This window comes from Phalangium opilio, unplaced genomic scaffold (genome assembly GCF_054372755.1).
Source record: "Phalangium opilio isolate 3A_F unplaced genomic scaffold, DU_Popi_V2 ptg000089l_1, whole genome shotgun sequence".
In the NCBI taxonomy this organism is placed as follows: domain Eukaryota; kingdom Metazoa; phylum Arthropoda; class Arachnida; order Opiliones; family Phalangiidae; genus Phalangium; species Phalangium opilio.
The window spans coordinates 1,578,301-1,650,389 of record NW_028324194.1 but is presented as its reverse complement, the minus strand read 5'-3'; the positions used below and the strand labels follow the sequence as shown (position 1 = coordinate 1,650,389).

General features: G+C 37.7%; 7 protein-coding genes across 8 annotated transcripts; 2 read left to right on the top strand and 5 right to left on the bottom strand.

The window, feature by feature from the left end:
* Positions 1-22,417: 22,417 nt before the first annotated feature.
* LOC149646266 (uncharacterized) lies at positions 22,418-23,378 on the top strand. The gene is made up of 2 exons (XM_089849676.1): positions 22,418-22,489; positions 22,691-23,378. Coding segments are annotated over exons 1-2 (681 nt in total). The 5' UTR covers positions 22,418-22,487; the 3' UTR covers positions 23,370-23,378.
* Positions 23,379-27,526: 4,148 nt separating this feature from the next.
* On the top strand, positions 27,527-28,407 carry LOC149646265 (uncharacterized). The gene is made up of 2 exons (XM_089850320.1): positions 27,527-27,584; positions 27,653-28,407. The coding sequence occupies exons 1-2, from the start codon at positions 27,527-27,529 to the stop codon at positions 28,405-28,407; spliced, it is 813 nt and encodes a 270-aa protein (XP_089706446.1).
* A 682-nt stretch (positions 28,408-29,089) lies between these two features.
* Positions 29,090-30,393, bottom strand: LOC149646264 (uncharacterized protein F54H12.2-like). The gene is made up of 2 exons (XM_089850319.1): positions 29,943-30,393; positions 29,090-29,808 (listed from the first exon to the last, which is right to left on the bottom strand). The coding sequence occupies exons 1-2, from the start codon at positions 30,391-30,393 to the stop codon at positions 29,090-29,092; spliced, it is 1,170 nt and encodes a 389-aa protein (XP_089706445.1).
* A 1,365-nt stretch (positions 30,394-31,758) lies between these two features.
* LOC149646263 (uncharacterized) lies at positions 31,759-33,004 on the bottom strand. Its single transcript, XM_089850318.1, has 2 exons — positions 32,927-33,004; positions 31,759-32,883 (listed from the first exon to the last, which is right to left on the bottom strand). The coding sequence occupies exons 1-2, from the start codon at positions 33,002-33,004 to the stop codon at positions 31,759-31,761; spliced, it is 1,203 nt and encodes a 400-aa protein (XP_089706444.1).
* Positions 33,005-39,984: 6,980 nt separating this feature from the next.
* Positions 39,985-40,485, bottom strand: LOC149646262 (uncharacterized). Its single transcript, XM_089850317.1, has one exon. It carries the CDS (start codon positions 40,483-40,485, stop codon positions 39,985-39,987), a length of 501 nt encoding a protein of 166 aa, XP_089706443.1.
* Positions 40,486-40,900: 415 nt separating this feature from the next.
* On the bottom strand, positions 40,901-52,925 carry LOC149646261 (uncharacterized). The gene is made up of 2 exons (XM_089850316.1): positions 52,886-52,925; positions 40,901-42,885 (listed from the first exon to the last, which is right to left on the bottom strand). Exons 1-2 carry the CDS (start codon positions 52,923-52,925, stop codon positions 40,901-40,903), a joined length of 2,025 nt encoding a protein of 674 aa, XP_089706442.1.
* Positions 52,926-69,418: 16,493 nt separating this feature from the next.
* LOC149646260 (uncharacterized) lies at positions 69,419-70,469 on the bottom strand. Of its 2 annotated transcripts, none has more exons than XM_089849760.1 (2): positions 70,040-70,469; positions 69,419-69,981 (listed from the first exon to the last, which is right to left on the bottom strand). In XM_089849760.1, the coding sequence occupies exon 1, from the start codon at positions 70,467-70,469 to the stop codon at positions 70,077-70,079; it is 393 nt and encodes a 130-aa protein (XP_089705886.1). In that variant the 3' UTR covers positions 69,419-69,981; positions 70,040-70,076. The 2 variants fall into 2 exon arrangements, with proteins under 2 accessions (XP_089705886.1, XP_089705887.1); XM_089849761.1 differs by having other exon boundaries at positions 70,044-70,469.
* Between the last annotated feature and the right edge of the window lie 1,620 nt (positions 70,470-72,089).

Below are 72,089 nucleotides of genomic sequence, written 5' to 3'. Positions count from 1 at the left end.
TTCTCCGCGAGGGATTTGAGTAATATCAGGAATGTTTGAAGTCTCTTGTTCTTTCTCGTATACAGGAAATATAGGGCTTTTCAACTTTCTTGAAAAAAAGTAGTCTGATTTAGTACAGGTTCCTCTATAGGTTCGTTTCTTGTAAAAAGTTCCTCTCTCTTTGGTCTCAAGGTAACTTTATTAGGGGTTGTATAGAGTTCTTTAATTCGCGTCGCATAAGGGTCTTCCGAACGTTTTTCTTCGCGTATAGTGGAGGGGAGGGATACTTTCTTTCCTGTTTCTTTTTGGACATAAGGGGTTGATGTAAATAGAGGATTTAATCTATCTTCCTCTTTTTCACAGTTTTCTTCTCTATGGGCTTCTAATGATTCTCTCATACTATCTCGTAAAGCAACCATAGTATCAGTAAATATTTTCTGGGATTCGACATTTTGTTGATTTATTTGATTTTGTGATTCAACATTTTGTCGCATTAATTGTTGCTGGGAAGCAAAATTTTCTTGAATTATTCGTTGTTGGGAAACAAAATTTTCTTGAATTATTCGAGTTATGTCATACATATAGTTAGATTTATCAACGTTTGTACGTTGAAATAAAACACCTATCTTCATAATAAGGTTTCACACGAAGTTTAAGATTCTATCATACGAAATTCCTATCAACAATAAAAATATGATAGCGATAGCGAAGATAGCTAATAATAGATCTGACGAGTTAAGGTTAATGTCCGTCATTTTGATTGCTCGATTTTTCTCAATATTTTCTCAAAATATAGGGGTTTTTAATAATAGGGATTTTTTAACAATTGAACCAACTTTGACTCTCTTTAAGATATGTCAGAATCCATCATTTCGATAAGATTCCGAAGTATCGTATCCTGCCGACTGCGCCAATTTATAAGCCTTTTCTTTATGCTCTTTCAGATTTTATGGGGTTGAGGTGGAGTGTTCGATTCTTATTAGAGGGGTTAAAGTATAAGACAAACACCTATCTTTTTTTTTCACTATTGATTCATCCTCGCAAACGCTAGACTAGATGTCAGAATGCAGTCAGTTGTGGGGAGTTAAGGCCTTTTAACGGGAACGAGGTCGAGGGGCTTATAAAATTTCTGAATCAAAAGTGACCGCGTTTGATGGTATGTGTCAATTGAGAGTCAAAATAGATTCTAATCCAATTTTTAATATTCAACATAATATTCAATCTTATTCATAAATTTTCACACACTTTTATAGGGTTCAAAATAAAGAAATTAAACAAAAAAAAATCAAACTTATATCTAAGGGAGGTTTGTACTTTAAAACCTCTATTGAATGTCTCCTTTAAGTTTCAAATTTAAATTTCAGGGGGGTTTGGGTTAAAAGCGTGCAATTATGCACCAAAATAATAATGTTCAAAAATAGAAAGTTAAGATTTTAAAAAAAATGAATCAATCCGTCAACCATAATCCAAGTTCTTTTACCATAGTTTCAAGCCAGTTTGTCAATAGTTTCAAGTTTTTTTAATCTCTTACGCCAAGTCGCTCCTCTTCCATATTCATCTTAGGGGTTCAGGATCTTTTTTTTTCTTCTTCTCGATTTAAGGGTTTTAATTCAGGATCTTTTTTTTGATTACGCGATTTAAGGGTTAATTATGTTTTTTTTTCTCTTCTTCCTCGATTTAATAATAATTCGCGCTCTCTCTTCTTCTAGGGGTTAAAAATAAGTTCTCCGATTCAACTTGATGAAAAATAAAGGTATCAAATGAATAAAAATAAAAACATCGAATAAAAATAAAGGGTTCGATTTAAAAAATAATCTCCGTCCGTTAAGAGATTTCTTGGGGGTGAGCCGACAGGGCCTCGTTTAGACAGTTCAGGTATCGACTGACGATGGGACAGGAGGGACTTCGTATATATAACTTTTAGTTTCTTGCAAGGATTTCTGGGATAATGACGTTTGTTGATTGACTTCGGTTTGGCGAATAGTGGACCATATTTATGACGTAGCCGGGCGTATTCATGTTAACAGCGAATGGGCAAAACTTTTTGTTTTGGGACCAAATACGGATTGGTCAGTTAAAGGGTAAAAAAAATGTTCTAGAAGTTTCTCGGGCCAGGTACCAGGATAGTGACTCAAGGTCTTGTTGCTTGGTGGTCTAAATAAGCGTAGTATTTCTCTGGTTTCTTGGAAAAAGATTTCGTTGCTAGGTATTTCATTTTACACTGTGGATACTGGGGTATAGGATAGTTCTAGAAAGTTCGCTGTCAATTTTGATGGGCTATTTCCTCTTTCATTGTAATTATTTTTGGAAATCGTGAATTTCTTTTCAGTTTGTTTTAAAGGAATAGGTTTAAGTTTAAAGGGCTAATATTATCTTTATAGGGGTAATTTAAGGCATTTCGTTATTAATTTAAAGTTTAATCGGAAATTTAATTTGATTTTCGTGTCAAGATGGTTATACATCATCCTGGGGTAGGGCTCGGCATCGGATATCCATTGTCGTTGGTTATTCATGTTTTTGTCGACATTTTTTTCGCGGTTGGTTTATCCACAAACAACATTGAGCCGTTTCTAGTTTATAGATTTACCTATGCGTATGAACGTTGATAAGATAGTATTTGCTAGAACATCTCAGTGAACATTATCCATTCGGATAAACGTTATATAAGTTACATTATGTATAGATAAGCTTACCCAATAGTTAAGGTGATAATTGTTCTTAACTGAAAACCAAACCTAGTTTATGTTTAGCCATCTTTCCAAATAAACCCCTGCAATGTATAAATATAAGTATGAGATAAGTCTATTTGCTTATAAAATAATGTTAACCAGGTTTTAACATCTTATGTTAAAATATGTATACAGTCAGAACTGTTAGAGATATTCGAACTATGTCTTATTGTTGATGGGTAGAATTAGATTATTATTAGAATAACTTGAACAACTGAGCTTTAAGAGGTTACATTTGTTTCCAATCGATTAGCCTAGATAAAATGTACATACTAGAAAGATGGGAGTACATAACACCCAAGAGAGAATGCTATTTGCGCACCATATTCATAAAGAAACAATGCAAAGAAACCGAAAACTTAAGTCGTGTGCAAATCTCTACAGTCAAACTCAAATGTGAAGGTGCTCTGGGATACTCAAAACCAACTGTATTTGTTCAGAATGGACGCCCAGAAGATAATCATTCTACCTAAGTTCAGCTAGCTAGTTGGACCAAGTCATCTTGCGACTTATTGCCACTTAACTAACGCCTTTACAATGCATAGAGGGGTACCTTAGCTACAGTACTGCCAATACTTGACTCCAAGTGTGAAATGTCTTCGTCTTCATGACCATACTCTTCTTCACTACTAAAAGATGGCTTGGATTTGAGATGTTGAAGCATTACGGTCACAGAAATGTGCAAAACATGAGCAAGGCAGCGAATACGATTTCCCGCTCGGAATCGAAGCCCTAATTGTGGACTTCTCTTCTCAAGCTCTTTTGTAAAAGTGTCGTTGTTAGAGGCATTGTCCATTGTAATTGCTAACACCTGCAAGAATAATACTCTTACTGTAATCTATTTGAAGAGTCTAGTTGGTATTTACTACTGAATGGGACCTATATACATTTAACACGATGACTTTGGCTAGACACAAACGATCAAGAGGTATGGAAATCGTGATAAACCGCGACATGGAAGGTGCCTTTACAGAAAAGCGATTGGGTACAAACAAAACCACCCTTGAAAGAGGTACCACTCTTTAGGGCGCGTAACTCAAAAAACCAAACTGAAGGCGAATATAAAATGACGGCTGGTGAATAAATTGTCATATTTCAAGCCATACGATGTCTACGGCTTTTAAACCTGTTTTGGTTCATGGACATGAACTTACGCCCTCCTTGAAAGTATGATTTTTATTCATGTATAGTATGCATCCTCTATGCTTCCGGCATATTGTCACACAGAAGTTTGCTTATATTAACACACAAGCCCAAAACCTACTAAATAAACCTCAAATATACTTCATATTTCAGGTAAGGGATGACATACCTTGGATATTTGTCGTTCATTAATTAAGTCTAAAAACGTGTCAACTATATGAACTCTCGTATGTCTTGATGGAAAGTACACGAAACCAAGTAGAATGCTTTTTAATTTCCATTGTTCAGAAATCCAGTGAGCAGTTACGCCCAGAAAGGGAATTCGATTTGGCGCGGTCCACGCGTCCAAGGTAAACGATATTTGACTTATACTATCCTGTATGCAAGACGTATTAAAACCAATAATGTTTTCTTAATGTACAATGGTCTTAACCTTCAAACTAGTTATGTGGAAACAATCCTAATTCGTATACCTTACAAAATGCGCAGACTTTCACTATTTCCTTCGAGTATAGCTCAAACAAATCGGATTTAACGGTTTTGGCACTTATAGATAAACTATCCGCTACTATACTGTTGCTCGGATCGACGGAACGTAAAAGTTCCTGGAATGTTGGATCTTCAGCAACACTGAATGGTTGGTCTTTAAGAACAATCCATCTGTACAACTTCATTTTGACATTATCCAATACATCAGAATTAGGCTAGAAACATAACATTTATTGAAAGAAAGCAAAATGTAACTCGTAAACAGAGTGATAGTCAGCTATTGGACGCATTTCGACTCGACTTAGTGGCCCAGCGAAAAATACGTCAAACTGGACTGAATCTTATAAGCTCAATCATTGTTGTCAAATCTCAAGTACTCGCGGAGACATAGACTTCAAAGACGTATCATCAATCCAAGTACCAACTTTAGGTCCCAGTAACGTGAACTTGGATGCCGGGAAAGGTATTATAAGCTACATTCTCACGCCTCTACACCTCCCTGCAAACATTTCGGAAAACGGAATGCAGTAACCTGCACCCATAACTAAGATAAGGTGTACTAAACTACTCGAGAACCTGAAATTTAGTACAGTTAGTCTACATTTCGTAGAGCTAATTCCAAAAGAAACACTTTAGAGTGGGCCTAACCTTTGGCTTTATTAAACTTGATACTTGAAATTATGGCACGTTTTTGAAGTTGATGTCTTCGCAAGTACGCGACTTTAAGAAACAATGCTTGGGCTTATAGGTTTCATCGTCTGTACTATAGCCTATTCTTTGTGAAAGAACTTTATGGAACACCCTGTATAATATTTATTTTATCATTGCTATTTGCTTAAGCCTAGCCCATATAAAGCAATAGTTGAATCTATAAAAGAAAGTATCCGTTTTTTGGTTCCTTCTCCACTGTTGCCGACGACATTACATTGACGTGACTATTGCACTACGCAAAGAAGTCATTTTCATCTTTTAAAAATCTCGGGGAAGACCCGTGAATAGCGTTTACTGCGCTCTAGAAAAACAACTCTTCCCAGATTGGGCGGCAAGACATTATACAAGTTGTGTCGTTGAGAGGAATCTTTCTCGCAAAGCTCCTCCTCTTTTTTAGATTCCACTATAGTTTACATATCCTAACCCACTCGGTGCAGATGTTAATGAACACTAAAAGTACATGGATTCTTTAAAGTCCTTATAGTTCAACCTATAGCTAGTCTTCATGCAGTAACCACCGATATCCTTGCAAACTTATACGACAAGAGCCACGTATTGTCATAAATAATAAGGGTGTATGTACTGTTTAGATTATTGCAACTTACCATCGATAATCTCAGATCAGTATTATATTCGGGGTGTTTCTTCTCAATGTGGTATTTTAAGTTCCCTGTGCTTATGTTAGACTTGGGTCCTTGCGTGTACGTCGCACTTATAAAATAGTAATTATAGTTATAGTTTATACAAAACAAATGAGATATACGATAAGTAAAATAAGTGTTTACGGAGAGAGATAAACATTTTAAAAAAATAATTTTATTTAAAACTTTTATCACGTTCTTTCTCCGTAAAAATTAATTTTAATTTTATCTAAAAATCCGTGATACAATAACAGTTATGATTAATATTTTTGAGATATACTTACTTTTCGCAGTAAAGACATTTTGCCACTTTAATTGATTTGCCATCTATAGACATTTTATAAGAGACATTGAAATGCCGCCAAATGTTACTTCGCGTTTGTGTAACTTTAGGTTGCGATGATTCGGGCAAACCCCGTTCAGCCATTAATTAAGACCTACATGCACTAAAATGCCGAATGATTGTTACCACGAACACCCGAGTGACCCGCCGGATTAGTGACCACGTACTGTTGGTTTGAGTTGAACTGAAAGGTGTGTTAACGCGTCAGATTGCTGATAACCGATTGAAAAGCGATTAAAAATGGATAATAACAAAGCCTTAATGTCATTCTGAATAAAATATATTAGTGCTAAAAGGGATAAGATAAGGTGTTTGTTTTTTATCACAGTACGTAAACCTTCTTTAATTGTAGAATAAACTAGCCGAAAACAATATTATTTGTAAATAGAAAAAAAAATATATTAAATCGACGTATAGAAGTTTTTTGTCGTATCTGTTAATAATTGTACTTTGAACGTACGCGAACGAAATCTATCAACACTTTAACGTATTCAATAGTATACGGGGTAATCATAAACGGATAAATTTACACATTAATGGTTTTGATTTCGAATAACTTTATTTGAAGATAAAGAGAGGCCTAATGTATTTGTATGGATATACTTGTTTGGTATTCAATAGATCCTATCCATTTAACAAAGGTTATACAAATTCCGAGGCCTATCCTGGGGTTGGTCGGTAGGGGAACGTTGGGCGGAAACCACTAAGTTTTAACGCCATTTATCAAAATATTTAAAATTCTGTCTCTGGATATCCATAGTGCGGCCACACTTATGGTAATGGATATATAAAGGAATAGATCTGACGAGTCTAGGGTTATTTGCGTCATTGTGATTGCTCAAATTTCTCACCCGACTAGTCACAAAAATTTTAATCTTGACCAAACTTGACTTTCTGACTATTAGAAATCTTTCACTTTGAAAAATTTCTCAGGACTCGTATCCTGCCGACTGCGCCAATTATAAGCCTTTTCGTTCGAAGGTAATGAAGTTTCTTTGGAATAGGGGGAAAAATCATAAAGATCCAACGTTAGTACCCTCACACCCTTGGTCCACCATGATTATGCTCATAAAGAGATCAATTGCAGTTAGTAGTGGCGGAAGATATCTAAGCATAAACGGGGAGGCTCATAAATTTTGGACCAAAAGTGTTTCCGCGTTTGAATTTGTCAAAAAATCAAATGAGATCAAGTACGAAATCAAATTAAGTAAATTTTAATATGCAAAGATATTTCTAACAAATTTGTTTACTAATGTAAGCCTGGTAGGGGAATCTTTCATTAAATTACTTACATCTTAAACTTTTCTGGAATTCATAACTAACATTATAAGTATCGGTTAAGGGGAAATCTCCTGTGATTCTTTCTGCCATCTTATTGAAAAATATTTAATTTTAGAATATAAAATTTGAACTCAAAACATGCATAACAAAAACTTTAACCATTTAACCTCTAAAATTTATTTTCCTAAGTGGATTAGTAAGGGTTTCGTAGGCGAATTAAAATGAAAACACCAGAATATAACAATCCTCATATATTTCCAATTAACATTTCTACCCGAAATTAAAGTTAAATTTTTTTCTTACTGTTCTTTGTCCTCGACTCGATTAATAAATGATGAAGAAAAAGAAAAAAAACCAATTGAAGCACTTCAACGCGCACTTTCGCACAAGTAAATTTTATTTTTCTTCCCGAATTTCACTTGGGTAAGGGATAACTTCCCGGTAAACTTGGTAGGGGTGATTTTAACGTTTGTCGTGCAGGGGCTTCGCCGTCACTATCAGTTTTCGAATGACGTGGAGAGCCCCCAGAATAGGCTTCTATCCTTTTTGACAATGGGTTCTAAGGCAGTAGCTTCTGGACGAATCACGAGGCGTCTTGATGACGTTATGAGTTTAAAACTAGCACTTTTTGGATTTTGCACGTGTTAAGGATGTGGCCTGGTACGGGGATTCTATTTTGCAATTTTCTGAAAAGTTTACTGTCAATCGTGAAATATGGCTCTTATTCTATTTAGTTTGGAAACTTGGAATGTTAAGGGTTAGTGTCATCTTTCAAGGGCTAGTACTATATATGTTATATAAATCGGCCAAACGTAATGTCCCAGAATAGTTAATTTAATGTAAATACTATAGAATCCTATAAGATAAAATCGATTCAAGTAATATCAATTAAGGAGTATTAAATAAACGTTTATTTAAGAAATTAATGTTAAGTTTATTTAGTTCTTTAATTTGTTATGTGGAAAACTCTTTTTTCTAAATTTAATATGAGAAAACGTAAATGAGAGAAAATAAAAGAGAAAGAAACATTAAACACTTAAATCGTAATTTAAAATCAAATGAAATAGAGATCTCATCTCAGACGGTTACAGATACTACGTTGGTTTTTATATAACCACACGGAATAATCAATTGGTCTGGACTTGATTCCTAGATTTGTGGACGAAACAGTGGTTTAGCGAAACACTGCTCTGTCGAACGGAGATTAACCAAAATTATGGGACAAAATAGTAATATATTCTTTATTTTCTTTGGTTGCATAAAGTGTGGTGGTTTATTAGTTAATAAGTCATTAGTTTGAATGATATTGAGGATAAAATGAAAATAAAAGTAAAGACGCTTCGGCTGCTGCCAAATAAGAAAGTTAAGATTTTGAATAACAACTTTAATTAAAATCCACGCTGTCCTAAGAGTAGTGTTCGTACGGGGTAAAAATTTAATCGGGGTCGGGGTCGGGGGCAGGTTATCCCCGAAAAAGACAAGTCGGGGTCGGGGTCGGGGTAAGGCAACGCATGCTGAAAAGTTTTGGAAAAATGATAAAAAATCGTTCAATTTCTGGGTGTTTGTAAAGAAGCTTTATTAATATACAAATTCGCCGATCCACGAGAGGGAGGATGGTGAACTTTGGAATTTTGGTGACTGTTTTTACTGTATTTTGTTTGTTGTTAGTTACCCCCTTGCCCTTTTTTTCATAAAGGAGAAGCGGAGCACTTATTTGAGACGAATGAGATGATTGTTTTGGCGCAGGACAAAAAATAATTTGCTAAAAATAACCTAACCAAAATCTAACCCCGAAAAAAATCCCGACTACATTTTACATGTAAGGTACCGGGGTCGGGGTCGGGGAAAAAAGTCGGGGATCCCCGGTTTTCGGGGTCGGAGTCGGGGTCCCCGTACGAACACTACCTAAGAGAAGGACAATGGTCTGTTTTTGTCAAGTTTGACGGGTGCGACATTTCGACTCGGCACCGGCCATTCACATGACCCATGATGTTACACTCCTTGCCAACCGACTAATCGGGCCGAAGACGTTGCTCTGCAGGGGCAACCTCCTCTTTTAATCTGAGATCTTGCGCGAGTACGAATCTAACTGATAAGAGTTGTGATAATCAAAGTAAATACTAACTAGTGCTCTCTTCATATTTGACCTTAACTTACAGTTAAATGTTTCAGCCAATCACGTAATCAAAATGACTACATAGTTGTGCCATGGAGGAAGTGCTCACCGGGTCTACTTGTCCTTCATATGTGTTGGTCATAGAGTTCGTTTATGGTCAGATCTTGAAAAAAAGCAAACCTCTTTCTTTGCACTCGAAGCATACCTTATCAAATATCATTTCCAGAACGCTCCTTCATTGGTTCAACCAAAAAACAAAAATAGAACAAGCGTTTCATCCAACAGCAATTAAGTCAAGCTGGGCTAGAAAGGTTTCCGTTAAACCTTTTTTTCAGTCGAGTAAGAATAAGGTTTAAAGCAATCGAAACCTTAATTACCGGTATGTTAGCTATTTTTCTAATATTGAACCATCATTACTAAAGCCATTATTCAGCTTTTTGCCAGTAAACCGAGATTATATCCCTGTCTCTAAATTAAGGGCCGCTTTCAGTCAACTTTTTCCAAGCTTTTGCCTTTGGCCTTTTCTTTCGAACTTTTGACCGGCTTTCGAAGATAATAAAATCGAAATCGAAATGCTGCAACTCGGATCGTTTTCAAACGAGCATTAAATGAATAAAATTGACTAAAAAGGGCGTAACTCAATTACTTTCACTTTGAGCAGTTAAAACTTAAAGAAAATGAGAAACAAATATCTTAACTCTTTTAGATATCCGCTTCTCGAACTGAATTTGAAGCTTGTTTGAAAACCATCTACATTTTGTGTTCCTGCTTTTGACTGAACATTACTTTAGACGAAAAGACTTATTTTCTTATCAAAAAAAGTCTTGATTGAAAACGGGCCTTTAGAAATGAACATTTAAACTTCATAGCGTCGTAATGCTGTCGAGTTTCTAGTTTTGATTTCGCAAATGTGCGTGCAAAACAAAGCTGACTCTAAAACGACTTTAATAACAAACTGTGATTGCCGCTTGTAAATGCAATCATTTCAAAAAGTAATCATTGCAACTTGCCGTCGAGGGGCCAGTCACTCAGAGTAATCAGTGAGCCTAGCTTGTACAAAAAATACAACGCGTAATCTTTAAAGCATAGCTTGGCTCCAGTGGATCCCCTACAAGTTTACATTCCTTACGAACTCCAGTTTTGGCTTGGCGAAGCTAGCGGCATTTGTGGGCGGGGTTTATACGTGCATATATAAATCCCGCCCACTAGCCTTTGCCAAGCCAAACCTGGAGTTCAGGAGGAAAGTCCTCTTGTAGGGGGATCCACAGGAGCCGCGCTATGCTTTAATAGGTGGAGCGGGAATCTGAGGGTGATGAGCTCCTCGTTTGGTGCTGTTAATCCTAGTCTTTTTTCGTGTTTAGAAATGAACATTTTAAGAAACATTATTAAGGCTCTGTTTTGACAGGATCATGATGACAACAAAATGAGCGTGCGGACATAATTGGACTCTTCGGTCGATTCCGGAGGTAAAACTCGTTTCGACTTCTCGTGGTGAGGACACGCTGTAGATTCGATCATTTTGTGACTCTAAATTGGAGCATAAATTTGCTGTTGGACAAGGGACTTATCTTTGCTTAACATATGGAAGAAGAGGTCTATAACGTAAGCGTACTTAGTCTGTCTGATAAGGTAAGATATCAATATCTGAAAACGTTTTAGTCGTGAATATTGTACAGATAGTGTTCGTTGTGACGTTAACGTGACGCTGTAAGATTATCGAAATAGTGCATCGGAGTTTTTTGAGTTTGAAGAAATTGCGCATTAAGATTCCGTGTTCCAGAGACTATAGTTGTGAACTTTATGATAGCGCATTAAATTTAATCCTCTTATTTGAATGAAATTTAAATTTGTAAAATAAAATTTAATTTCGTAGTAAATTTTCATTTCTTAGCCGCTTTGGGATTTACCACAGAATGTTTTATTACGTTTTTGAAAATAATAAACGTCTCCGGTAAAGTATGCCAGGTAACCGTTAACCAAGAGCAAATTTAGGTGGAGTACAAGTCTTAGCTGTTAAAAATTGCCTTGAATACGCGTCTAAGCAAAAACAAATTTAATCTTGTCCCTACACTCTAAGAAATTACCGTAATATTAACGGAAGCTAAATGATACCGAAAAACGCAACTAACAGGAATTAAATTCACTGCTTTAACATATTATATCAAAAGGACTTGGTTTGGCCAAGCCTTAAAAACAAAATTATAAGAGTTTTTCGAGTTGACTGAAGCGCAGATATTTTTTTCCCATATAATTTTAAAGACAATCGGTATTTTACTACTCTTTAGAATTTAATTTAATCTCCTTATTTTACTGGTAATGGATTTATTTCCTATAAATTAATTGAAATAAAAAATTACTTATCTCAGATTTTTCAACAATTCCAGTTTCCTAAAACCTTTTATCATGAAATTTATTTTTTTTTCAAGGGAGAAGGGGTTTAACTTTCAAATAATTCTCTCATTAAAAACATATTTTAAGCGGTCTATTCTACTACAAAAGGGAGGACTTTTATGGTTCACGGGTAGTTGAGCGGTTTTCAAAAGAGCGTTTTGGAATAAAGCGGTTCCTAAAACAGCGGTTTCCAAAACCGCGTGGAAGCAAACCCACGATTGCTGTTTCCGCGTTTCTCAATACAGCGCTATTTCCCAAAACAGCGGTTGCTGTTTCCGCCCAAACTGTGATTGATAGGGAGGGAAATATCTATTATATTAAGTATATAGGACAAAGAACAATATTATGCAAAAAGGAGTAATGTTATATCGAAAGTAAATATAAAATACAATTTTTTGGATAAGGCATATTATTTTGGGAAGTTAATGAAGATAAACAACAATATTTTGGAAAAGGCGTACTTTCGTACGCTCAAGATATAAACGCTGTAATCAAAATGCGCTAAAACGAGAAATAGCTATAATGGCAAACGCGTTTATGAAAAAGCCGTTTTGGACAATGCTGTTTTGATAACACGCCCAATCGATAACATACCGACTTTTATAACCTTCAATATATTTGAGAAAGGGTTTTGTTTCTTCTTTATGCACAGGCACAATTATTGGATGGTTTAGGGAAGATTTTAGAAGTGTTGGATGAGTAGCATAAAGCAACACAGGGTAGCTTAGTTAATTCACCATAATGGTGAAACAAAGAGAGTAACCCGTACAAAAATTTTAGGCTGTAATTCATCTGCATACGCGCTTTTTTATCGCTATCACGCTGTAATAGGTATACATTAAGGCTACATTTTCTGCAGCTCGAAAAACGCGAAAATTTAACAACAATTCCAGAACTGCAAATTGTCTGCCGTTTCTACATTTTCTGTTTATTATCTGTTAATTGTCTGAACTGGCAGAAATATGCAGCGCGATTCTGCAAACGCGATGCAAAAGTAGAAATAACAGCTGCTAGTTTAAAAATGAAATTTGACCACAGTTATAGACATGTTACAGATCTGCAAAAGTGATGGAAAAGTAGAAATCCAGCTGCCAATTTAAAACTGCAATTTGACTATATTTATTGACATGTTACAGGTTTGCAAAAGTGATGAAAAAGTAGAAATACCAGCTGCTAGTTTAAAACTGCAACTTGACCACATTTATAGACATGTTACAGGCCTGCAAATGTGATGGAAAAGTAGAAATCCAGATGCCAATTTAAAACTGTAATTTTACCTCATTATAGACATGTTACAGGTCTGCAAAACTTATGGAAAAGTAGATATTCAGCTGGCAATTTAAAACTGCAATTTGACCACATTTATAGACATGTAACAGGTCTACAAAAGTGATGGAAAAGCAGAAATTCAGCTGCCAATTTAAAACTGTAATTTGACTACATGTATAGACATGTTACAAGTCTGAAAAAGTGATGGAAAAGTAGAAATACCAGATGCTAGTTTAAAACTGTAATTTGACTACATGTATAGACATGTTACAAGTCTGAAAAAGTGATGGAAAAGTAGAAATCCAGCTGCCAATTTAAAACTGTTATTTGACCATATTTATAGACATGTGAAAAGTCTGAAAAAGTGATGGAAAAGTAGAAATCCAGCTGCCAATTTAAAACTGTAATTTGACCATATTTATAGACATGTTACAAGTCTGAAAAAGTGATGGAAAAGCAGAAATCCAGCTGCCAATTTAAAACTGTAATTTGGCCATTTTTATAGACATGTTACAGGTGTGCAAAAGTGATAGAAAAGTAGAAATACCAGATGCTAGTTTAAAACTGTAATTTGATTACATGTATAGACATGTTACAAGTCTGAAAAGTGATGGAAAAGTAGAAATCCAGCTGCCAATTTAAAACTGTAATTTGACCATATTTATAGACATGTTACAAGTCTGAAAAAGTGATAGGAAAGTAGAAATCCAGCTGTCTATTTAAAACTGTAACTATTCCACATTTGTAGACATATGGCAGGTATTCAAAAGTAGAATTTCCTACTTTTGAATACCTGCAATATATCTCTCTAAATGTGGTTAAATTACAGTTTTAAGTTGGTAGCTGAATTTCTACTTTTCCATCACGTTTGCAGACCTGTAACATGTCTATAAAAATGGTCAATTTAGGTCAAATTAAAGTTTTAAATTGGCAGCTGTATTTCTACTGTTCCATCACTTTTGCAGACCTGTAACATGTCTTTAAATGTAGTCAAATTGCAGTTTTAAATTAGCAGCTAGATTTCTACTTTTCAATCACTCTTTCAGACCTGTTACATGCCTATAAATGTGGTCAAATTGCAGTTTTAAATTAGCAGCTGGATTTCTACTTTTCTATCACTTTTGCAGACCTGTAACATGTCTATAAAATGGTCAAATTACAGTTCTAAATTGGCAGCTGCATTTCTACTTTTCCATCACTTTTGCAGATCTGTAACATGTCTATAAATGTGGTAGAATTGCAGTTTTAAATTAGCAGCTGGATTTCTACTTTTCTATCACTTTTGCAGACCTGTAACTTGTCTATAAAAATGGTCAAATTACAGTTGTAAATTAGCAGTTGCATTTCTACTTTTCCATCACTTTTGCAGACCTGTAACCAGTCTATAAATGTGGTCAAATTGCAGTTTTAAATTAACAGCTGTATTTCTACTTTTCTATCACTTTTGCAGACCTGTAACATGTCTATTAAAACGGTCAAATTACAGTTCTAAATTATCAGCTGGATTTCTACTTTTCCATCACTTTTGCAGACCTGTAACATATCTATAAAAACGGTCAAATTACAGTTTTAAACTAACAGCTGGTATTTCTACCTTTGCATAGCGTTTGCAGAATTGCGCTGCATATTTCTGCCAGTCTAGACAGTTAACAGTTAACAAACAGAAAATGTAGAAACGGCAGTCAATTTGCAGTTCTAGAATTGCTGTGAAATTTTCCCGTTTTTTGAGCTGCAGAAATGTAGCCTTAATGGTTACAGCGTGGTAGCGATAAAAAAGCGCGTATGCAGATGAATTACAGCTTAAACTTTTTGTACGGGAAGTCAACTTCGAGCGCTCCATAAATTTTTATCTGCTTCTGTTAGGCATTAATATTACTGCTTTTATTTTCCTAAACTTTGAATAAACAATTGGTTAGGCCTAAAAAGGCATCTTAAAAAAGCTTTACTCATTCATCTCAATAAGATCTTTTGATCTAATACTGTCACGTCTCGATCCTAAATATATTTAAACCACCATAAAAGATAGAAAATTGAAACATTTTTGGTCAAAGTACTTTAGCGCTATCATATAAGTCTACAGCAGTTTTCCTGGTTGCGAATAGACGTAAAACAAGCCTGTCGGGACCCTTCCCTTCAGTTGTAATCGGTTTTTAGCTGCAAGTTTTAAAGACTTTTTCGATTATGTTCTGTGAGTGTGTATGTTGTGGATGTTAGATAGACGAAAAGACCTTTTTAGCAAGATGTGGTAAGAACTTGTACATGAACCTAAAAAGTTGGACCATCTCAGATATTACTTTAGCAAGTCAGAAAAGCGTGTATTCAGATAAATTACAGCTTAATATTTTTGTAAGGGATGAGTACAAGTTGGGAATCCAAAATAAACCTCTCCAAGTCGAGACGCAATTTAGATGCTATTTTTAAATATTAAAAAAAAATATAATTGATATTTATTAATTTAATCGTCATTAATTTACCTTAATTCTAGTTAAATCGTTTTAAGGAACTTTATTCCTAAAATATATTTAAACATAGCTATTGTTGACGTTTGAACTCAAGCGTAAGCCTCTTTAAATTTTTTTGTAAATTTAGGGTATATAAGGCGACTGATTCACAATAATTGATAGGAAAACCCGCAATGACCCTGCAAAGCATCTGAAACGCGCCTGCAATGATCCTGCAAGAATCTGAAATGTACCTGCAATTATCCTACAAAGTATCTGAAATGCACCTGCAATGATCCTGCGAAGTATCTGAAATGCACCTACAATGATCCTGCGAAGTATCTGAAACGCATCTGATATTATTCCACAAAGTATCTAAATCGCACCTGCAATGATCCTACAAAGAATCTGAAACGCGGCTGCAATGACCCTGCAAAGTATCTGAAACGCGCCTGCAATGATCCTACAAAGTATCTGAAACGCGCCTGCAATGATCCTACAAAGTATCTGAAACGCGAATGCAATGATCCTACACAGTATCTGAAACGCATCTGCAATTATCCTACAGAGTATCTGAAATGCTCCTGCAATGATCCTGCGAAGTATCTGAAACGCGGCTGCAATGATCCTACAAAGTTTCTGAAACGCACCTGCAATTATCCTACAAAGTATATGAAAAGAGCCTGCAATGATCCTGCAAAGAATCTGAAACGCGCCTGCAATTATTCTACATAGTATCTGAAATGCACCTGCAATGAACCTGCGAAGTATCTGAAACGCGGCTGCAATGATCCTACAAAGTATCTGAAACGCACCTGCAATTATCCTACAAAGTATCCGAAATACGCCTGCAATGATCCTAAAAAGTATCTGAAACGCGCCTGCAATGATCCTGAAAAGTATATGAAAAGCGCCTGCAATTTTCCTACAAAGTATATGAAAAGCGCCTGCAATTATCCTACAAAGTATATGAAATGCTCCTGCAATTATCCTAAAAATATCTGAAAAGTACCTGCAATTATCCTACAAAGTATCTTAAACGCGCCTGTAATTATCCTACAAAGTAACTGAAATTCGGCTGCAATGATCCTACAAAGCATCTGAAACGCGCCACTAATGATCCTGAAAAGTATCTGAAAGGCGACTGCAATTTGCCTACAAAGTATATGAAAAGCGCCTGCAATTATCCTAAAAAGTACCTGAAACGCGCCTGCAATGATCCTGAAAAGTACCTGAAATACGCCTGCAATTATCCTAAAAATTTATCTGAAACGCGCCTGCAATGATCCTGAAAAGTACCTGAAACACGCCTGCAATTATCCTAAAAAGTATCTGAAACGCGCCTGCAATGATCCTGAAAAGTACCAGAAACACACCTGCAATTTTCCTACAAAGTATATGAAACACGCCTGCAATTTTCCTACAAAGTATATGAAACGCTCCTGAAAAGTATCTGAAATGCGCCTGCAATTATCCTAAAAATTATCTGAAAATCACCTGCAATTATCCTACAAAGTATCTGAAACGCGCCTGCAATTATCCTACAAAGTATCTGAAACGCGCCTGCAATTATCCTAAAAAGTATCTGAAAAGCACCTGCAATTATCGTACAAACTAAAGTATCTGAAACGCGCCTGTAATGGTCCTTAAAAGTATCTGAAACGCGGCTGCAATGATCCTACAAAGTATTTGAAACGCGGCTGCAATTATCCTACAAAGTATCTGAAACGCAGCTGCAATTATCCTACAAAGTATCTGAAACGCAGCTGCAATGACCCTGCAAAGTATCTGAAACGCGCCTGCAATGATCCTACAAAGTATCTGAAACGAGCTTGCAATTATCCTACAAAGTATCTGAAACGCATCTGCAATTATCCTACAAAGAATATGAAACGCACCTACAATGATCCTGCAAAGTATCTGAAACACACCTGCAATTATCCGACAAAGAATCGGAAATGCACCTGCTATTATCCTACAAAGTATCTGAAACGCGCCTGCAATTTTCCTACAAAGTATATGAAACGCGCCTGCAATTATCCTAAAAAGTATCCGAAACCCGCCTGCCATTATCCTACAAACTTAGCAATTTCTGACTGTAACATGCATACAATATATCTGTAAGGTACAGTACCTGTAATGAGCCTACAAACATCCTGATTTCTTACTGTAGTTACTATTTCCCTTCTTTTTTCTAGCTGTAAGGTAGCTATTTTATGACTAAATTTTGTATACTGCTGTACTGAGTTTTCCAACGGAAGATATTTTTTCTGCAAAACGTCTAAAATGTTCTGCATTGCTCTCTGGAATGCATCTTAATTTTGTCTGAAGTTGAACCTTTTTCAGGTTTATTCCAGTATTTTTCCAGAATATTCCAGTTTATTTGCAATATATTGCAGATTCTAAAAAATCTAAATAACAGCAAAATGCAGCCGTAAATTTTTGTACGGGAAGCACACATGAATTAAAATAGAGTTTTTGTAGTTGGGGGGTCAAAGATGACTAGAAATCAAACTTTAGTAGCCAAAGAATATTTATTTTCAATAGACCTGGGTTAATTACAGTTGAATAGTCATGTAATCCATAAGATCCAATATTTTATATTGTTTAACGTTAAGGTACGAAATAGAAAAGCTCGTGTTTATGAAAACTTCTTGTGTTTGAAACCTTTCGAGATCAAAATCATCAGAAATTAGAAAATAATGTGTCAATTAGATTAAATTTACACGATATCCCTTAAAAATAAATTTTACAATCACCCATTGCATAGTCTCACCATGGATTAACTAACAGATAGCGTTAGTTAATCCATGGACTCACTCAATAGTCTGCCTAAGTTAGGCAACTTTAGCCTTGGTCGAAACAAACATCTAAAATATAAATTAAAGAGGTATCTTAAGTAAAGAATTTCAACCTAGACACATAATTAAACGAAAATTAGACCCGCCAGTGAAGTTTTTAATAAATATAGTGTTTATTTATTGAAAAATATCAAGTTAAAGTTTCAAGGCGGTGAAATGGCAAATTAGCATCGTCTACTGTAGAGTAATGAGCATTTAGCGTCGTCTGCTGTAGAGTAATCTATTGAGGTAAATAATTTTTAATTAAATTAACATACTCAGACTTAATTAACTTTGATGAAACCTGAAAAAGGCACAACTTGAATAGTTACTTGTTAAATTGAAAGTATTCCGAGGACCACTGACTCCCCCTCCAATTTGGTTTTAAAACTGGTCCAGGCAATTTTTAAACTGGTATTTACCCTGTGCTACCGCCATATTGCCCACGCTGGGTGACACCGTGGCCAGTTATTTTAATTAAAATACTTAGGCCACTGGTCCAGTTTTAAAAAAATCCTTATTTCCCACACTGATCCATCTATCCTTCAAGCTTTTACAATCACCCATTGCATTATACTCACCATGGATTAACTAAGGGATAGCGTTAGTTAATCCATGGACTCAGTACTCACTAATCTGCCTAAGTAAGGCAACTTAAGCCTTGGTCGAAACTAACATCTAAAATATAAATAAAAAAGGTATCTTAAGTAAAGAATTTCAACCGAGACACACAATTGAACAAAAATTAGACCCACCAGTGAAGTTTTTAAAACTTTTAGTGTTATAGTTATTGAAAAATATCAAGTTAAAGTTTCAAGGCGGTGAAATGGCAATTTAGCGTCGTCTACTTTAAACAATTAGCGTCGTCTGCTGTAGAGTAATCTTTTGAGGTACTTGCATTTTTAATTAAATTAACATACTTAGACTTAATTAATTTTGATGAAACTTGAAAAATGCACACCTTGAATAGTTACTTGTTAATTTAAAAGTATTCCGAAACGTAACTTCGCTTTAGTTTTTAAATGATTCGATGTGCTGGAGCACCAAAAACCCCATGTTATTCCTATGGGAAAATCGGCGAAAATCTGTGAATTTTCATTTTACATTACGGGAGGGTGTGGGATCTTATCTAGAAGGGCCTACCGGCCCTCTAGAATTTAAGTCAGTGATTAAATGCTATTATTTATGCTATTATAATTGTCATTAAATTAATGGTTTGTCGCGTATGAAATTTACGGTTACGTCTTCTCCAAAATAAACAGTTATCACGCACTCATTATTCTAAGAGAGCAGTAGCTCTCTTAGATAAGACTTCATGCTGCCTTTTCTGTATAGAGTTTTTTCTGATTGGATGTAATTTATTTCGTATAAAATTAACTGTTTTTAAAAAATTCCTCTAAACTAAAATTTGGACCCTTAATATGTGGTTAAAATTTCAAAATGATCCACCTATTAGTTTATTTTATAAAAAATAAAGTTGCCAAGGGTGGTTTTATTTGCATAAAATTAGTCAGTGTTTTTGGTGAAAATGTTCAAATTTTCCCATAGAAATAACATGGGTGTCTAAGTGCTACATTTCATGTTTTTAAATCATGCTTTGACTTACGTTATTGCACCCTATATGTCATACTGTTAGCGTTTTACCGTGGATAAAGCCGAGGAGAAAGCCACTCTTGCACTTACGCTGTTTTACCGCGGACTTTTGTCTGATTTTACTCTCTTTCGTTACAAAAACAGAATGATATTAATAAAACTGTCATTGTAGGCTAAGACCGGAAAGTGTAAAGGATAAGTGTTGAAAATTAATTGCGTGAAGTACAGATATTAAAATTTTCAACTTTTGAAGTCATGATTATAAAACATCTATTATTTTAAAAAATTCTTAAATTACTTTTTTTTCACCGAAATTACTTCAGTAAAATATTTTAACATGAAGCATGTGCATCATTTTACAAAAATAGGTCTAGTACGCGTTTGCATTTTATTTTCTGTCAAAAAGTTTCAATTAGGTAGAGAATTCAGCTCTATTAAAGCTAGATTCCCACTCGACGGAAAACAGGACGGAAATCAGCCAGAAAGGGACTCGACCGAAAAATCTTTACGCCGAGCCCGACGGAATTACCGTTCGGCCAGGCGTAAGTTGTGTTCTATTTTTTCGGTCGTGTTCGGCGTTACGCCGGTGTCTCAGCCAAGGAAATTGTCATACTGACTACGTCATAAATTTCAAGAGCGCACGCATACACGAGATAGTTTGATAGCCGCCATTTTTGTGGTTGACCAAGGCTTATCGGAAACATACCACCAAGAAAAAAAATGAAACTAATGGAAGTAAAAAGAGATTAGATAAATAAGGAAGATTAAATAAGGAAGATTTTATTGAGAAGGTTAGAAATTATCCCTTCTTGTACTATGATCTAAGCGACAAGGGGACAAATATATCAATTCAGAGCGCGAAATAGATGTTGTGGAAACCACTCTAATCTGTCACGTGACCCAATAATATCTACCGCCAAACTCTAAATTCAGTCGTAGTGTGAACGGTCTACCGCCGGATTCTGGCGTAATTAAAATTTCTTCCGTCGGCTGCGTGATTTCCGCCGGGTTTTTCCGGTCGAGTGGGAATCTAGCTTAAGAGAATAAAATGGAAAGAAAGAGAGCTGACAAAATAAAACCGAATGAAAACTTTATTGTAAAGTTTTCGAAGCTATAAAAAGAAACGTGTTGTATAGCTCTCAAAGATCACGATCAATTACAAAACGTTTCGACACTAATAACTACATCACAGTCTAACTTAATTACTACTCGTCGCTAATCTAGCATCAATACCGGTCGACGGTAATCTAGCTTAATTGTCAGTCGTCGGTAATCTAGCTTCATTACTAGTCGTCAATAATCTGCCTTAATTAACGGGCGTTGGTAATCAGGCCTTATTACCAGTCGACGGTTATCTGGCTTAATTACCGGTTGACAGTAGTAGATGGAAAAGGGGCGTTCAAATTCACTTGACGGTATGACGGTATCGGGTTTCAAAGTCACTCGACGGTATCGCGGACTGGCTTCAATATCACTCGACGGTATCGCAGACGATTTTTTCGTAAAATTCTTATCTCCAAAATTCTCTCTTTTATCTTTCAACCAATTCCTTTACTGATAAGATAGTCTATTGACTTTCCATAGTTCAGGAATATGTGATATTGTTATAATACATTGATAACTGAGAGTTTTATATACTACAACATTACAGTAATGGCGGCAGACGTGGTACGCTCGGATTCAAACCTAAATATTAATTAATGTCCAATTCAAATCATAACGGTGTTGGTTTATAACGGTGTAACGTATCTTATTTCATACATCTGTTGAGCAAAATGGTTAATTTTAATCATATCAATTTAAATATTCAAGAAGAGGTGGTCAATAAAACACCCCAAAATTATTTATTTACATCCTTATCAGTAAGGAAATTTTGGCGGGAAATTCAAAAAAAAATCACGCTTGTTTACATTCAAGTTCACTGACAGATAAACATAATTACAACAACCCCCAATCTCGCAAACTTTAATAAATGATAAGATATGTTGATACGTGCCTTGGGTTGTACATATTGGCAATGGACTTACACTGTGTACTTTCCACATGTCGCAAACTTAAAGTTAAACTACAAGTAAACCCTTTATCGTAAGTTCACTGACAGATAAACATATTTACAAAAATGTCCCAATGCTAAGCCTATTACACTGCTAATACTCTATTTAAATCTCTAAGGGTCATTTGTTTACATTATAAGTTCACTGAGAGATAAACATAATTACAACAACTCCCAATGTCGCAAACTTTAATGAATGATAAGATATGTTGATACGTGCCTCGGGTTGTACACATTGGCAATGGATTTACACAGCGTACTTTCCACGTGTCGCAAACTTTAAGTTAAACTACAAGTAAACCCTTTATCGTAACTAGAGATATTTCAAAATATTAGCTTTACCAATGTGAAATGCAGTTATCTTTCACCCGTGTATAAAAGGTCCGACACCCCAAAGATAAAATCATTCTACAGCTAACCACGCTCTCTCCAAGTGAACTACTCTATACAGCAGGACAACAAACTAAAATGTAAGTACTTTTATTATTATTATTATTTTTAACTTTAATATTTAGATGTAAGAGTCTGAAATTATTCCAAGTTTTTATATTAAGGGCTTAAAATTATAAGTTGTAGTTCTTGAATTTATTAGGAACGAATAGTTATGTTTTAGGAAAATAAGAGTTTCAATCTGATGAATTTAACTGAGTTTTCTCCATATTTCTTTTTAGGGACTCTACAAATGTCTTCGAAATATCTTCAACCAAGTCCATCTCCGTTACACCTGACTGCAAGGTTAGACTGGCTTTAACTGACGACTCAACTGGAATCACGTTGACTGAGGAAGAATATTACGAACTCTATGGAATGCGGGAGAAGATCACCAATTATTTCCAGAGTGATGACGCGGAGGAATCAACTATTTTCTTTGAGGGATCATGTTTAAGACGTATTGAGATGAAAAGGTTCCAAGAGTGGAAGGTCCTAAACATCCGTGAACTCGTGGCTGGTAGTGGGAAGAACTATGGGACACTTTTTCCAACCAAGAAAGGGTTCACCATTGGAGGTGTTCTTTGGGGAAAGCTTCTAGAGAAGCATACGCAAGTGGAAGTGTTTTTAAACGCTGCTAAGCGAGTTACCAAGGTGTTAAATGAAATAGTAATGCAACAACTAACTGATTTTATTAAAAAATCATGTAATGGCTGCATTATATCTCATGGTTCGCAATTACAACATGAGTGTGTTACGATGGGCTGGGTAAAACGTGTAGATAAGCATTATTCTAATGCAGTCGATCATTTGAATATGGAGGAAATTACTAATGTTTTTAATAATACAACTTTCTTAAGTTTGTCCTTCTGTAAAAGGATTATTACTTTGATAATATGCAACTCAAAACTTAGCTTGTAAATAAATTGAATAAATAAAAATCTCACTTGGAAAATACAAAAAAAACTTGCTATTTTCTTATACAAATATGTCTCTAGTACAACATTAAGCCTATTTCATTAGTTTAATCTAGATAAAACTAGTTGTAACATAAAGTAAATGATTGATCTTAGTCAAATTTGGATACAAGATAAGATACTAGATTGGTTAAGGAAATCCCAAATGATTAGATGCCTAAACCCCAGACTTGCAGTTTAGATAGATTGGCAAATATTAATTGAGAAATTTGTAAACAAACTATTTCCTTGAACAAATATGACTCTAGTACAGCATTAAGCCTATCTAGATAAAAATATTTGAAAGACGAGATGGATCTTAGTTCCTATCTCTAAACCCTTTCATCTAGATATGGATACAAGATAAGATGCTAGAGATGTTGACTTTGTAGTTTAGACGGATTGGGAAATCCTAATTGAGAAATTTAAAAATAATATTTAACATTCTCAATATATAGTGTGATGAACAAATCGGTAAATAGAGATAGGGGGTGGGGTCAATCTAATCTCTTGGCTCCAGTATTTGAAATGAGTTATCCTACCCTTTGAACTTTACGAAACGTTAAATCAATATTATTTTAAACTCTCAATATAGTTTGATATTGTTAGAGTATGGACTTTGGGTAAAAACAAATAAGACATAGAATATTAGTTTGGATACTATAAATACCGGGTGATTTCATATTCCAATACCATTAGTCCGACGGCATCATCCGAGAACTCGTAAGTTTAAATTTAGTTTTATAGTTAGTCTTACATTTGTCGCGATGGTTATGTGCGATATTTGCGGTGCCAAGTTTGCCCAAAAGTGTAGTTTACTTAGGCATAAACGCGAGAAACACGAGAACGTTTCTTTCAAATGTTCTGATTGCGAGCAAACATTTAGAAGGCGCGATATGTTAGTTAATCACCAAGCTAGACATAATAGTACAGGAGCGTCTGACCGGAAAAACGAACGTCAACCGCGAACCAAGCGTCGTGCGGCTGATGATAGAGCCGAAGTAAAAAGAGCCAAGCTACCTATTTCTGAACCCTCAACGTCCGCTGCGAAAAACTACCCTGATTTCCACGACCTCTCATCGTCTGCCCCGTCCACCGTTACACCGGATACCGACCACGATTTTATGAATACAACGCCGAGCCAACCTGATTATACCATGTCACCCCTAAGTGCCCAAGAAAATGCTGAACTTCATCGGTTAATGGATAGAGAAAATGAACAGAACCAGGATGACTCCATACAATCCTTAAGTACACAAGAAAACGCCGATCTACATCGTTTCATGGATCGTGAAAACGAGGCGAACCTGGATGACTCCATGCCGCTTTTAAGTACCCAAGAAAACTCCAACCTTCATGAATTTATGGACCGGTTCGAGGAAGACCAAGAAGCCGGGCGACAGGATCCCATTATCGAACCACCACAAAACGCACCCATCCCTGACGAGTTAGAGGAGTTAGAAGTCCTAAATCACGCAATTTTCTGCGCTAGGATCACGTCGTCATCGGAAGAAACAGACCCCGAAACCTTTATAAATCGTCGCCGTGATACAATTCTAACTTATTTTTTAAATAAGTTAAGTAAGGATCACGGAATAAAGTGGTATATTACTCTTCGCGTCCGCTATTTTTTTTATCAATATTTCCAGATTAAGTACGTAATCGTTGCGGATTTTGAAGCGATTTTACCGAAAATCCTTACGTGTATACCGGATTCCAAGCTCTCATCAACAACGCAGCTAACAAGTCACATGGCCTGTGGATTTAGTTACGTAGTCGTGGGACCGGACGGGAAGCCATATAAACCAGTAACTTATCGCGGTGAAGACGCCGCGGATAAATTTCTCGAGCAGCTACTGGTTGAGCAGGAAGTCATAACCGAAAAACTAAAAGTGATAGCCCCAATGAATCTAACGATTTTAAAGGCGGAGGACTTTAAATCTGCTTTAAATTGCTATATTTGCGACGGTCCTTTTACGTGGGACAACTGCAAAGTGCGCGATCACGACCATTCAAGTGGTGCATATCGGGGTGCGGCACATAATATATGCAATTTAAAGCTTAGGACCCCAAAGTTCGTCCCCGTGTTCTTACATAACCTTTCCCGCTATGACGCTCATCTGATTATGGAGAAAATCGGTCTCGTAAAGGATCAGGACATAAAATGTATACCCTCAAACTCTGAAACATACATTTCATTCAGTTTGGGTAACCTACGATTTCTGGACACTGTTCGGTTTATGCCCGCGTCTCTCGAGGAACTGGAGAAAAATCTGTCAAAAGGAGGCGTTGATAAATTTGCTTGTATGAAGGAGATTTACACACCTGAGGAGGTTAAACTCCTGTTACGTAAACAAGTTTACCCCTATGATTATATGGATAACATGAAAAAGTTTGACGAAGTGAAACTCCCTCATCAAGAAGCCTTCTATAACAACCTGACCGAGGAGCATATCAGTACCGAGGACTACAAACACGCCCAAAACGTATGGGATGAATTCAAAATCAGGAATCTTGGTAAGTGAAATTCAAATTTATTGGGTAAGGTTTGGTTATAAATTATTAATTTTCTCGTTACTAGGGGATTACCATGATCTGTACGTCCAATCCAATGTCCTTTTACTAGCCGATATTTTCCAAAACTTTCGTGCTATGTGTTTGGATTATTACAAGTTGGACTGCGCCCACGCTTTTACCGGACCCGGATTCGCTTGGGAAAGCGCTTTATCCATGACTAAAGTGAAACTCGATTTATTAGTTGACCCCGATATGCAACTTTTCATAGAGAAGGGTATAAGAGGGGGTGTCTCAATGATTAGTCACCGATTGGCCCAGGCCAACAACAAGGATTTACCAGAATCCTTCGACGCCGAAAAACCCAGCAGCTATATAACTTACCTAGGTGAGAATATATTACTGTTTCACCCCCCAATATATATATTTCTTTTTATTTATTTATTTATTTATTTATGTTTTTTTTCATTATTTATTAATGTTTTTTCTTTTATTTTTTTTCCTCGCTCGCAAGATTGTAACAATCTCTATGGTACAGTTATGTGCGATAATCTCCCAATGACCGCGTTTAAATGGATCAAACCAGGGTTGTAAATTTTTCGGAGAAATAAAACGCGTATAATTTTCCGGAAACTTGAGCTTTGAGTCAATTTATCTAACTTTTAAAGATTTAAAACATTCTCCAGTTATTTTGCCATCTTTAGTAGATTTATTAAAGTACCACCAAATATTAGTGGTTGATTTTCCCATAATTTGTGACTTTAAACAGGGTTAACAAACATAATAACATTAACAACATAAGACCTCGTTTCCCTTCGCAGACGATCACTATCCTTTATGCCTGATAATTTTAGTTTCACTTGGGTCTCTTAACGGTTAGGTCTCGACTCTCAACGCCTTATACCGTCATAAGAGCAAACAGTAACCCTAAGCATGCAAGCGATAGCAAATGAGTGAGCTTTTCCTATAGAGAATAGGGGTCACTAGACTCTGTGCCCTTGGACAATTTTTTACCCCTCCGAATTCGCCTAAAACAAAATAATGAGTGTTTTGAAAAGAAAGGCAATTGAAAATTTTCAAAGTTTTAACCTTTCAATTGAAAAACCGGTAGCGGAAAAATACGGAAAATTTTCCGGGAAAATATAGCTCGGTCATTTTCCGGAAAATTTTCCGAGCGGAAACTTTTCCGCGGAAAATTTTCCGACTTACAACCCTAGATCAAACCTTGCCGTGACTTTACGGAGGAAATTATACTAAACCATCCGGATGACGATGACACTGGATACATACTCCAGGTTGATTTGGACTACCCCCAACACCTTCACAACGATCACAACTGCTACCCTCTAGCACCTGAAAGACGCATAATCACAACGGCTGAACTTTCGCCCTTTTCCAAGGATCAGCTACGTGAATTAAATCTGAAAGAGAAGGATAGCTGCCCGAAACTAGTACCATCGCTCTACAAGAAGGGGAACTACGTTGTGCACTACCGCAACCTCAAGTACTACGTATCCAAGGGACTGGTGCAAGATTCACCGCATTCTATCGTTCAAGCAGGGGGCTTGGTTGAAGCCCTTTATTGACTTCAATACGGACAAACGTAAGATGGCGGCGAATGAGTTCGAGAAAAATTTCTTTAAACTCATGAATAATAGCGTGTATGGTAAGTAACCTAACCTAACCTACCCCTTTATAGTAATTAAATGTACTAATCAATGTTTCTATTTGTAGGTAAGACGATGGAGAACCTACGAAGTCGTATAGACTTTACCCTCGTGAACACACCAGAACGTGCAGTCAAGATGGCCAGCTCACCAGCTTTTGAGCGTTTCTCAGTCTTTAAAAACGACCTGGTGGGTTTCCACCGAGTTCAGAAGACTTTGACGTTGAACCGCCCCATCTACACGGGATTCGCAGTTCTCGATCTCTCGAAACTGTTAATGTACGAGTTTCACTATGACGTCATACGGAAACAATATGGAGACCGAGCCAAGCTACTTTTCACAGATACGGATTCGCTAACGTATCATATAGAGACTGAAGACCTCTACCGTGATTTCGCGGATAAGAAGGAAATGTACGATTTTTCCGGTTATCCAAAGGACCATCACCTCTTCAGTGATGTAAACAAGAAAGTCTTGGGAAAATTCAAAGACGAAATGGACGGTATCCCAATCTCTGACTTTTGCGGTCTTCGACCAAAAATGTACTCTATACTTTCTGCCAACGGTGAAAAGAAAACCGCGAAAGGAATATGCAGGAGGGTAGTAAAGAAGAAACTACGTCATATCCAGTACAAGGAGTGCCTACTAAATCGACAACTAACTATGGCGGAAATGAAACGAATAACTAGTAAAAAGCATGAACTTTACACTGTAAGGCAAACAAAATTATGTCTTAACCCTTGTGATGACAAACGATTTATTATTGACGGTATATCTACTTTGGCTCACGGGCATTTTAAAATCTTGGAAAATAATAAATAAAATAACTGTTATTACCATGCATATTTATTTCTATAATTTTTAGTTCAGGAGGGAGGGAGGGGGGGAAGGCATCCCGCGCCCCGCGAATACACCCGCGAGCGAGTAAAGTTAACCCCGCGCTCTATTTTGCAAAAGACCTATACGCGCCGCGCCGCGTGGGAAGGGGCGCCATGTTTTTTTTTTGAAAGTGTAAATAAAACATATTAAATTATGAAAAAAACTTTATTGCAAATCGCTTGTACATAAATTCCGATTTCATCTTATCGTTCAAATTCTTATCTCTCCCGAAATTAGTGCAAATATCATAGATTTTAACACCCCGACATCTATACAGAGAAAAATAAACGCAAAACCCCCCACAAGTTCGACTGAAATTACCTTGAAGCTGTTTAGAATTAAAAGTTACAGTTACGCTATTTCTCTCCACAAAATCATTGAAACTAAACACTATGGGGGCGTGGCCAAAACTATCAAAGAACTCTGTGTTTTTATTACTTGAAAAATAAATAACAGTCCAGTGCATACCCTCAGTATTTGCTAATCCAGTATTTACGATATATAAAGAAGGATAACGTATTACAGTTTTCGGTAAAGTATTCGCAGCAAAAACCCCACGAAACAAGTCTTTGGCATATTTATCATTTTTCATAATTTTAGTTAATTGTAAAGTATCCATTGTTTCTTAGTTATAATCGTAAATGACGGTCCTATTTTTATCAATCTCGACCAAATTCTGAAATTCAGAGTAATATAAAACCGTGATAGTCTTTGGCAAGTCCTTGGCAAACTTTAATTCAAGACGCAAGTTGCCATTCCTTATCAGTTGAAATTGCGTGGCTGAACTACTGAGATCCGGGCTTAAATCAAAAGCAAAGATGCAATGGCCATCGGGAAATTCATCTCGAGAAATAAAGTTCCCTTCGTCCAATAACCATTGAGATGTTTGAGTAAAGAGATTAGTGTATGATCTCATGTACTGTTTTCCGGTAAAATTAGGGGTAAGAGGTTTGTGCGGTACGCTCGCTCCGTCGAGATACAAGGCAATGTGATTTGAATATAAATTCTGGAAATTAAATGGGGATTTTGCGTAATCACCCAAGTATGCATTCTGGTCAACAAGCGCGAAAAGAACTCTTTTTGGTAATTGCCCCATAAATAAATTATCTCTAACACATATTTTAGTTCCACTGTTAATGGGGAAAGAATTACACTCAGTTCTAATAATAGGGTACTTCATGGTTGCGAGTTCAAGACATTTAGCGTGGGCTACAAGCACTTCCGCTGGAAATTTCACTTTTCGTATATAGAGCGAAGCTAACTCGTAAATAACCTTCCATTTAACCGTTCCCGTAGTCTGTATGCAAAAGTCGTTTGGACTTTTAACAAACTTGAATTTCAAATCTGTCATATTGGGAATATAACGTAACTGTTGAGATAAATCCAAGTGAACGGTGCTAACCATATCGATTGTCCCATTTTGGCAAACAGGGCTCTTTTCTTAAATCCCAAATTTTCGGCCGGTGTGTCAAATTTACCAGCTGTATCTTTGTAGAAGAGAGAACTCGTAAGGAAACTCTCTTTGGCCGGCCCTCCAAATGTCACAGCCGTTTGAAACATGGCCTTGTACGGGTAGTTTTGCGGGGATGGAGTCACCGATCTCTCCTGCGCCGAAAGATGCACTTCGCTGAAGAGACTGTGCTGGAACAGATTTACAGGAGCCACATTGTCCGTTGCCACAGGGATAGTAGTCCCATCAGCCGGATTAACTATTCTAACTTGAAGATGCAGTAATGTCTTGGACAAGTCCAAGTAAGCGTCGGAACTGCCAGCCACGGAAAACGTTATGGTTGAATTTTCGTTAATGTTCGATATTGGGCTGTACTCTATCCATTCTCCACTCAATATACTGGTATTGGTTAAGGGTACGTTGAAAAGCTCGACTTCGGAACTAATAGATCCACACGAGTCGGGATGAACATGCGTCATTATATTTTGGAAAAAATATCGGGACGTTGAAGGGATGATGCTTTCCTCTTTCTTGTCACGACTGAACTGACGATCTTTTCGGTTTTACGCCTCCTTTTACTCCCATTTCCAGTCATTTTTCGAATTTCTTCAGCTGCACTAAGCGCCATGTCCCTCGCCGCAACTTTACCACGTGACTTTACCGATGCCTTCACCGGGATTCCGCTCGCCACGTCACTCACAACCTTTGCACCCGTATTTAAAAACTTTTACCCAAGGTATGTGGCACCTCTTTTGAGTAAAGGCATAGCTCGACGGAAGGCGGATGCGATAAAATTCCCTAACCCGTACCCGTGTTGCACTGGATGTCCCCTATATACTGCCAAGGAATTGCCAATCTGCGATTCAAAGTGTTTTTGGAAATTAATTTTTGACCCATGTCCAATTTGGTTCAGAAAGTGCGCATCGTAGTCCGATTGGTTGAAGGCCATTTTCTCCTTTATGACACGCTTCATTAACACTCTAAACGTGAATGATATGTCGGGACTCTTCACTACTGTATTTATAGCGGCATCCACATTCTACGAGGTCTGAAATGTAAGGTCACGTGAACCCTACCCCTCTTGAAATCCACGGGCAAACCGAGCTCGCTCATTATGTTAACTTCAATCGATTGGAAAGTATTTGTAGCCACGGGTAAGTAATGCGGCTTGGTAAAATCTCGGCCAATAGTTTCACCATCTCGGCCGTGAATGCTAACGATTCTGAGTAGCGGTACGTGCACATCACCAACGGGTCTACTCTCTACTACGTCAGAATAAACAAAGAGGGAGTGGAGGCCAGCGTCCAGGTCCACGGGATACGTGGCAGTTCCCGAGTACAAGAAAGACGATGATTTCGATGGATCTTTGGAAAATCCCAGCATAACGGCGAGTTTCCCCGGTATAGTTAGCATATAATTTTCTTCAACATAAACTTCAACACGTCTGATTCGGGCAACGTAACTAAAACTGTACTTGGCAGTGATGGGTGCCTCCGTGTCGAAAAAATCATCGTCGACTGAGGGTTTCAGTATAGTGACGTTTGAAGTGTCATCTTCATCGTAATTGAGCTGCTCCAGAAGATCGTCAATATTCCCATAATAACCGGCGGGTAATTCCACCAATCTGGAATATCCTTTCAAATCTTCCTTACTAGTGCCAGTGAGCGTAGACGTACAAGCCTCGTCCATATTATTCCAAGTGTGTGGGTAAGAAATTTCAGCAAGGCCAACCTCGTACGGCCCTTGTAATTTTATGGGTTCGGGGAGGTGGGTTCTGAATTTACTCCTCGTGTTATCGGGGAAGAACCCCATCGACGAATCCGACGGCAAAGTCATGTAGAAACTCATGCTATATCTATTTCTTGAACCCAAGAATCGAAAGACGGAGGATAACCTTTCCAACGAACCAACCTCTCGAGTGTTCCGTCTGGTCTGCGACGTTTTCGCAAAACCTTTTCTATTTTAAAGACACTGGTACTAAGGTCTTTCCCCACTTTTTGTAGTTGCTCCTTGTAGAAAATTCCAGTAATGGGATCCGAATTCAAGTCTTGGATCTTATATACCGGAGGACTTCGAGGTAATCTCTCCACCACTTTAAATAGTTCTTCCGTCCACGTCGCTAGGTACCCCTTCTCGAAGATGTTCTTATGTTTACTTATACGCACCACGTCACCGATTGAGAAAGGATAATTTAAAGGCGGTGTAAAGTTTACGTCCCCGTACAGATTTTCCCAGACACGTTTCGATGTCTCGGGGGTGACCTCAATCGGTTTACATTTTATTGAGCGTTGATAGTCATTATTGTAGGCCCAGACCAAGTCTTTTAGAACGTCAATGTACTTTAGAGTATTATTTTCCGTAAAATAGCGGTACATTCTACTCTTCAACGTCCTGTTGAACCTTTCAACTATCGTGGCTTTCTGCTCAGAGTCAGGGGCAAAGAACTCTATACCCCTTCTTTTCAATTCCCTCTGTACTTCCTTACAAATGAACTCATTGCCGTGATCGCTTTGTACCCTCTTAGGTGAGCGACCTGACTCTAAAACGGCTTTAAACGACATATGTATGGTTTGACCTTTCTTGTCCTTGGTCGCTACCACGAAGGCATACTTGCTGAAGACGTCTATGCAACAGAGTAGGTAACGAAAACCCTTATTATGTCGCGTTACGCTTTTCAAATCGGCCAAATCAATTTGCCCCTGTTCGTTAATCCCATACACGATCGTCCTATTTCTCGGAAAATGTTTCCTAGCACTTTTGTGTAAAGTATATGTGTCTTGAATTTTTAAGAATTTTTCCACTTCTTTCAAGGTAACATTCAAACCTTGCTCTTTAGCCGCTCTATATAAACCGAGTACACTACCGTACGAACCAGGGTCGGAAACATTTGAGTAAATCTCTTTTAATCTATCCATTGTACGTGCAATTCCGGTTATTTTGATAATGCCAGAAGAGAAAATCGCTAACTTCTATAATTATTATTATAAGTAATATTAAAACTATGGTTAATACTTTAGGTGATTTAAAGAAAGATTCGACTAAGCTAGTTAACACGGCGTAAGTAGCCACCTGTTCATTACAACCTTCCATGGCTGAATACTTTAATCAAATGAAACTTTGAAATAAGTGAAAGTTATTTTATTTAATATGGAAACGACAACAAATATACAAAAATAATGAAAAAAAAAGTATTACAGACAAATCCAGTTTCTGAAACCTTCCCCATGCATAGACTCTGAAGCTAATTTATATTCATCGACTTCCTCCTTTTTCTCACTTTTTTCGGGAGGGTGTAAGTCATTTTTCCTAAGTTTAATTAAAGTTCTAGGTACATTCGCGTCATACAAAAGTTCATAAAATTGTTCAGCGCCATTAACAGGGGTCTTTTTCTTCGACTTTGCCACCGTGTACCATAAAAGGTCGATTATATTAGATCCGGTTATTTTGCGTTTTTCGTAAATCAATTCACCGGCGTCCGTCCATTTTATATTGGATGAATACCCCATCCACTTGTATAAGTTTAAACATTCCGCCGCCATATATGTAGGAACGGACGAAGCTATTTCAACGCTAAAATCCCGCTTCTTTCCGGGTTTCGTCACTTTTTTCTTAACCCGTTTATTTATCTGTCTTGATAGGATGTGGTTATAACGGCTAAGTTTTTCAGTATTGTTTAGCTTTGGATCTTCGATAACTGTCTTTAGCTTGTCGTCCTTCCCCAATTCTAGGGTGGTATCCACTTTGAAGTCATTTTTAGCTTTACTCAGTCTTTGATACGCGTCTTCCGAGATTAACAACATTTTTCGAGCCATTTTACTTTATCGCTCGACTTATAGCTGCACCGGCAACGGAACTTATGATGGATAGTAACGGTCCTAACAATATGGGTAAAAAGTCTCCGTTTTGCGTCAATACCTGCTTCTTTCTCGAATGAGAGATATTTTGAGCCACTCTCCTTATAGAACTTCGATGCTTCTTCAGTCGCTTCTTCTCATCCACTGAGAGTGGTACGTTATTCTGTAGAACATTTATACAACATTCCGCTATGGCCTTTATCGCTTCCTTATTGGCAAGCTTAATGGCGGCGTTCCTCTGGCACGCATTGCAACTATTGAGGTATTTTAAAAAGTCTAAATGGTCGTGCACTCTCTGTGACGGAGCCATGCCGCCAAACGGAACACCTTGACCAGGGTGCAGTTATTGATGTTCCGGTGAAAAGTGCAAGCTCTGGGATGAGAGCACACTACCGTCGTCAGTCGGGGGCAACCTTGATCTTCAGCGTTCAACACTTCAGTTTTTAAGAGACGGGATAACACCACCGCTTTCTCGATCCCTTTAGTCACAAAGGTGCTGGCACGTTCACGGATATCCAGAAGTATTTTGGGTAATTTCTCGAAATCGTGATCACCCTCCTCAAATCGCAGGTCGCAAATGTTCCGAGTTAGCCAAGAACATTGCCTTTTATCGCTACGCGATAGATCCGCAAAGGGGCAAAGTGATTTGAAAATCCACACCTCGTAATCCTGCGTCTCCTCAAAGTATGCGGCCATTTCCTTAATTATCCATTCCCCTTCAACTCGAAAGAAGTTAACCTCGATGAAAGCAGTCATTTTGGGACGTAAACTGCAGCTTGTTCTCCAGGCAATATTCCAGTACGCAATCTGCGATCGTCCGAGGTACTAGCTTTGAGGTCTACAAAAAGATAGCCAAAACTTTCAGATGTTGCTTGTTTAAACGCGTCTACCACGTATTTGCTATTGGTTGGGTATATCTGTTTCGCAAGATGAATAATGGCCGACTGGTCGCGTGGTGTTTTGAATATAACCAAGTAATGAGCATTAAGATTTAAAGTACGTATTTCTTTCCCGGGATAATACAAATTCTGCATTAAAATAAAAACCGAGGTATTTCTATGATGGGAACCTCGTATAAAGAGGTTTGTCACGTCCTTATTATTGGCAATTTCACACAATAGATCATCTAATATAACAAAATTCTTCACACTGGCATCTAAAATGCTAACATCTAATAAACCCTCATGGAATTCCACCATCGGTGAATGCGAGGATATAGTATTAAAAAGATTCGCCTGATATTCCGTGTAACACCAATTATCTTTTCGGGTGATGGTAAAATATATATTTCACGATGCTTAATTAATTTAGCTACAAAAACACTCTTTACACAACCAGTGACCCCGGCTACAAGCCCAGTAAATGGGTGTTGCAAAGTTACATCCATCTCTTCAAGTGATTTAAATAACTATAATCATGCTCTATATATAATTAATTCCTAATAATGGAAATAAAAAAAAAGTTTAAAACTTACATTAACGTAGAATTTCCTCCGGAACTATAGTTGTTGAGTTCTGCTGCTGTGGTACTTTAGGTGCTGGAGTGAGCTTGGTTAGCCGTAAAATGATCTTATCACCACGTGCACGAGTTTATATACATGATAAATCTTTGATAAGATTTCTAGTTTTGATGAAGACATAGATAAGTTTGGAGATGATATCGGTTATCGGTTCTGGTTTTATCCACCATGGTGAAAGATATCTTATCGATAAATGATTCTGGCTCAGGTTTCGGTTTACTATCTGGAAATTTTCCTACCATTTGGAAAGATATCTCATCGATAAAAGATTTCACATTTGTTATTGGTTCTTGTTTATCGCCGGCAACGTGTCTTTTCCCGTATCTAGATATTGTAAACCACCACCACCACGTGTAAACTAGTCTTAGCATTTTAATTCTCCTCCGGAATGGTTTACAAGATGCGCCTCTTCTTAAATAGTAAGTTGAATTTATTTTATAGGTGAAATAACCCATATCTGCTACCACATACTATAAAGAGAGATCCGAGGCTTAATATCTGGCTTTTAACTTATATTTACAGACAGTTCTTACCAAGGTTTTCATTATTCATATACTTCGTTTCGGAAACAGGCAACATTCACTTAGATAATACTTAATTTAGCATATGTGGTATATTTAAATATAAATTAGTTAATTGGCTTCACCCCAAGTTCGACTGAATTCCTAAACAAACATTTTGGACAGACGACAGGAAGTACACTCGCATGCATTTCCACTTTATTTATTTGGCGCAATATTTGAAAATATCAGCTTCGGGGGTAGCCATAGAGATTTAAATAAAATATTCGCAGTGTAATAGGCTTAGCAATGGGGGTTGTTGTAGTTATGTTTATCTGTCAGTGAACTTGAATGTAAACAAGCGTGATTTTTTTTTGAATTTCCCGCCAAAATTTCCTTACTGATGAGGATGTAAATAAATAATTTTGGGGTGTTTTATTGACCACCTCTTCTTGAATATTTAAATTGATATGATTAAAATTAACCATTTTGCTCAACAGATGTATGAAATAAGATACGTTACACCGTTATAAACCAATACCGTTATGATTTGAATTGGACATTAATTAATATTTAGGTTTGAATCCGAGCGTACCACGTCTGCCGCCATTACTGTAATGTTGTAGTATATAAAACTCTCAGTTATCAATGTATTATAACAATATCACATATTCCTGAACTTTGGAAAGTCAATAGACTATCTTATCAGTAAAGGAATTGGTTGAAAGATAAAAGAGAGAATTTTGAAGATAAGAATTTTACGAAAAAATCGTCTGCGATACCGTCGAGTGATATTGAAGCCAGTCCGCGATACCGTCGAGTGACTTTGAAACCCGATACCGTCATACCGTCAAGTGAATTTGAACGCCCCTTTTCCATCTACTGACAGTAATCTGGCTTTATAACCGCTCGTCGGTAATCTTTCTTAATTACGGGTAGTCGGTAATCTTTCTTAATTACCGGTCGTCGGTAATCTGGCTTAATTACTGGTCGTCAGTAATGTGGCTTAATTAACTATCGTCCGTAATGTGGCTTAATTACTGGTCGTTGGTAATCTAGCTTTATTACCGGTCGTCGGTAATTTAACTTAATTACCTGTCGTCGGTAATCTTTTTAAATACTGGTTGTCGGTAATCTGGCTTAATTACTGGTCGTCAGTAATGTGGCTTAATTACCTGTCGTCGGTAATGTGGCTTAATTACCGGTCGTCGATAATCTAGTTTAATTACCAGTCGTCGGTAATGTGGCTTAATTACCGGTCGTTTGTAATCTAGCTTAATTACCGGTCACCGGTTATCTGGCTTGATTACCGGTCGTCGGTAATCTAGCTTAATTACAGGTCGTCGATAATCTAGTTTAATTACCGGTCGTTGGTAATCTTGCTTAATTACCAGTCGTCGGTAATCTTGTTCACCTTTATTGTTACTGTCTGGTAACTTAATATATTAATGCGGGGGTCCTTTTCCAACTTAACTTGTTAGCTCACACAAGCGCAGGTACCTTTTGTTTTTCTATCACCACGAAAATAGAATCAAATAGGTTTAAACGTACTAACATCATAAACTGAATTATCCATGCTAAAATATCGGAGATTGGAATGGTTTTGAAATTTTAAAATTATCATGCTTAAACTTAAATTTAATAAATAAAACTTGGAAAGCGGAAAATCTAAATATGAGACTTTCGTTTTAAACCGTTTTCAAGTCAATCAAACGTATAGTTATTGCATAACGGCTTCCACAAAATGGTTATTTGTAAAATATTTTCCCATGTTATTTCTATTGAAAAATTTCCTGTTTTTCGTCAAAATGTCTTAAAATGTTTATGGAAATGAAAACCACCCTTTGCAACTTTATTTTTTATTAAATGAACTATTCAATGAATCTCTGTGAAATTTTAAGCACATATTGAGGGCCCAAACTGTAGCTCAGTGGAATTTTTTCAAAACAGTTATATAGTACGATAGAGAAAAAGTTATATCCAATTAAAAAACCACCCTTATACATTATAGTCAGTATGAAGTCTTATCGTCTCTCACTTAGAATTGAAATATTAAACACTTTTAAGGAAGGAATTAGAATTTAACAAATAATTTTTGTGGTAACTAATCGATTTTGCTGATAGTTTCGAAACTGAAGCCGTTCCAATAAGTAGGGATAGTAACAATTCAAGGTTATTAAACTAGATTACCGATTACATGTAATTAAGCTAGATTACCGATTACAAATAATTAAGCTAGATTACCCATTACAGATCACAGGTATAGCTAGACTACCCATTACAGATTACAGGTATAGCTAGATTACCCATTACAGATTACAGGTATAGCTAGATTACCCATTACAGATTACAGGCATAGCTAGATTACCCATTACAGATTACAGGCATAGCTAGATTACCCATTACAGATTACAGGTAATTAAGCTAGATTACCCATTACAGATTACAGGTATAGCTAGATTACCCATTACAGATTACAGGTATAGCTAGATTACCCATTACAGATTACAGGCATAGCTAGATTACCGATTACAGATAATTAAGCTAGATTAACGATTACAGGTAATTGAACTAGATTACCGATTACAGGTAATTAAGGTAGATACCGATTACATGTAATTAAGCTAGATTACCGATTACAGGTAATTAAGCTAGATTAACGATTACAGGTAATTGAACTAGATTACCGATTACAGGTAATTAAGGTAGATACCGATTACATGTAATTAAGCTAGATTAGTGATTACAGGTAATTAAGCTAGATTACCGATTACAAATAATTAAGCTCGATTACCCATTACAGATTACAAGTATAGAGCTATTTCAGTGGGGGAAAAATTTCGTCTGCTACGAAAATTGGGCCTGCCTTTGAGTGTAGGGCGGCCATTTTATGGGGGTTTTCTCTATGGGCAAATAGCATTGGTGACGTAGTCATTACCCCCTCTGAAATAGCTCTATAGCTAGATTACCGATTACAGGTTATTAAGCTAGATTAACGATTACAGGTAATTGAACTAGATTACCGATTACAGGTAGTTGAACTAGATTACCGATTACAGATAATTAAGGTAGATACCGATTAAATGTAATTAAGCTAGATTACCGATTACAGGTAATTAAGATCGATTACCCATTACAGATTACAGGTATAGCAAGATTACCGATTACAGGTAATTGAACTAGATTACCGATTACAGGTAATAAACGTAGATACCGATTACATGTAATTAAGCTATATTACCGATTACAGGTAATTAAGCTAGATTACCGATTACAAATAATTAAGCTAGATTACCCATTACAGATTATAGGTATAGCTAGATTACCGATTACAGGTAATTAAGGTAGATTATTGATTACTGTTTCTGTGGTCAGATGGGAGATTAAAAGAGCGTAATTTCATTAACTTGAGTTCATCATTTATTTGATTCCGTTAGGTTAAAAACATGATACTTAATCAAGTGTTGTTACAAGAGTGCCAAAAAATCATCCAGTTAAGCTAATTTATATACACAGTTTTGGCCTACAATTTCGCTAATATTAACATTAAAATAGTTTAAGTCTAAAATTATGATACAGATAAGAGTAAAAATTACATGCTAGATTACTGTTTTTTTAACTATGTTTCTGAAACATTACTAATATTGAACATTCCGGCCCCCTTGAAATGACAGATTTTAATTTTAAACTAAGTATTATTAAGGGTTTAAGGGCAATAAACATAATTTTACGACAGGCCGTTTGGGTTCTGTATCAGCAGTTTTGACTGTCACTACACGCACCAAATCGTCATCCCCTTTGTGTACTTCAGTCACACGGCCCATTTTCCATTTGGTTGGTGGGAGTTCTTCCTTCAGCAGCACGAGATCTCCAGGTTGTAAATTACGGGTCGGTTTAAGCCATTTCGGTCGCTGCTGCAATCTGGATAAGTATTCGGACTACCAACGCCTCCAGAAATGTTGTACAAGCTGTTGGCCTAATTGCCACCTGGAGAGTCGGTTGATCTTTGCTGATGTAAGGTCTAGTTCCGGTATAGCTGTTAGTGCGGTTCCGATTAGAAAGTGACCCGGTGTAAGTGCAGTAAGATCCGTGGGCTCGGATGACATAGGTGTTAAGGGGTCTTGAATTGAGGCAGGCTTCGATTTGACATAAAAGCGTCTGCATCTCTTCGAAGGTCAGTCGGGTTTCGCCAATGACTCATTTCATGTGGTACTTCACTGATTTCACCCCTGCTTCCCAGAGGCCGCCGAAGTGAGGTGCCGCTGGAGGGTTGAAGTGCCAGGTAATTTCTTCGTCAATCATCCACCTTGTTACCGTTTGATTCTTCGTTGTGTTCGAGATGGTCGTTAGGAAATCCTTCAGTTCTCTACTTGCTCCAATGAAGTTTGACCCACAGTCACTATAGATATCAGTACATTTGCCTCGACGAGAGACAAATCGTTTCAATGCAGCGATGAAGGCATCTGTTGACATGTCGCTAACCAGTTCGAGGTGTAGGGCTCGTGTCGTGAAACAGGCGAATACAGCAATGTAACCCTTGAATGCTTTACACCCTCGGCCCTTCATAACCTTAAGATGGAACGGTCCGGCATAGTCGACTACGCATTTGAGAAAGGCTCTTCCCGGATTTACTCTAGCCGCTGGTAAATCACCCATTAGTTGAGAGACAGTTTTAGCTTGTTGTCGGATACATTTCATACAGCGCTTGACATGAAAACGGACTGCGTCACGAGCACCCACGATCCAATATTTTGATTGTAGCGAGGCTAGCATTAGTTGAGCGCCTACATGAAAGGTCTTGATGTGCTCGTGGTTAATGATGAGGTCTGTGAGTTTGCTTCTTCAAGGCAGAATTACTGGATGCTTCTGATCTATGGAGACCTTTGCGTGCCGCAGCCGTCCACCAACTCTCAAGATGCCTGTCTGGTCTACAAAGGGTGTGAGTGATAAAATTTTGCTATTAGATGGAAGGGTTTGCTGACTCTCTAGCAGCCGTTTCTCGTCCCCAAAGTTTTCAAGTTGGACAACTCTTATCCAGTGGTTTAACGCCATATCGCGTTCATTTTTCGTCAAATCGTTGTAGATATGCTGTGACGTGCAGTAACGTATTGAGTTAAGAGTACTTCATGAGTAGACTCTGGTCCAGTTTGCAGTGGTTTACAATGGTAGTGGTGGTCCTTTCTTCAATGCGACATTCAGCTGGCTCGATCAAAGACTCGGTCGTATTATAGGATTCATTTCGTAGCCATTCTGGTCCTTGCCACCATAACGGATGATGTAATAGTTGAGAAGCGTTAATACCGCGGGATGCACAGTCAGCGGGATTGCATTGACCAGATACATGGTGCCAATGGATTACTGGTTGAGCGTCTTGGACTTCCGAAACTCTGTTCGCCACGAAAGTCTTCCAACGTTGAGGAGGAGATGACAACCATGATAGAACAATTTGGCTATCACTCCAAGCGTGAATTACCGGTATGGCAACTTCCAGAGATGTTTGAACTAGCTTAATGAGTCTTGTAAGTAAGACAGTAGCACATAGTTCCAGCCTCTGTAAGGTAGTTTTCTTAAGTGGAGCGACCTTAGTATTAGCGACCACGAGTTGAATGTTGGTTTGTCCAGCGTTGTTGATAGTTTTCAGATACACGGCTGCCGCGTATGCTCTTTCTGATGCGTCGCAAAATCCATGGATACTTGAAAGCTTCACTTGTGGTTGACTGATAAATCGTTTGATCTGCAGTTTTTCGATTTCTCGCAAGTCTTCACGGAAGGAGTGCCAATTGTTAACCATATCCATTGGTAATTCTTCATCCCAATTAGCCTTGATTTGCCACATCTCTTGAAGAAGGATTTTAGCTCTAATTATGACTGGCGATACTAATCCTAACGGATCAAACACCCTTGCCGTGTCCGATAAGATGGAACGTTTTGTGATCTTGGTTCTCATTCTTGGAGACTTGACGGAAAATGACAGCACGTCAGTAGCAGGAGTCCATTGTAACCCCAATGTTTGGATCGATTCAGCGTTGTTGATGTTCAAGGGAACAGTAAGCTCGCGGTACTCTGATGGTAACGCTTCCAGGACGGCTGAGTCGTTTGACGCCCAGTTTCTTAACGGTAATCCGGCTTCATTTGTGGCTCGATGTAATTCCCTTTGTAATTCCAGCGCTGCATTTGTATCATTGGCACCGGATAAGAGGTCGTCCATGTAGAAGTCGCGATCCAATGACTTAGAAGCCAGTGGATACTTTGTTTTCACGTCCTTAGATAATTGCTTTAATACCCTTGTAGCTAGATATGGTGCTGAGGCAGTTCCGCAGGTCACCGTCAGCAGACGACAATCTTGAATAGGATCTTCCTTCACTCGTCTCCAAAGAATTCGTTGATAGTTGGTGTCTTCTGGACTAATCAGGACTTGACGATACATTTTCTCTATATCGGCAGTCAAGGCAACGGCGTAAGTTCTGAAGCGTATCAATAGATTTACAAGGTCATCTTGTAGTTTTGGGCCAACAAGTAGCATGTCGTTCAAGGATATTCCGTTCGATGCCTTGGCTGATCCGTCAAAGACCACTCGAACCTTCGTTGTTGTACTTGATTCCTTGATGACCGAATGATGTGGTAGGTAATAAGAGTTTTTCGTGTAAAGATCTTCTGGGGGTACGAGTTCCATGTGCTTTAATGAAAGGTATTCTTCCATGAATTTCTTGTACTGGTCGTACAGTTCCGGAGTCGATTGTAATCTTCGCTCTAGGTTTAGAAATCTTCGGAGTGCTATGGTCCTTGATTCTCCAAGCCTCTGTTCAGTGTCCTTGATAGGCAACTTTACTATGTATCTTCCCGAGGAATCTCGATCATAGGTGGTTTGAAAGATAGCCTCACAGCGTTTTTCAGCTGACGTAAGGATTCGTCCAGCTCCGACCTCTTCCAGTTCCCAGAATTTGGCGAGTTGGCTTTCGAGATGACAATGATTTACTTGGATTGGAGCCGCAATTATGGTTGTATCCGGACTTCCCATAGGACCAGTTATTGCCCATCCAAAAATGGTGTTGAAAGCTCCAGGAACCCCCGGTTTTCGCACGACTCTTCCATCTTGGACTAAATCCAAATATAGTACAGGAAAAATAGGTTTTAACCCGCAACAAATTGAAACAAAGCTGAAAATTTCAGATCTTATAGATTTTTGGGTCCTCTTTAACGTGGTGTGGTCTCCCACACTCTCCCATTGGAGGAATTTCCGCCATATTGGAAAATGGAGGACAAAATCGAGAAAAGGTTTTATAACTCCGGTTCTACTTAACCGATTAACACGTAATTAAGCTTCAATTGTAGATCACCTTCAAACACATAATTCACCTCTTAAGATATTTTGTCCTACAACTAACCGGAAGTTCACAATCTGACCCTTAAGATTAGCCTCATATAAAAAATGGGGATTTAAAGCATTTATGGTTTCTATTTTCAGAATACGTTTCCAAAATTAAACATATAGTTCCTATTACTGACAAATTTTGTTTCTTTTCTGACCGGAGCTATAATGTATAGTACGGGAGAGGGTAAAACAGCCTTTGTACCATCATAAAACTTAATGTTTTAATATATACCATTGTTCGCCCACACTTGTCAATACGGCTAAAGTTGAGTTAAAGCGTGTGAAACAAAGTTGACATAACCAAGTGTATACTTTAAATGAAGATTATGAAATTGAGCTTTTGAATTAGCTTCTCTTCCACCAACAAGTGCGGCAGCAAAGCAGTATTCAAATAGAGTTTATCGCAAAGTTCAAACGTGGCTTGGAAGCAGCCTAAATGCTAGAGAATGGGGTTGGAGACAAGTAGGATCTGAACTGAAACCAATCGTTACCACTCTACAACCTGCTCCAGCTGAGCTTCTGCAGATGATCCCTCGTAAATGCAAGGAAGTCTGTGACTTGCAATATGAATGCGGCAAAACTGGTCCAGTCTGTTCTTCAATTTGTAGACAATGCAAGGGAGTATCTTGTTCAAATGAACATAGAGATTTTGAGGCTCAACCTCAAGTAGAGGACTATGATTAAACTTAAGCTTAACCAATATTGATAAATATACTAATATACAAGTTGGTAAACCAAAATAAACCTCTCCGATACGAGACGCAATTAAGAGGTTATTCTTAAATAATTAAGAAAATATAACTGATATTAATTACTTTAGTCGTCAGTAGTTTAACGTAATTCTACTGAAGTCGTTTTAAGAAACTTAATTCCTAGAATAATTTTAAACATAGCTATTGTTGACGTTTGGATTATAGCGTATGCCTCTTTAACAATTTTTGGAAATTTAGGGTATATAAGGCGATTGATTCACAATAAATGATAAGAAATCCGCAATTGCACGAACCTTTGGTTGAAGCCCTGTAATTGGGACAGACACCCCCCCCCCACACACACGTCCAGTATAATACCTCTCCGTGACGTCATCGTCACTTATAGAGGTAAAAATATAGTGGGAATAATATATTTTAGGTTTAAAACCCTCTTTGCATTTATTTCGCTTGAAACCATTTCGAAATACTCAAAAGTTAGATTTGCCTTACCTTCCAGGCTGGATTGTGAACTTCCGGTTAGTTATAGGACAACATATCTTTTGGATGAATTATGTGTTTGAAAGTAATCTACAATTGAAGCCTAATAACATGTTAATCGGGCTAGTAGAACGAGAGTTATTAAACTTTTTCTCGATTTTGGAAATGTATTCTGAATATAGAAACCATAAAATGCTTTAAATTCCCATTTTTATATGAGGCTAATCTTCAGAGTCAGATTGTGAACTTCCGGTTAGTTGTAGGACAAAATATCTTAAGAGGTGAATTATGTGTTTGAAGGTGATCTACAATTGAAGCCTAATTACGTGTTAATCGGTTAAGTAGGACCGGAGTTATTAAACGTTTTCTCGATTTTGTCCGCTATTTTCCAATATGGCGGAAATTCCTCCAATGGGAGAGTGTGGGAGACCACACCACGTTAAAGAGCGCCCAAAAATCTATAAGATCTGAAATTTTCAGCTTTGTTTCAATTTGTTGCGGGTTCCCTCTATTTTTGGGCTAAAATGACTGTACTACACGTTGGAAACGCAGGGTTACGTTGTTTGCTATTTCCACAGTCCACATTGCCGTTTGTTTATTGGTTTAAATTGTTATGAATTGTATAGGTATTTGATTTAATTACTGGTATTCAAGCTAAACTATAGAATAACATCATTCATTAACATTTTGTATAGATAATCTTTATGTTACCACAAACCTAGCACAGGATATGATAAAAATTGAACGCAATGTGTTGGAAATAATAAAAAGCTCCTCTAAAGTTAAGGTGAATTATTTATTAATAGTCATTTTATAAGATTAATGAGCACTGACGACACGTTAATTTCAACGCAATTAATTGAAATTAACGTGAAATTAAACCAAAATATACATTTTTTTGGATGAAAACTCAGATAACTCTTAAATGATGTTCTTGATTAGGATTGTATCTACCCTAGCCCGTGGTAAAGCCCCATGTTTTCTCTTTCACACTTAACCTAATTTAAATTATCTCCAAAGTACCATAATAGGCGCGAAATTCAAAACTTAGCGTAAAATGAGAATCGAAAACTCCACTAAAAATTGCAATTAAGGTGAAGTACACATTTAAACTAATTTTATAACCTAAATGCACACTGCCAAAACACAGTCCTACGTTAATTTTAACTCAATTAAACTATCTTTTAAGTACATTAATTGCCGCGAAATTCAAAAGTTTTGGGTTAAAAACTGAATATGTGGAAAAAATATTAAACTGCACTAAACAAGGCAATTAGGGTAAAAAATTCAAATAGATTTTAAGCTCAATCCACTCTAACGAACCACGCTCAAATTAAGATTAAAACATCACAAGTTTTTCGTACAGGCACAGTAGTTTGCTTTTTTCACTTTCAAATTAATGATCATATTAATGATCGCTAAAATACATCAAAAGCGCATACATTAAAATTTTAGGGTAATTGCAATTAAAGTTAATATTTTATTGAAACTTGTATTATAAACTAAATCCACACTAGATAAAAAAGATTAGCCGTTAAATTAAACTTAATCAAGTATAATTAACGTGAAATTAACCCAAAACACGAATGTTTTGGGTAAATTCATGGATACCTTATAATTAAACTAACAAATTAAAATTAAAACTACACTTATCTTTCACCCAGCCTTCATTTTCCTGTTTAATTCTTACGATTAATTAAATTGTCATTTAAAAGCATTTTTCCCATTTTTAAAAGAGAGAAAATATTGGGGCAAAATAGTCATTGTTCCGCAAGAGTCAAACAGTCACTCCTCTAAAGTTTGCAGTTAGGGAGAATTTCTTGTTTCAAACTCGTATAATAAAATGAAATAACACTAGTGAAAGAAGATAAGCCGTTAATTACAACTTAATAACCATATTTAACGTGAAATTAATCGAAACAATAGGTTTTTTGGGTAACTTTAGATAACCCTTAACTGAAATAACAAAATAAGATTAAACTACGCGAGTTGTTCATTCAGCCTAAATGTTTTCCTATTTAACACTAAAATTAATTACATTATCACTATAATGCATTAACAGGCTCCAAATACAAAATTTTAGGGTAAGGAATGTGTCAAAATGTAACTTTTCCATTTAAATTTTAATATATAGTTAACATAGTTCACCAGCAACAATTTAATCTGGCAACATTCAATGTAATAATGTTGCCAATAAAACAAGGACGTCTAGCCCATAACTAAGCCACATCGCTAGCCATCTCTCGCTATCCCTAATTCAATAAATTTTCTTTTTCAGAAATATCACCTGGGGGGAGCAACAGAAAATTTTAAAGCACAGTCTTACGATAAGTCTTGGAATTTGGGCCTCAAATTACAACCTCTAATATGTTTGGTACACGTCAACGTCAACGTAAATGTTCAACGTGATTACCATTGTGGTGCACGCACTCTTCATCTGTCCATGTGTTGCAATAACTTTACAAGCAACGAACTCATGACGCAGGAATTCCAAGTAAATGCCTTCAGAGATTTTCTTATCAAGTAAAAGGGTCCGATAATTTGGTTTCCAAGAATGCCCACCCAAAAATGCACGCTATGAAGGTTTAAGGTACAATCCCTAAATAGCCTCGTCAGAGAACAGTACCTTTCTAAAAAATAATGGAACGGCTTCAATTAGTTCACGCAAAGGTTTTGCCGTCTTGGGTAATCCTCGTAAACATCATGTTCAATTTGCCCTGGTTTGCTAAGAGACGAGACTAATTAAATTCGATCCTAACTGCTACGTAACGACGATTACTTTTCACTACGGCCTTTTTTCTGGGTTCCACAGACAACTCGGACCTTCTTCAAAGTTATTCCAAAAGAAACCTTTGTTTTCCTTATTTTGTCCAAAGTTTAAGGTTAGGGGTGTTTAAAAATTGGCCAACCATTATTACAATGGTTTTTTTTACAGTATTTGTGCCTTTTTAACAGGCGTATTGTTACAATTGTAACACTACAGATCTTGTATTTCTAATGGGACCGGCAATACCGCAACACTGAGCCGAAAAACCAGGATGGTTATTGTTTGGACCTATCGGGTCAGGACATTGGAGGACCAAACATACCGCGGTGTCACGTGTCGAACGTTATAACGACCTTCACCATTATACACACCATGACCTGCCCAAGCTGGCAATCATTGAAAACTCAACTTTGAGGAACTTCCGGTCTCTTTTGATATACAGGGTCTTTCAGTGTCGCAGCTAAGTAGTAGAATTACAGTATTTAGTCTCGTTTCCTAGCAAAATGCCAACCTGTTCTAACCAGGACAAATTGGACAGCACGTTTATTTTGGGTGAAGGTCGCGGTAACGTTCACCTAAAGGCAGTGCGCTATGCCGAACGGTCTCCACACCGACAGAATTCGGGTGCGAGCACCTTCGTGATTTCGGTAGTGCAAGATCGTGAACGTAGAAGAGACTGTATAGTCTGTAATGAGGATAGAGACTTTGACGTCGTAGAAAGTTTTCAAGCCAATCTCATGCTAGTATAGAGCGGTGGAACAAGAAGTTGCACTAAGCCATTCTACTGTTCGTGCCAGTTTACAAGGGCATTATCATACCCCCCTACATCAAGCCATAACGGACGAGGATTTCCTAAGACGGCAATACCATTAGTCTTACCATGCGTCATGAGTTTACTGTTTGCAAGACATGGACAGTCCGTCTGGAAGAGGGCCTCAACCACAATGGTAGACAATTCGAATATTTAGGTTGAGCTGTTTACCAAACAGTTTAGAGGTTGCAATTTGAGGCCCAGGTTCTAAGACTAATCGTAGGACTGTGCTTTAAAATATTTTGTTGCATTCAGGCATATTCTCCAGTATTCTTTTTTACCTTCTCGCTCGTTGTCACTTGCATACAATAAAACATGAATTCTAAACATTTATTTACACCCTGTATAATTTAGTATGACATCACCCGTGGCAGTAATTCGGGTTTTACATAAAGGAAGCTGTTGGTCTGGTCTCGACAACACTGTATGTGTATACAGTGTACGAAACAAATATTTTTCTTCCATATTTCAAATACCGTCGTTTTTAGCCACATCGTTTGATGTACATCTAACGATGGGGGTATTAGTTTGGCTTGGTCTGAAGAAGAAGAAGTATCGTTCGTCTTTTTTAAGGGAGAGTGAAAAGAGGCATTTTTGATTTTCAAAGGGTGGCGATTATGATTTCTCTATAACAATGCATTACGAATGCACTATGCACATATGAATGAACGCACTTAGAGTGAAAAGGGATAAATTGTGTTTAGGTGATATTTTTCATTCATTGGTGATTTTAAAGGTGGAAAGGCTGATAATTTATCTATAATAGTTCAATGCGGATGCAGTGTGAAAATATTAATGAACATACAGTAATATATGTATATCTTTTATGAACACCACAATTTGTCATATTGCCTTACCGTAAATGAGAGATTTCATTCTCTCTTTAAAATTTGTCACACTTTAAGCCATGAATATTCTAAGAATCCGAACAACTTTCTATAGAATAAAAGGTTCGGGGTTTACACAAAGAAAGAACTCAAGTTGGGTGTTTTACCGAATTCTCTCTTTCAAATGCTTCTGGGCATAAGTCCATGTTATAAATCTAAAAGATTCTATGTTGTAAACTCATCGAGTGGATAATCACTATAACTATCTGTTTTTTAGCCACATCGTTTGATGTACAAAAAGTCATTGCCAATTTTAAAAGGCATTGGGATTATTTAGTGGTTCCAAGCAATCATTTTAGCGCTGTTAAAAGCAACGCGTCGAGGGGCTATTCACTAATGAAGATTTTCTTTCATTGGCGATTTTTATTGATGCTTTTAAATGTGTTAGGGATTTATTGATGATTTAAAATGTATGGGGATTAAGGGTAACTAATACCTATTCCAAAGATAGAATGTTCACGATAGATGGAACCTTACGAACGATGGGGCTCTAATTTGGCCGGGGCCATCTTGTTAAACTTCTTTCATAAATAAAGTACAACATTATATGCTTATGAAAATCAATGTTATTGGATATAAGTTTAATGTAATTAACGATAATTAAGTACTTCTTTAAGCAATTAGAAATAGATCAACCCCAAATGTATGACGGTAAAGCAAAAATAAAACTATTAAAATTTTAATTACATTAAGACAGAAGTGACAGATATTATAAAAAAAGTCTTGGTTTAGACCAAGGCCGAAAAAACAAACGATATGTGTGAGGTTTATCATTTGACTGAAGTTCAGATATTGCAATTATTTTAGTTATTTTTATCCATTTAATCCTTAATCAATATTAAATTCAATCAACTGATTTTACTGTTAATCGATCCATTTCCTCTAAATTAATTGAAAAAATTACATATCTACGCTTTTTCAAGGACAATTACATTTTCCGAAAACATTTTATCATGAAATTAATTATTTTGAAGGGATTTCGTGTCGACGATTACTAACTTGTTTTAATTAAGGCTGGCTTGACAAATTTTGAAGTTTGCACCAAAAAAGTTTAAATCTGTAGTAAGTTTCTGAGAAGACTGATGTTCAAAAAATTATGATAAATAACTTATTTTGCTCAAACTTATTTATAAACTAATGTCGTCCTCATAAGACAAAGCAACAACGCTTATCCTGTGTGGTTTCTTTTAGTAAGTGGTTCCAGTGTATGGGTCATCTGAGCCGTCTTAACACACTCAGCCAATATTATCACATAGTTCGAAACCTTTTCACATTAGTGAACGGTACATGACTCTCCTTAATAACCTAAAACTATAAAACATTCGTGTAAATGAATGATTACGGTTGTGGCTTGACACTCGCTAGCGCCTGAAGGACCGATCACTCCCCAGGTTGCAAAAACCCGTGATTTACACGTCTAAAAGCGGTGTACGGTAAAGCTAATTATAAACGTGTAAAAAACCCATACCATGTCACCTCTAAACACCGTCTTATTCACGTTAACAAATAGTGAAGATCACGTTGTTTTTATTAAATATGTAAACAATGTTTGCACTCAAAATTCACGTGAAAATAATGTAAGGTAGTTAAATGTTCGTAACGTGCAATTAACGTGGGTAGCACGTGTACCCAACGTTTCTCGGGTACCCAAAACCCGTGATTTACACGTCTAAAAGGGGTGTACGGTAAACCTAATTATGAACGTGTAAAACACCCATACCATGTCACCTCTAAACACCGTCTTATTAACGTTAACAAACAGTGAAGATCACGTTGTTTTTATTAAATATGTAAACAATATTTGCACTCAAAATTCACGTGAAAATAATGTAAGGTAATTAAATGTTCGTAACGTGCAATTTACGTGGGTAGCACGTGTAGCCAACGTTTCTCGGGTACCTAAAACCCGTTATTTACACGTCTAAAAGCGGTGTACGGTAAGCCTAATTATGAACGTGTAAAACACCCATACCATGTCACCTAAAACACCATCTTATTCAAGTTAGCCAACAGTGAAGATCACGTTGTTTTTAATAAATATGTAAACAATATTTGCACTCAAAATTAACGTGAAAATAATGTAAGGTAATTTAGTGTTCGTAACGTGCAATTTACGTGGATAGAAAGTCTACCCAACGATTCCCAGGTACCCAAAACTCGTGATTTACACGTCTAGAAGCGGTGTACGGTTAACTTAATTATGAACGTGTAAAATACCCATTCCATGTCACCTCTAAGCACCGTCTTATTCACGTTAACCAACAGTGAAGATCAGGTTGTTGTTACTAATAAATATCATAAGATTAACTTAAAAGGCGTGAAAATGAATGGCACATCAAAATTTAACAGTTAAATGTTGAAGTCCAAAATTTATCCAGGTTAAATTTTAAACGCAAAGCTGGAAACTAACCTCCAGCTAGCCGACCGAAAACCAAATGGTTAAAACATTGCGATAGATAAGGAGGTCTAATATTTTTTAGATCTCGATTTAAAATGAAAGATTTAAAAAAGCTAACGGCCGAACACCCTACCTATTTTTAGGAGCACTATACAGAAGGAGACGTAGCTGTATTTTAAAGTACTTATAAGGCAACGTTAATTTTTAATCCTTAAATAATACTCCAGGGAAAATGTCAATAGAAACGTTACTAGATGGTAGGTGTCATTGCTATTTTGGAGAATGAAAATGTGGGCTTCAACAACTTGCTGTGAATGACGGTCGGTCTTAACAACGATGAAGTCTATACAATAATCACTTATTTAATTGTACCCATACATATCACCTGTGCTTTACTTCTAAAAATTATATTAATACAATTGTAATTGTATGTGTGGAAAATTTACTATAAGTTTAAAGTTAAATACATTGTGATACTATAAATTAACAAATAATTTCATATATTAGAAATAGTATATATTTCAACTACTTTGTTAGAATCAACTTCAATCACACGTACAAATATCTTGTTCTTTTCAACCTCATTGTCACATGATTTAGGCATATTGAGTAACTGTTAAATTCAACTTCATGTTCACGTGTATTAAACGGCCTAAATCACCACCAAACTTCGTGTGATATTTTCCACCAATTCTCCACGTGTGTTAAACGCTTTAAATCCCCAACAAAAATTAACGTGATGAGTTCAACCAAAACTCCACGTATTTTACACGTCTAAATATACACCACAATTAATGTGATAGTTTCAACCTATTCCCCACGTGTTTTACACGCCTTAAATCATCACCAACAATTGCGTGGTATATTCAATCTTTACTCCACGTGTTGTACCCGCTTTAAATCGCCACCTAATTAACGTGACGTGTTCAACCAAAACTGCACGTGTTTTACGCGTCTAAATATACACCACAACTAACGTGATAGTTTCAACCTATTTCCCACGTGTTTTACACCCACAAATCATCACAAAAATTAACGTGATATTTTCAACCTATACCCCACGTGTTGTACACGCTTTACATCGCCACCAAATTAACGTGATGTGTTCAACCAAAACTCCACATGTTTTACACGTCTAAATATACTCCACAATTAACGTGATAGTTTCAACCTATTCCCCACGTGTTTTACACTCCCTAAATCAACACCACAATTAACGTGATATTATCCACCTATACTCCACTTGTTTTACACGTCCTAAATCATCAGCTCTATTAACGTGACATTTTCAACATATACTCCACGTGTTATACACGCTTTACATCGCCACCAAATTAACGTGATGTGTTCAACCAAAACTTAACGTGTTTTACACGTCTAAATATACTCCACAATTAACGTGATAGTTTCAACCTATTACCCACGTGTTTTACACGTCTAAATATACTCCACAATTAACGTGATAGTTTCAACCTATTACCCACGTGTTTTACACTCCCTAAATCAACACAATTAACGTGATATTATCCACCTATACTCCACGTGTTTTACACGCCCTAAATCATCAGCTCTATTAACGTGATATATTCAACGTATACTTCACGTGTTTTACACTTATGAAAAACCCTAACACGTTATATACACTGAGAACACTCAAAATACACGTAACTTACATGGTGAATTGCTACCTGGGTCAGTGTAATCGGTGTACATTTGTAAGTGAGTGGACCATTTTGGAAATTACATACAGATAATTAAAACAAAGGGGTAATGCCACCATTGAGGTCTTCTCTCTCTCTTGCCTAGAAGCACCGCTATAGGCAGTGAGAGTTGACTAGCCTCTTGCCTGTAGTGAACTTTGGCACAGTCTGGCGGTGACCCTTGGTGTGAGGGAGAATACCCCAATGGTGGCCTCGCCCCTGTGTGTTTTCCGAAATGTCTTTATGCGTACTAAAATGATTATACGTAATACGTAACCGGTGTACAAGTAGCGCCAACAATGTAGAAAGGGGTGGTGACGTTTCAAATGAAGACTGAATTATGACCAAGAAATTCTAAAGCACGGAGAGGGAAATTGCAGTGCAATCTTTTCTTCATAGAGGCGACAATAGGAATGTAGCACTTCGATTAACGAAATTAAATGTTTGGCATCCACTATTAAATATTTACATTTTCCTTTCGAATTATGTCAAAGTTCACTTGCTCTTTTTAGAAAGTCAGTAGAATATTTCAAATATTCAATATTGACATCTCAACACGTACTCCCTTCAAAATAATTAATGTCATGATAAAATGTTTTCGGAAAATGTAATTGTTCTTGAAAAAGCGTAGATATGTAATTTTTTCAATTAATTTAGAGGGAATGGGTCGATTAACAGTAAAATCAGTTGATTGAATTTAATATTGATTAAGAATTAAATGGATAAAAATAACTAAGACAATTGCAATATCTGAACTTCAGTCAAATGATAAACCTCACACAGTACAGGGAAATTAGGATTTGACGTAGAACAAATTAGTAACAAGCTAATTCCAACGGTATTTGGAAGTACTAGCGGTGATTATTAAGGGAAAAAAATTCCCCGGATTTCCGGTTGGTGGAAGACCACCAAAAATGGCCGCCATCTTGGAAAATTTGGTTTTTTGCAATTTACGGCCGAACGGTAGGTCCAACATAAAAACGTTCAATATATGAAAGAAAGGTCTTCCAATTATCTATCTACTGGTTTTTGAATCAACTCTTTGCGACTTACCGTTCAAATGTTACGATTCTTTTCTTGAGATACAAATTCGATTTTGATCACTTTGTATATAAAATCTACCATATATTTATGTGACAAAAGCCTTTTTCCTAATAAACGTTAGGCCTAAGTAATTTTGAAGGTTTATAATCTTTGTGCACGTGCATATATACAAATGTTTTGCATGGTGTAGGGGGCACGAAATTGCTTTAAAGCCATGTTCACACTTGCACAGGGTAAAGCGGCTCGAAGTGATTCAAACCGCTTTCAAATAATAATAGCTTTGTTGCTGGATATTCCAAAATCGTATTATGCCGTTCACATGTCACTTTGAAAGCGTTTTGAAGTGCTTCGAATCGGTTTCTTGTGTAAGTGTGAACATGGCTTTAGAAGAGTAGCTAGCTTTTTTTGCGATTTACGGCCGAACGGTAGGTCCAACATAAAAACGCTCAGTTTATGAAAGAAATTTCTTCCAATTATCTATCTATTGGTGTTTGACTCAACTCTTTGCTACTTACCGTACAAAAGTTCTATCCATTAATAATATCCGATGTGTTGAGAATTTTGTATTTTGCGGCTGGAAATACGAAATGTTTTCCTAATTTCAAATAAAATAAGAGTGGGCATTTAGAATTTTTATTTGTTTATGAATCATCAAAAATATCGCTTATATCATCCTCTGATAATGTATCTTTGTAATTATTCAAGCAGGAAACGCCATGACATTCACCGCACATAGCAGAGCATTTCATTCCATATTTGCGACATGTGCATGCCGCGCCGCAGTTCGTTGCCTTACATCCACAAAAGATTAGTTTCAAAATATGTTCGGGAGCTGGTGGAACCTTGCAAAAAACTGGTTCCAATTTGGATATTTGCATCTCAAAACCCCATTCCTCTGGGTTTAACTTGTTTCCCCACCAATCTTGAGTTTGCAAGTACGATGTTAATATATGCTGTTGAGCAGCTGCTAATGTTGGTGGTAGAGATGCAAGTTCAAAACCGCTTTTCAAGATTTGTTTTGCCACCATTATACAGCAAATATCTATGTTTGTTCAAGGTTTTGGTACTTCTTCCTGCTTTGTAAAGTTTAAGGAAAATTTCTTCTCCAGTTGTGTAGAGGTCTTGCTCCCTAGCGTTTTCAACATTGAACACGCGGCATTTTTCCACCAAATCGGGGTGATCCTTGAAGAGCTTTAGCACCGCGAGTTTTCCTTTTTTATAAATGCATGATGTCGTGTCCATTTTTACGCTTGTAATGTTATGTCTTTTTCCCGTTCGGTGTAGAGAAATTATAATTTTTCCCGTAATCTCTGCCCTTAACACTCTTATATTCCTTCTACTCGCGTTATTTTTATTAAAATTCCTTTCTCGAGTTTTGAGCTTTGCCCTGTTAAAGTTTGTTTTGGTTTTGGTTCCATTTTCAAAACTCTTGTAAATATAGCCAAAAGGCATCTAAAACCCACGCGGGCCAAGGCTGACTCTGATTTCGCAGGTCGAATAAGTTAGCTACTCTTCTAAAGCCATGTTCACACTTACTCAAAAAACCGATTCGAAGCACATCAAAACGCTTTCAAAGTGACATGTGAACGGCACAATACGATTTTGGAATATCCAGCAATAAAGCTATTATTATTTGAAAGCGGTTTGAATCACTTCGAGCCGCTTTACCCTGTGCAAGTGTGAACATGGCTTTAAAGCAATTTCGTGCCCCCTACACCATGCAAAACATTTGTATATATGCACGTGCACAAAGATTATAAACCTTCAAAATTACTTAGGCCTAACGTTTATTAGGAAAAAGGCTTTTGTCACATAAATATATGGTAGATTTTATATACAAAGTGATCAAAATCGAATTTGTATCTCAAGAAAAGAATCGTAACTTTTGAACGGTAAGTCGCAAAGAGTTGATTCAAAAACCAATAGATAGATAATTGGAAGAACATTCTTTCATTGGGCCTACCGTTCGGCCGTAAATCGCAAAAAAACCAAATTTTCCAAGATGGCGGCCATTTTTGGTGGTCTTCCACCAACCGGAAATCCGGGGAATTTTTTTCCCTTAATAAGCACCGCTAGTACTTCCAAATACCCTTGGAATTAGCTTGTTACTAATTTGTTCTAGGTTTGGTCGTATTTTCGGCTAATTTCCCTGTACTATAAAGGTAAAAACCATTGCAGTTCATTGGATCTCTAACCCCTTTTCTTAATTTGTGGCTGTGTTTTTTTAAATTCTTTTATAAAACAATGTTTAATTAAGTGATAGTCAAAGTTTCTGAAATTATTGGGAATTGATGTTTTTTAGACGCAAGTGTCCGTTACCAAAAATTGTTTTAAACTAACTCTTGGTTCTGGTCTTTAATGTGATCCCATTCTCAGGCTTTTTATTTTATAACACTGCATTGTTAAATTAATTAAAATCAATTCTGGTTAAATACATAACAATATTTTTTATTAAGTTTCTGAAATTATCAGAGCTAAATATCAAAGGCACATATTTAATTGCTCTCATTTCGACACAACTGCAACCGTATAGATTCATTCATTTAATAACATTACTCATTTCTAATTATTTAAATTCAAAGGGCTGTATTAACTTCTAAAGGTGAAAACCTTTATTTCTAACCTGACTTGTCAGCTGAGAAGTAAACAAGTACCGGGCTGCCAGGCTATCTCTTACTCAACAAAGTTGGCCATTCTCGCTTATGAGAAATAAATCCTTGTCATATGCATCTATGTCTGTCTAACTGAAGCTGGGTGGGAAAGAGGGACTTTTTAAAACTGGACATTGGGACTGCGACCCCCTGGCCTGGAATAAATAAACTGGACCAGGGCGTGTCGTCTGCTAAACTAAAGAAGTGGGTAATTAAAATAGTTGAGATAATGTCTGGACCCTGGTTAGTGGTTACCCTAGAATTTTAATAGTGGTCCCGTGGACCACTGACCCCTCTCCGATTTAATTTTTAAACTGGTCATTTGCTCTGTGCCACCGCCTTATTTCCCACGCTGAACTGAAGTGAAATTTTTCTTTTGCCTGGAACATAGCCTACTCGATCACGAGCAACACGTCGCAAGCTGTTTGCAATATAGCGCGAGTCAGGGTGGGAAATTAGGATTTTTTAAACTGAATATAAGGCCTGCGACTCTCCTGACTTGGAATAAATAAACTGGTCCGTGACCATTGACCAGAGCACGGCGTCTGCTATACTAAAGAAGTGGATAATTAAAATATTTAAAGTTAATGCCTGGACTCTGGTTACAATTTTCTAAGTAGTCTCCCAACTGAAGTGAAGATCCCTTTTTTCCAGAGCATAGCCTACTCGATCACGCGCATCACGTCGCAAGCTGGCTTGCACTAGCAGCTCCATTCAGGGTGGGAAATAAGTATTTTTAAAACTGGACATTATGCCATTATGTTAATTACAATAAGAATACAAACTTTTAATTATTTACGTTTTTTTGAAGTATCATTATAAATAAATTTCTGATTGAGCTAAAGTTACGGTCCCCTTTATATATGTTTCTACTTAGTGCAGATTTTGAAAATATAGAACAGTTTCTTAATATTCTTAATTAAAATGAAGACTGAAGGAACAGATAATAATCAAAAATGTCTTGATTAGAATAAAGACCTAAAAAGTATCAATAAGATTGAGGTTAAAACTTGACTGAACGATCAGATATTAATTTTTCTTTTTAATTGAAACTTAAAGGCATGCTTAAGAAAAAAGAACGTTCCATTACCGTTTTCCGTTGAAATAAATTATTTTGCTGGTAATCAATTTCAAAAATTTACTTAACTCGGCTTTTCGACCACAATTCCATTCCCCGAAAACATTTTATCATTACATTAATTACCTTTGGGGGATAACGTGTCAAAAAAAAGCTTTAAAACAATAAAAAGAACTGTAATAGCGGTCTGTTTAGTAATGACAACAACCTTTTAAAAGTTACAAGCACCATATAACCCTTTAGAGACTTACAGGACCTGAACAAACTAGAACTTAACCCGCTACTAGTACGACCAGGGAGAATTGATGTAAACTAAAGTTGAAATTTCATCATGTGCGATCTGCGGCCCTGAAACTCTCCCAGAGTTCCAGTGTACCTTGTCTAAACGCTGAGGATGCTGGGAGGACTTCGGTGCCAGGCCTAGCCCACTCGATCACGCGCGCTTAACGACACAAGCTGCTATAAAGCGAGCAGATTTCCTCCGTGAGCCTGGATCGAGTGGGCTTAGGACTATAATCCAAGAGAAGAGAACATAATTTTTTCGCTGTTTTCTGCTATTTCCACGGACCACTAGATCACGCCAAATCAATCTTTCTAGGTAGTGCCGCCACCTCACTTGAATTTTTCATGATATACTAAGGTTTGAACGAGCAAAATTCTAGATTACTATTTTCATTACCATGTCCCTCTGCTAACTTGAAGCTAACTTTCCTCTCATTTTGCTGCTAATTACCGGTGCCATTCTTTTGACTTTCAGTTCGTTATAAATACTATCATGAGTTTATTTATTTCAAACCAAAATATAAAAAATCTGGACTCTTTTTCCTTTTGTGCTACTTCGAATTTACAAATGTATATAACTTTGTGCCGTGCTATATCAAATAGTCTCTAACCATTGTTAGAAACTAGAGAGAGAAATTGGGCAGTAACACTGAAAGAACAATACGACGATTGACTAAAGTACACCTTGATATTACGTTATTTTGCAAAACCGCGAGTAAAAATCTTACTGTCCCTTTTGAATTTGCCGCCATTGGTTTTAGAATAATTAAAATGTTCCACTGCGAAGCGTGCCGGTCACGAATGGGAATGTAACGTCTTTAGGAACCTTTTAAAACGCAAAACCATACACGTACTCTCCCAAAAGTAATTATGTAATGATAAAATGTTTTCGAGGAATGGAATTGTGGTCGAAAAGCCGAGATAAGTAAATTTTTGAAATTGATTACCAGTATAATAATTTATTTCAACGAAAAACGGTAATGGAACGTTGTTTTTTCTTAAGCATGCCTTTAAGTTTCAATTAAAAAGAAAAATTAATATAACCTCAATCTTATCGATACTTTTTAGGTCTTGATTCTAATCAAGACATTTTTGATTAATTAGATAGGATATGGGCTTATTTTCCAATTAATCGCAATAATTTTTACGTTTTTTCTCTTAATTAGGTTTGCATGTTTTTGTTGCGGAGATTCATTTGCGATACCCAATTCAGTGAAACTAACACTTGGTACATCTAAACTTTCGTGTTCGCTTTCCTCCGAACCTTCTGAAACGGTTTGTTCTGAAAACGAGAAACATTATTTTTCCCAATAGATCACCTTCCACCATTGTTTCCGCACATATGGTTCCAGACGCCTTTGTGCGAGGATAGAAATTTGCAAATTCTCTTGGAAGAAGAAGCATTTTTTCTAAAAGTTGGTGTTTGTTTCACAAGTTCTTCATATCCCTTGAGGAAAAACCTGGGAAGTTTGGCCCTTTTCTTTTTCGAGGGTTTCTTTCGAAACTTTATATCTAAAGAATTGAGTCCTAATTATGTGATCTGCATTTATGGTTTCTTAAGGAAAACGAAAAGCGCTGTCCAAGGCATATTACAGACGAATTAGGGAGATGGACCGCAAAACCTAGGACGTGGCATACTTATGGAACGTAACTTATAAACTTATGATGAATTATAAAATTATTGCAATATTACCAAAAAGTTCCACCATAAAACCACAAATTTTTGTGGAGTACGGCGAATCACTTTTCATGAGGAAGTAATTTTCCAAACTTTTAGTGTAACTCAGTTGGAAGTCTTTTTAAGCTTTTTGCCTATAGCAATAAGCTTTATACGGCGACCCCTGGAAGCAGGCTTGCTGGCAGGCAGGCAGGCTGGCTGTTTCGCGTTCGCGTACATTTTCGTAAATTTAAATTACGCGGTAGAGCTCGCCGGAATTTGATTCTCCACCGCACTAGCGACATCTATACTAAATGCGATCATATTTTCGACGAGAAAATGCGGTCTTTCGGAGCTAGCGGGACTTGAACTTACGAGTGACTGACGACGCCGGTGTGGGATGCGGATACTCTACGTTTGCGCCACTACGATTGTTGTTTAACTATCGATATTTTTCCTATACTTTCCCACGCCTTTGCTTATTGGTAGCGTGAATGGAACTGACGTTGCCGGTGTGAATATCCCTTATTTCGGGTTTTGTTAAAGACAATATCACACTGCAAAAAGCGTTAATATGCCTTGGGGCATATCTTGTTTTTTACTGAAAGAAATAAGATTTTTAATAAAAAATCGCATTTCTCTAAAGTTTCGGAGCTCACTATGAAGATAAGTGCATCGCCTTCCTGGCCACCCATTGCCACCCCTTTTCGGGCTCATCTTTTTTCTTTTTGTAGTAGCGTCTTCCAATCGGTGGTTGGAAATTTTATACCAAATTCAATTAACGCCCACAGGAGGCTCTTCGCGGGTATATTTTCGAAGGACGGTGTGTTTTTAAATTTACTATTTGGTGAGTGCTGTGACTCTAGAACATCTAGAAACTGGACAAAGTATTCCACATCCAGGGAGGTTATTCTCTAAAAATCGAAAATCATTCGGATCACTCCGAATCCTTATGATTCGGATCGGGCTCATTCGGAGTGGACCGAAAAAACCGTATTCTCTAACCCCAATCCTTATCGTCATTCGGATACTTCGAAAATTTTCTCTCAATCCAAATGGACGTCACTTCCTCTTAAGCCACGTGGTACTTTTTGACGCCTACTTTTTCTTTAATGGACAATTTTATTTGGCGTGCTTTCAAATTGAAGGGATGGAAACTTTGGTTTTTCCCAAGGAGTGGAAATTTTGGGAAATGGTCTTTGTATTGGGAACACATTCAATACAAAGCAAATTTTCTCTTTTTCGATTTCTTTTCTTAAGATAGAAACAAGTGTTTTTTTTTCCTTTTTTATTTATTTATTTATTTATTTTTTTTGATAAAAAATTATTTATTCTTAAATAGCTTCATAATATTCTTTTAAAATGGGTATTAAAGAACACGCTAAACAACAGTTAATATACGTCGAATTTTGAATGAAACTTAGCGCAAGTTTTACTAGGGTTAAATATGAGGCAATGAGAACCTAAAATAACAACGTTAATTAATCGCAAATTATAATCGAATTGTGTGGATCTCGTGAGATTATGATAAATTCATTAATGTAGATCATTAGCCCTCTATCAATGGTTAAATTTAATAATTTAAATAGATGCTAAACGAAATAACCAAATTTAATCTAGCAATTATTAATAATTGATGCAATTGCTCAAAAATAGGTGACTCTACCTTACAAGCCCCGGTAGGAAAAATATTAAAATTAACAATTAAATCTGTGTTAAGCAATTGGATCTCGCGAAATCATCCCTTAAATGTAGGATAAATTCAACGACGTTTTTTTAACTTTATATCTACCAAAAAGCCGTCAATCTACCTTGTAGATTTCGCCAAGGCCCGCCAAGGCCTAAAGCCATTTCCCGCTTTAACCTAAACTTTTGCCCACGCTTGATTTTAGGTCTCAAAAAACCCTTTGAACTCGTAAATCGCGACGGGCAGTGTGATTACCATGTTCAAATCGCAAACGATGAAGCTTGAGTTGAAAAAGCAAAGCAGCCATACTAAATAAAAATATGAACCGCAGCCAAGGTGCCAGCAAAAAAGTACGGGAAAGAATACTAGAAAACTCCGGCGAAAGTTCCGCGAATGTAAGATTGATGGAGGGAGGAGAGGCGGTAAAATATCCGAATGCTCGATTCGGCCATCTCCTTCGGCCGCCGAATGATTCGGAGAGATTATCACCGTATGATTAGGATAAGGTTCTTACAGAATACGTTTTATTTTCATTCGGAGAAATTGACTCCGAATGACAAGATTCGGATCGAAATTCCTCCAAAAGGACCTTAGAGAATAGGGTCCCAGGGTCTGTTTGTCAGAAATAGTCTCAAACATCGCGCTTTTGAAACCAAAATATTGTTCATAAATTAGCATAAGGCAATGTTGTATTGAAGTGCACTTGAAAATTTAATGTCGACTTTGTTTACCCTGTTTTAAAGATATTGCGAAGTTGTTATACATATATTTAAAAGATCATTATTTAACGCTAATCTATTATTTCTCCAAGCATTTAATGTAGTTAAAATAAATTATATATCACACTGATTTAGCCTAAATAATATGTATTGGATATTCTAAGCGAACGGACTCTAACATTAATTACGGTGTCCAAAACTTTATCGTCCCGCCACCAGTTAAACCGTCGCCATCAGTAGCACCTGTGTCTATAAAGACGTCACCCAGCTCTGTACCTCAGAAGAATAAACTTCGACCACCAACTTATTTAAAAGCGAAGAAAAGATTAACATTTGACAATTAAACGAGCCCTTTAATTTTGAAGAAACAACCTTATAATAAGACGTTATGGGAAGTCTATCGCAGCTCCAAAAAGAAGAAACCTTAAAGGACAGTTATCTCAATAGTTAACACAAAGCCGCCTTCACTGGATTAAACCCTTTGTACCAAGCAGTCCGACATCTTGACATTTCGAGAAACGAAGTTAAATCTTTTCTAAAATCTACAGACGTATACACATTACATAAAACTGCTATAAATAAATTCAAAAGACGTAAAATCCCTGTCTTTAATATCTCGGATAGGGTCGAAGTTGATCTAGCTGATTTGGGGTCAATCGCCAAATACAATGATGACTACAGATACTTTATGGTAGACATTGATTGCTTTTCCCGAAAAGCTTTTGTAGTACCCATGAAAAGAAAACAAGCTGCCGAAGCTACGAAAGCTCTCAAAATAATCATCGAACAAAGCAAACCTAAAGCCATCTGGTCCGATTTAGGAAAAGAATTTATTCATTCAAGTACGCAAAAACTTCTTAAGAATAATAAAATCATATACGTTTCTATGACGTCAGAAAAATTCCACTGTCCTTTTGTAGAAAGATTAATTAAAACTTTGAAACATCGAATATTCAAAATGTTGACTCATTTCAATTCTCATAGATATATAGATCATTTGACAGACATAGTTAAAGGCTACAATGCCTCTTATCATTCCGTAATAAAAATTAGAGATGGGCCGATACCGATGCCATATCGGTACCGATATTTCGCTTTAACCGATATATCGGTATCGGTTATAAATGAACCAATATTTATACCCGATATTTTTTAAAGAAAATAAATACTTTTGTTAAGATTAGGTGGCCTAAACTCTGAGACAGCACAGTTTTTCATCTATTTTTGGATAACGTCACTAACGTCCAAAATGGGTTTGTCGTATGATAAGTCAGTTTTATAGTTTCAAGTACCGAAATTGGATCGAAAATCATCTATAGAGATGGGCCGATACCGATACCATATCGGTATCGGTTTAATCGAAGGATCGGGTAAAATATCGGTATCGGTACGTATCGGTTTCCGATGTATCGGATCATATCGGCATCGGTTTAAACTGGTATCGGCGCATCTCTAATAAAAATGGCACCCGATAATGTTTCCCCATCTAACGTTCTGGAAGTATACAAAAACCTTTACAAGTCGCCCAACAGCTTACTCATGCTCGCCTTGATAGTCAGGTTACTTAACTCCGTTCCCAAGTCTCCACTTTACAAGAGCAGCAAAATAAATACTTTGCGAAACTTCCCCAAGTTCCTCCCATCCCTAGAGCTGTGGGCCCATCAGCACTGTTATACTCTGCTGTTTTAGGAGGTTCATCTTCAGAAATTGCGATTAAATCGCAGGCTACATCCCAACTTGCCAAACCTCGCAAGATGCAAAAAGTTCCCGCTGTTCCCGATCCAGCGTCCGTAGCAATTGTTTACCCCACAGACGACAAAACTACATCTGAACAATTAAAAGATCAACTCCAAAAACATATCAGCCCATCCTCTCTCAAAATTGGTATAACCAATGTTCGCACGTGTAAGCAAAATGGTGTAGTCCTCCGTTGTACAAATGCCAATGGGGCCAATGTTCTTAAAGACTTTGTCACTAATTGCGACCAACTAAACACAAAGGTTAAACTTAAAAGCCCTACCAAAAACCGCCCAAAAATTCTTATCCTCGGTGTTGAGCAAACCCTGGAAAAAGAAAATTTGTTAAGTACCGTTCACTCGCAAAATAACTTACCTTTGATGACTTGCGGCTCTGCTATCCTTTGAATGGTCGATCCAATACAAAAAATTGGGTGGTTGAATGTGCGCCTTCACAGTACTATTAAAACTTGGCAAGATCCACATTGGCTGGACTAACAATCCTGTACGAGAATATATTAATGAACCTAAATGCTTCCAATGTGGTCTTCTTGACCATGTTAGCAAAAAGAATGTACTAGTACTGCACACTTTGTGGAGAAGAACATCATTACAAAGACTGCGCTAGCGAAGCAAAATGTTGTCGCAACTGTACAATCAGTAACTCAACCCGAAAAACAAACTACCTTACTACTCACTCCAGCATTGATATTAAATGCCCTTGTTACAATAGCGAAGTCGCTCTTCGCAAATCTTACATTGATTACGGAACTTACAATTCATCTCCCTTAAACTCCATCCGTTTTGCACAAATTAACATAGGTCATACCATTGCTGCCACGGGTCACTTACGTCAAACCTGCCTGGAAGATCACCTTGATGTTCTTTTGATTTCTGACCCATACCTAATTAACAATAGAGTTTTGGCTACCCTGCTACAGGGCTCCCAACAAAATCTCAAAAAAAATAGGGGAAAAAGGGACTTTTCATGAAAAAATATTGTAAAATAGGGACCTAAATTTTAAAAGTAGGAACCAAAAAGGGACCACTGGTAAAACAAAATGATATCTTTATTATGTGAAAATATCACAAATATTTTTAAATATCACAAACAATTAGGAACTTTACTCTTTTCTTTTTTTCTCGACAAAATAGGATATTATTTCCGACTTTCTTTTGTTTATATTCTTATTTAGACTTGACATTTCACTCGCTTGTGAAGAACATTCTGATCGTTTCTTAGTAATGCACTCTACCATGCTTTGAGCTAAACTTATCTCCGATAAATCCTTTTTCTTTAAAGCTTTTTTCAGTCTATCATTGGCTTCCATTAAAAATTAATCTGAAGAAACTTCGTTTCTTTTTAATTCTTTTTGCTTTTCAGAAAGTTGTTCTTCTAGTGACTTAATGCTTTGAGCCGTTTTCTTCATTTGGTCTTCTCTCAGTTTTTGCTTCGCAGCTTCCTCCTGATCTTCTATTTCCTTTTGGTCAACCGCCTGTTTTAATTCTCGCTCTTCTACTAAATGCAATTAATTAAAACGTCTTGGATTTAACCAAGACCTAAAAAGTATCGATAAGAAGAGAGTTAAGCAAATGACTGAAGGCCCAGATATTAAAAGTTTTTTATCAAGACTTACATGCTTAAGATGCTGTTCGGACAGTGGGACAAAGGACGATCTTCCTCGTAGAGCTTAACATGGCGGGTGGGTAAAAAAGGAGAGGGCGTTGGCCGTCGGACAGCCCCTTTAAGAAACTATTGTTCCATCACCCTATTCCATTGAACAAACTTAATTTACTGGTAGTCAATTTATTCCCTCTCAATAATTTTAAAAATTTACTTATCTCGGGTTTTCGAGCACAATTCCATTCCTCGTTTACATTTTATAACTACATTTATCATTTTTAGGAAAGTACGTGTATGACATTGTGTCGTTATTAGGTTGCTAACATATCCCCGTTCATGGCCTGAACGATTTATAGTGAAACCTTTTGTTTTTGTGCAAATTTCAACAATGGCGGCAAATTCAATAGGGACGTTATGATTTTTAGTCTTCGTTAAACTGAATATATGTAAGAGGGAAAGACACGGGGAAAATACTTTGCCTTCCATCTCGCTCGATGGAAAGATCATAAATAGAGTAGAGACGTCGAGGGGTCATCCCCCTGTATATCCCGATACTGAGGATTGACATCTCTCTTTTTTAAGTAGAAAGGGTTTATTGCAGCGGTACGACAGACAACGGTCACACGGTTCTATGCCAGGCCCATGGCGTCTCTATCGTTTCTATGGTTCGCAAGCAGTAGGAGGTGCATACTATTCGAATTATTTTTGATTTTCTTTGTTGTAAACTTGTAAATGTCAACTTAAGGGCGCTAAGGGTGTAAGAGTGTCAACTGGACTCCGTGGGGTCGTAGCCTGAAAATTCTGACTTGGCTAATTTGCAATATAGCCTGCGTTCACCGAGTCGCGAGATCTTGGAGGCTGTGACTAGACTCTGCTACTTAACCTGTATATCTTCAGGAACAAGGTTAATGAATGTATTAACGGTTTTTAAAGGAATATGGGATTTATAAACTTGTCGCTGCGAATCTTCCTATAGTAAATGTAGCATTCCTAGTAGCCGCAGAGACTTCAGGTAGCACTCTGTATGCATTTTGGTAGAATACTTTTATGAAAATTGAAATGGTAAAAAAAATATAAAATAAAATTTGGTCGAATTATTTCGTGGTTGTCCTATTTCAAGCCGAGGAATGTTCTCAAAAACAATTCTAGGAGAGCGGTCGCTCTCTTAGATAAGAGTTGATACTGCCTCTAATGCTAAAGAAGGGTTCTTGTGGGTACTTGTGGGTGCTTGAAGGTACTTGTGGGTACTTTCCCCGGGTACTTGTGGGTGTTTGTAGGTACTTGTGGGTGCTGGAAGGTACTTGTGGGTACTTGCCACGGGTGCCTCTGGGTGCTTGCCCCGGGTGCTCCTGGGTGCTTACCCCGGGTGCTTGTAGTTGCTTGCCCCGGGTGCTTGTAGGTATTTGCCCCGGGTGCTTGTAGGTACTTGCTCCGGGTGATTGTAGCTACTTGCTCCGGATGATTGTAGCTACTTGCTCCGGATGATTGTAGCTACTTGCTCCGGATGATTGTAGCTACTTGCTCCGGGTGCTTGTAGGTACTTGGTCCGGGTGCTTGTAGGTACTTGGTCCGGGTGCTTGTAGGTACCTGCCCCGGGTGCTTGTAGGTACTTGCTCCGGGTGATTGTAGCTACTTGCTCCGGATGATTGGAGCTACTTGGTCCGGGTGCTTGTAGGTACTTGCTCCGGGTGCTTGTTGGTACTTGGTCCGGGTGCTTGTAGGTACTTGCCCAGGGTACTTGTAGGTGCTTGTGAGTGCTTGTAGGTACTTTGCCTCCTCCATAGGATTAACATTACACTAAATTTTGGAAGCTCGTAACTCTGGTTATATTAGAGATACGGGGATATCCTTTGATTATGTAATAGTCCTATTTGCCCCTTCCCTCCTTCGTTAACATTTGCTCCATAGGATACTCCATATACGGGAAAAACCTGGAAAACTCAGGGAAGTATATGGGGAAAAGCCTGGAAATCTCAGGGAAATTTGTTTTCCAAAAGTTGTATGAAGCTTGATATGGAACATATGTTACAAACTCATGGTTTAAGTTATATAAAGTTTTACCAAGAAACGATATCTAGTTTACTAGGGAGAAATTATAAGATGCCTAAGTATTCGCGCGCCATAGTCCCAGTCCCACTTTCAAAATACAAGTGGGGACGTAAAAAGAGGCCGGGCTATTTCGCCTCTTCTCAGTCGGAAAATACGTAGTTTTTGTCAATCGCGTCGCGTTTACGTGACTTTTCTGGTCCGTGGCCAAATAAGCATTTTTTAAACTGGACATTAGGCCAGCAACTTTCCTGACCTGGAATAAATAAACTGGTCCGTGACCATTGACCAGAGCACGTCGTCTGCTAAACTAAAGAAGTGGATAATTAAAATATTAGAATTTTAATGTGTGGAGTCTGATTACCCTTGAACTTTCTTAATATTCTCGTGGACCACTGACCCTCCTCCGATTTAATTTTTTACTGGACCAGGCAATTTTTAAACTGTTCATTTGCCCTGTGTCACCGCCTTATTTCCCACGGTGGCGCGAGTTGCTTTGCGTGCGTGATGGAGTTGGCTATGCCTGGAGTCCCAACCTTGAAGGAGAGAGGAATGGAGTAGAAACCCCCATACCTATAGCGTTGCCTGTGTACCCCCACCTACGGCAACATAGTCCTCTCAGCATCCTCAGCGGTTAGGTAGGGTCGTACTGGACGAAATTGTAAAGGGCGCTCCCTCTATCTTCAAAATAGAAGCTAGTTCTCATACAAATAAAATGGCGCTCCGCGGCAGCACTTAGCAATCGCCTACCGAAGGGTAGGGGCGTGCGCGAGGTACATAGGGAGAGATACGGTGCCGCAGGTCGCCCATCATCATTTCCAATCCATCTCAACTCCCTTATCCCTATCTTAACCCCCGCGACTTCCAACCACTAGCATAGCCCACTCGATCACGCTCTCTTTTCCCCGGCTACATATTTTGAAGATGGCACTTTTTAGGCGTATATAAACAATCTTGGATCATCTTTGTGAACTTTTAGGGTAGCCCTGACTATATTTTGTTTAAGGTTTTAAGCTTAATATCAAACAGACGTTAGTTTACGCTACAAAAAAGTTTGAAATTGACAATCTCGGATCGTCTTTATGAAGTTTTAAGGATATCCGAATTTCATATTGGGCATATGACAATTTTGAGCTAAATGTTAAACGAACATAAAACAGCATTTTTAAAAATTTTGTAAAATTGTCAATTTGGTCCTATTTCTGGAATTTTTAGGGGGGCACCTCGCGTTTCAATAAATGATTGTAAAAAATTGTAATTTGTTAATTACAATAAGAATACAGACTTTTATTGATTTACGTTTTTTTTTAAGTATCATTATAAGTAAATGACTGATTGAGCTAAAGTTATGGTCCCCTATATATATATATATATATATATATATATATATATATATATATAGTGCAGATTTTGAAAATGTATATGTTTCTGCTTAGTGCAGATTTTGAAAATGTATAACAGTTTCTTAACATTCTTAATTAAAATGAAGACTGAAGGAACAGATATTAATCAAAAATGTCTTGATTAGAATCAAGACCTAAAAAGTATCGATAAGACAGAGGTTATCACTTGTCTGAAGGATCAGATATTAATTTTTCTTTTTAATTGAAACTTAAATGCATGCTTAAGAAAAAACAACGTTCCATTACCGTTTTCCGTTGAAATAAATTATTTTACTGGTAATCAATTTCAAAAATTTACTTATCTCGGCTTTTCGACCACAATTCCATTCACCGAAAACATTTTATCATTACATTAATTACTTTTGGGAGATAACGTGTCAAAATAACCTATAAAACAATAAAAAACTGTAATAGCGGTCTGTTTAGCCATGACAACAACCTTTTAAAATTTACAAGGACTATATAACCCTTTCGAGACTAACAGGACCTGGAGGGTGTGTACACTAAGTCTGGGGCTGAGACTCTCAAGCATATGCTGGAGGTCCACTTCCCTGACTCCACTCCAATCAATCTAACAAACCCTGACTCTCTATACCCTGTTCTGCACAGGGCGAAGAGAGAGGACTGGCTTGTAGCCAGGCAGGTTGTTACGATTCCCAAGCTTCGTTGGGCTGTCAACTGTTTTGAGCCCTACAAGTCTCCGGGACCCGATGGGGTCTTCCCTCGGCTTTTGCAGGAGGGCTTAGACCACATCGCCTCTCCGTTATGCAAAATCTATAGACTTTGCATTGCTCTCGGTCACATACCTTGTGATTGGAAGCGATCTAGGGTCATCTTTATTCCCAAGCCCGGGAAGGTTTCCTACCTCGAGGCGAAGGCATTTAGGCCCATATGCCTGACCTCCTTCTTCCTCAAAATCCTGGAGAAGCTGGTGGACAGGTACATTAGAGACGAGGTACTTTCGGTAACTCCTCTCTCTTCTTCACAATTTGCTTACCAGAAAGGTAAATCAACTGAGACGGCCCTTCACGGCCTCACGAATTGCCTGGACAGGGCATTCGAGTTTCAGGAAATTTCACTGGCCGTCTTCCTCGATATTGAGGGGGCCTTTGACAAGGTCTCTAGCTCGGTTATTACTGAAGCTGTTAAGAGATTTGGCATCAGCGACACTCTTGGCCGTTGGATCAAGTCCATGCTTACCGACCGCGAGGTGTCGGCGTCCCTCCTTGGGGACTCTCTAGGGGTGACTACCAGCCGGGGCTGCCCTCAGGGTGGAGTGCTCTCCCCCCTGTTGTGGTGCCTGGTGGTGGACGAACTCTTGGAGAGACTCGGGGGTGCTGGGGGCTGTAGCTGCTTCGGGTATGCGGACGATGTAGCAATAGTCTTTACCGGGAAGTTCCCGGATACTGTCACCACACTTATGAGATCTGCTCTCTCTAGCGTAGAGCAATGGTGTCAGGCGGTTAACCTTTCCGTTAATCCTGATAAAACTGTCCTTGTTCCGTTTACGAGGAAGAATACTAAGGATCTGTTCAATGATATCTCCTTCTTTGGCCAGGTCCTGACAAAGTCCTCCGAGGTAAAATACCTGGGGGTGACCTTTGACTGCAGACTCACATGGAAGCCGCATCTTGATCGGTGTATCAAGAAGGCCAAGATGCTTTTCTGGAGGACCAGGAGCTCAGTCGGCCAGACTTGGGGCCTCAACCCCAAGGCTGTACACTGGCTCTATACTGGGATCATCAGACCCATACTATCTTACGGGGCACTTGTCTGGTGGACAAGGGTCCGGCTGAAGACGGTGCAGGCTGCCCTGCGCAAGCTTCAAAGGCTTGCCTGCATTGGTGTTACAGGGGCCATGAGATCGACCCCAACTGCTTCCCTGGAGGTGCTTCTTGACATGCTACCTCTTCATCTTTTCATTGAGGAGGAGGCTGTCATGGGGGCCTACAGGCTCCACATTAATGGCTGTTGGGTTCCAAGACTTTGGGATTACAGCCATACGAAGCTCTTTCGGGAGTACGCTGCACTTGAGCCGTCGTTAACGATGTGCTCTGACAAAACCGTTACCAGCTTTGATTTCACTAAGCCATTCAGCATCCACTTTCCCAGTCGGGCCGAGTGGACTAACCTGCTGCCTCTTGGCACTGGGGGTGAAACTATTTGGTTCACCGATGGTTCCAAGACTGATTCCGGCGCTGGCGCCGGCTATTACTGCCAAACTACAAGGGTCGGTTTTTCTGCTTGCCTGGGCACCTTTGCTAGTGTGTTCCAAGCGGAAATTGCCGCGATCTGTTATTGCGCAGACTACTGCATTAACAAAGGGTATAACGGACGGACTGTGAGGATCTATTCTGACAGTCAGGCCGCCCTGAATGCGCTGGACCAGTGTCAGATTACCTCTCAACTGGTGCGTAGCTGCCTTGATCTGCTAGCGCAACTGGCGTCCTGCAACAGGGTTCTGTTGTACTGGGTGCCAGGGCATAGCGGTTATTATGGCAATGAGCAAGCCGATAGATTTGCGAAAAGGGGCGCGGAGGCCTAGCTCTTGGGGCCGGAGCCGGCCGTCCCCATCCCCTACGGGCATGTCAAACGGAGCCTGCATGACAGGATGACTGTCATACAAAACCAGCTCTGGCATGACATGGATGGCCAGAGACAGACAAAACAGTTAGTCAATGGTCCCTGCAGGTCTCGTGCTAGAGACCTAATTTCGCTCAGCAGATGGGATATTAGGCTGGCCACCGGTCTTCTGACCGGACACTGTCGGCTAAATAGGCACCTCCATCTGATGGGTCTTGCTGACGACCCCCTCTGCAGGTCGTGCCAGGAGAAGGAAGAAACATCCGCTCACGTACTTTGCGAGTGCGACTTCTTCGCCTCGCTTAGACTAGAACATTTTGATTCACACACTGTGGAGCCCTCGCGGGTCTCCTCTTTTACGGTGGAGCGAATTCTTCGCTACGCTGCGGCTACGGGCCTATTCAAGGCCTGATTTTGAGGTTGCACAATATGCCTTTGGCATCGGTGCTAGGGCGTGAGCCCCGCCTCATCATCAATAATAATAATAATAATAACAGGACCTGAGCAAACTATAGCTTAACCTGCTACTAATACGACCAGGGAGAATTGATGTAAACTGGAGTTGAAATTTCATCATGTGCGACCTGTGGCCCTGAAATTCTCCCATAGTCCCAACGTGTGTAGAACATAATTTTTTCGCTGTTAGCTGCCAAAATTAATCTTTCTA

Coding starts and splice junctions, on each gene's coding strand:
- LOC149646261 (XM_089850316.1), bottom strand. CDS start 52,925: ATGTACACCGATTACACTGACCCAGGTAGCAATTCACCAT. Junction 42,886..52,885: donor CCCAGGTAGCAATTCACCAT/GTAAGTTACGTG, acceptor ATTTGGATTTAG/TCCAAGATGGAAGAGTCGTG.
- LOC149646262 (XM_089850317.1), bottom strand. CDS start 40,485: ATGAAATGTATCCGACAACAAGCTAAAACTGTCTCTCAACTAATGGGT.
- LOC149646264 (XM_089850319.1), bottom strand. CDS start 30,393: ATGACGCATGTTCATCCCGACTCGTGTGGATCTATTAGTTCCGAAGTC. Junction 29,809..29,942: donor CTTCTACAAAGATACAGCTG/GTAAATTTGACA, acceptor CCAATATGACAG/ATTTGAAATTCAAGTTTGTT.
- LOC149646263 (XM_089850318.1), bottom strand. CDS start 33,004: ATGGAAGGTTGTAATGAACAGGTGGCTACTTACGCCGTGTTAACTAGC. Junction 32,884..32,926: donor CTTTCTTTAAATCACCTAAA/GTATTAACCATA, acceptor TAATAATTATAG/AAGTTAGCGATTTTCTCTTC.
- LOC149646260 (XM_089849760.1), bottom strand. CDS start 70,469: ATGCGGCTTCCATGTGAGTCTGCAGTCAAAGGTCACCCCCAGGTATTT.
- LOC149646265 (XM_089850320.1), top strand. CDS start 27,527: ATGGCGGCGAATGAGTTCGAGAAAAATTTCTTTAAACTCATGAATAAT. Junction 27,585..27,652: donor CATGAATAATAGCGTGTATG/GTAAGTAACCTA, acceptor TTCTATTTGTAG/GTAAGACGATGGAGAACCTA.